This window comes from Coenobita brevimanus, chromosome 18 (assembly GCF_032717465.1).
Source record: "Coenobita brevimanus isolate Jiangsu-jjx chromosome 18, ASM3271746v2, whole genome shotgun sequence".
Lineage (NCBI taxonomy): Eukaryota > Metazoa > Arthropoda > Malacostraca > Decapoda > Coenobitidae > Coenobita > Coenobita brevimanus.
This window is the reverse complement of record NC_136971.1, coordinates 39,588,767-39,660,855: the sequence shown is the minus strand read 5'-3', so window position 1 is coordinate 39,660,855 and position 72,089 is coordinate 39,588,767. Positions and strand designations below refer to the sequence as shown.

The 72,089-nt window shown below is 43.7% G+C and overlaps 1 protein-coding gene across 1 annotated transcript; it reads left to right on the top strand.

Moving 5' to 3' along the window:
- Positions 1-59,047: 59,047 nt before the first annotated feature.
- LOC145391479 (protein FAM200C-like) lies at positions 59,048-65,008 on the top strand. The gene is made up of 2 exons (XM_080266090.1): positions 59,048-59,322; positions 63,199-65,008. Exons 1-2 carry the CDS (start codon positions 59,048-59,050, stop codon positions 65,006-65,008), a joined length of 2,085 nt encoding a protein of 694 aa, XP_080122216.1.
- The last annotated feature ends 7,081 nt before the right edge of the window (positions 65,009-72,089 follow it).

The window sequence follows — 72,089 nt, the reverse complement described above, 5'->3', positions numbered from 1 at the left end:
TTGATGCAGCCGGATGAGGGCCAGGTTGAACATCCCATATCATACTTCTCAAAGAAGTTTAATAGAGCCCAGAAGAACTACTCTGTCATAGAGCAGGAGTTATTAGCAATTATCCTGGCCCTGCAACACTTTGCTGTCTACCTGCCCCCTTTTGGCCCTGTGATCAAGATTTATTCAGACCATCATCCCCTGCAGTTTTTGAACAAGTTTAAATTCAAGAACCAGCGTTTGACCCGCTGGAGTTTGCTTTTGCAAGAGTACAATTTAGAAGTTAGGCATATTAAGGGGACTGATAACGTAATTGCTGATTGTTTATCCAGGGAGGGGTCAGGGTCTTGATTCGAAAATTTTGATCCAGGGCTCAAAATTTTCCCTTGGGGAAGGGCGTGTTACGCTGTCCGCCTGTCCTTTCCCACGGGTGCAGCCGTTACAGCTGGGCGAGGGATTATGCAGTATATATCCGTGTCATTCGCGGAGTTTAAATTAGCGAGTGTTACAAGTTCTTTTGTTTCTGTCGTTCCTGCCACTGAGGGCAATTTTATTTCATACCATGCTGAGTATGCATTTGATTATTTTGATTGTCTTATGTGAGCTACCAGTATATTTAATAATGTTTTGCTTGCATTAGAAGTACCAATTTATTGTAGAGAGAGAGGGGCACGAATATAAGTTCTTATTAATTAATTTGATTCATGCGTTCGCGCTTGGCTGCACACGAGCCAGCCTTTGTGCAGTCTCTTCCCAGCTAGCTTCCGTATCGTGCGTGTGTGCACACTCTCTCTCTCCCCAGTCATTTTTATGCCGAGCTGGCGTTTTCATTTAAGTTTATTTTTATTCTTTTGTTGCTGACTGAGGGAAGTAGTTATTTTTATTTGTTTTTGTGACCTTGTTGTCTTTGGAGGGCCAGTCTGGCTCACCGTAGTCTCTCGCTGCTTTAATTAACGTTCCCCAACACACGTACATACACACACACCCCTAACCCCTACACAGTTAATCCCATCTACTTGCACAAGGCTAGTGAGAACTATCGTGAGCCGTTAACTGCGTTCCCCCTTGGACACGGGTTAAGTAGAAAGTCGTCACCACCGGAAGTAAGTGGGAGGTGTTCCTGTATACTGTCTCGGGCGGTATTACTCCCGGTAGTGACGATAGTAGGCTAGATCTATAGGTAGGCTGTTCCGTTTTATTATCAAAGTACAGAGTGTTGCGTTCTTAAGTAAGTACTTTTCCGTTGCTCAGTTTTTCTCTAGTTTGCGGAGTGTCAGTGCCGGGGTCTGCGTTATTTTTGCAACGCAGTGGAGGCCGATCATCTAAGGCTGACTTGTTGTCTTTTTTGTAATAGCCCTGGGCTGGCGCCACCGTAACAATATATATATATATATATATATATATACATATATATATATATATATATATATATATATATATATATATATATACATACATAATATATACACAGGCACACATCACGACGCATACACGTACATATACACGTGTAGACACCTACACGTATTCGTCAAACACACGCACATACTCACCTATACATGAACGTCCCATACACACACGCACACACACACGTCATACTGATAAGACTGTTTACACTTACCTACACATGTACTTCAAATATACACACAAGACGACACACGCACACGTCACACTGATAAAATTGTACACACACACACCCACACACCCACACACACACCCACACCCACACCCACCCACCCACCCACCCACACACCCACCCACCCACCCACCCACACACACACACACACACACACACCCACCCACACCCACCCACACACACACCCACCCACCCACCCACACACACACACACACACACACTACTCTCTAATGGAACTTGCTGGTGGGAAAATGTGTGTATGTAACTGGTGGTGTGAGAGGTTGCCATGGTAACACACAGGCACCTCCCACTAGTCAACCAAAGACTTCCTTAGCGATATATTTTTGGACAAGGCTGATTAACATCCTTTTGTACGTTTTTTATGCAGATTATGGTAAAGTTTGAAGTGTTTATACAACACAGTAGGAGAGCAAGATGTAATAAGCAAAACAAATCGCCAAGGGACAGGTGCTAGGGAGTTGTAGAATGAGTTTATAGCTGTAATTCTTATCAGAGCGTTCCATTAAGCTGTATGTATAGCTTATCAGACTTAACATGGCTGAGATCTTCATTTTGATGCTTATTTCCCAAAGCTGATTACAGGCTGAAGAAGACAGTACCACAGCTCTTCATCCCTCGCACAGCAACTTTTTCGTGACTAGCATCATATTGTATCGTCAGGCTCTTGTTACAGCTCAGCATTCAAGAAGGTGAGATGGCAATTTTAGGCCAAGTTAAAGTGAAGTTCTATATCCATTCCATGACACCTTTTCGTGACTATACCGTTCTTCCACTAACACGGGCCAGATTTCCATCCTTGTGTAGGTCATTTTACTCATTTCACGTAGTCTAGTGCCAGGAAATCTGGCTAACATCATGTTTTGGTGTTAAACTACTGTTACAACTCATCATTCAAGATGAAAACATGGTAATTGTAGGTCCATTTAGGGAAAAGAGATTATTGTTCTATATTCTAGTGTTAATGTATCCTTACAGCTCAGCATTTAAGGTGAGGAGATGTCAATATTAGGCAAAGTGAAAGTGAATAGAGTATGGTAAACATCTACGTATAATTTCTGACTGTTTGCTACGGTCCCTGATGCTTCCTCTACGACGGTTTTCTCTTATGCACTCAGGTTCCTAAGATCCAATCCCAGCTGAATAAAATCGTCTGGAGTCTAATAAATAAAAGTACTAGGGTTGTCATGATCACTGGAGGGTTAATATTTACAGCATTAACGCTCTCATACACTTATAAATAGCTCACAGGTGCATAACTGCGTCTTGTAGTAGCTAGAATAAAATACTAGAGTTACCCTGAAGATGAGAGGGCCTCCGTGCCCTCTAGTGGTTGTAAAAGTAGTTTGGTAAAGTTTCACACGAGTTTCTGGGCTGAACAAGCATGACATTCCATTGGTCAGTCAGTGGTACTCGGACGATAAGAGGGTGAGGCTGCGTCGACTCCGTCTCCTGCTGTAAGTGTTAAATTTTACTGTTTTGGGGTTAAATTTCGCTGTTTTTGCCATTAAGATGATTCAGATAGGACACAGAGGTATCTTGCTACCAACCAGGAAGTGACATAGGTCAGACAGATTCAACAGATGAGGGCAATAGACGTCGTTTTGCTGGTTAGGGGGTAGTGATGGTGTGTAGGCTTCTCCTCTTGCTGCAAGTGTTGGGTTTTGCTGTTTTTGCCATTAAGGTGACTAAATTAGGACACGGGGATATCTTACGGTCAGCCAGGAAGCGTTGTAGGCCAAAGAAATTGTAGAAAATAAGGGAAATGGATGTAATTTTAATAGTCGTGTATCGTCACCTATATCTATAGCCCTAATTGTCTAGTTATCTATAGCCAGACGCCTTAAACCCGTAAAGGGGTGGCCACAAACAAATCGCTTCCATGTCGCCCTGTACCCTGCCATTTCGCTGCCTTCCCCCATCTTACACCCTCTCTCACGTATACCTCTCTACTCCATCCCTCCATCCCATCCACTTAACTATGCTCATTTTACACTTACTTGGCCTAAAATTGCAATACCTTCATCTCGAATGCTTAGTTGTAACAACAGAATATTATGCTAGTCACGAACAAGTGCTGTTTCAAAGACGCAACTGAGACACGTGATATAAGCTGCAAAAGGACGAAAATCTGAGCCAAGCTAAGGTGAAAGGAGTAGAGTACAGAATCATCCTAGATAACATGAAAGTTTCCGGATTGTAAAGAACTAGAAAAAATCATCATCATCAAAATCACCACACCACCACCACCACCACCACAACCAACATAATAGTCATCATCATCATCATCTATCTACTACTACTATCTACTGCCAGACGCCTCAGTCATAATCATCATCATCATTAAATTTTTTCATACCTTCACTCTTAAAAACATGCATACAGTTTGAGTTACACACTGGTATTCGCACACAGTAAATACGCACACAGAGCACGCACACAAGTAAGCACTCAGAGAACGCACACTAACAGAAGCACATTGAATACGCACACACTGAATATGCGCGCACTGAACACGCACACAATAAACACACACACACACACACACACACACACACACACACACACACACACAGAACACGCACACAGAACACGCACACACTGAACACGCACAATTCGACTAAGTACACACTGAACACACACAACTTGACTACGTACACAGCACGCACACACTGATGCACGCACACACCGATGCACACACACGCTGCGGCATGTACGCACTAAACACGCGCACACGTAGCAGGCACACACTAATGCACGAACGTATTCATTCACGCAAACACTGATACCAGCACTGATCAGGGCACGCACGCACACTAATATACGCACACACTGATACACACAGGCGCTGATACACACAGACACTGATACACACAGGCACTGATACACACAGGCACTGATACACACACTGATACACACACACTCAGATACGAGCACATAGATACACGCACACAATAATGCACACGCACACACTCACGCACATACTAATACACACACACACACACACACACACACACACACACACACACACACACAGCCACTAAACAGGTGACGTGTAGGAGTGCGGGGATAGGGACAGACAGATCGGAAATATCTATTTATCTATATCTGTCTACATCTGTCTATCTATATATCTGTCTATCAATATATCTATAATGAGAGAGAGAGGGGGGAGGGAGGGAGGGGAGGGGGGAGGGGCATGAGGTAAGTCAGGCAGGGAGGAGGAGGGTAGACTGTTGTTGTTCGTGTTTCTCCTCCAAATTCCCCTATTCGTCAACGCGATAGGATGGCTGGGGATACTGTAGAGATGGAAGGCAAAAGTGTCTGGAGATAAATTATATAAAATGGTGATCCCTGAACTTCACCTGTATCGAATCGTTCGTATCGTATCTTTTATAAAGGATCTAACATGCTAGCATGCGTCGTCGGCCTTGGTCACCCAGTGGTGGCTCGCCACACTGCACAAACTTTTGCTGCCTCCCTATTCACTCCCTTATCCCTGAGGTCACACACTATGACCTCGTCCCAGGCCTTTTTCGGTCTGCCTCTTGCAACCCTACTGTACCTCCGACGTTCACACCTCTCTCTTCCCACCCAACTGTCATCCTCCATCCTCTCCACATGTCCAGACCATCTCAATCTATCCCTCCTCATCACAACAATACACTTTTGTCTCATCCTTCCTCTTAACTCGTGAATAGTAAAACTAGCCTCCCCCCCACACACACACACACTCCCAGGCCTTGCATTCGAGGAGGCACTTCACATTCATCTAATCATTGTTATTTCTGTGTGAAATGTGTTGACCACGTAAACCTTGGTTAGGTAAAGATTCGTTTATTCCCCCGAACCAGAGTGACATCATTCTTATTTTATTCTTATTGTTATCAAGCGATTTTATTTAGCTTAAGAGCAGCCTCTGGTACTAAATATTTTATTAGTACTGTATCTGACTCCTTCAGTTTGAAAAGTGTACCCTAAGCTGAATAAAATCATCAGGCTGTTGCAAGAATATAATGAACAATATTTCCTGGCTGAATGGGTTAGCACTAACATGATCATTTGCCTCGATATTATCCGATTTATTCACCATCTCGATGACTGACTGAAATTTTGGTAGTCATGGTCGGTGACAGTATGAGGCTTTGACCATAATGGCTTTCAGGTTGGCTCTCATGACTGTACCGTTCACATATTTGCATAAAGATTGTGCTTTTACACCCTTCCTTGATCAGGGCATGCGTTCTGACGTCGTGCGTTGTGTGAACTATGGGGGGGAGGGGGGTGAAGATTGTCTGTACCCCCACCCCCCCAACAAAATACTTAAAAGAAATAATTCGTGTACTCTATTGGATGACGTGGATGTGGACGTATTATAACTACATATTTACACGGTACAGCAATTCCACTATGACACCAGCTGTTGACAATGCTGGTGCTCTTGGGTCTAAAGAAGCTATTTTTTCGGTGACAATCCCTACTAAGAAATGAGTTCATTAATCACACACCCGTCCGACAAGGGAGATACAATAATCCTGGTTAACATCTGTTTATTTCGAAGGTGCCCTGAGGTTTATGAAAAGTCCCAAACACTCCTTGCTAATTAAACAGCCGATGGAAAATATGTTAAATACCATTGTTAAATTTGCCAACATTTACAAACAACCACACTGATATATTTCCAGAGGAAGATTTTTGTGATTTGGCGTCGTAGCAGTGGCTAATTGTACACACCATCTCTAAACTCCCACCTTCTCTATGCCCACTACTCCAGTCCCCCTTCCCTACCCCTTCACCTCTTCCCTACCCCCTCACCTCTTCCCTACCCTCTCACCTCTTAACTACCCCCTCCCCTCTTCCCTCTACCCCCTCCCCTCTTCCCTCTACCCCCTCCCCTCTTCTCTACCCCCTCCCCTCTTCCTTATATCCTCCCCTCTTCCTTACCTCCTCACCTCTTCCCTACCCCCTCACCTCTTCCCTACCCCCTCACCTCTTCCCTCTATCCCCTCACCTCTTCCCTCTATCCCCTCACCTTTTCCCTCTACCCCCCTCACCTCTTCCCTCTACCCCCCTCACCTCCTCCCTACCCCCTCACCTCTTCGCTCTACCCCCTCACCTCTTCGCTCTACCCCCTCACCTCTTCCCTCTACCCCCTCACCTCTTCCCTCTACCCTCTCACCTCTTCCCTCTACCCCCTCACCTCTTCCCTCTACCCCCTCACCTCTTCCCTCTGCCCCCTCACCTCTTCCCTCTACCCCCTCACCTCTTCCTTCTCCCCCCCCTCCCATCTCCCCGCTACCAGTCAAACCTCCCCTACCCTCACACCTCTGCTCTCCACCTCTCAGGTTGAATTTTTCCATTGACACGAAGAAAGAAGAGGATTTACGCACGACCAAGCAGGCAGAGGATATTTACACGGCCAGGCAAGCAAAGGATATTTACACCGACACGACAGACGACAGGAGTGGGAAATAATAGCTTTCTTCACTAGTAAAAGGTATCTGAACTATTTTTAAACTTTTTTGAAATTTGAAATATTTTTTTCTGAGCTTTTCTGACAATGTCCACTTAGTCATGCATTTTGTTTATTGTTAAAAGATGTTTGAGTGATTTTCACACACACACACACACACACAAACACACACACACACACACACACACACACACACACACACACACACACACACACACACACACACACACACACACACACACACACACGAACACACACACACACACCGCTCGCTGGTGCAGTGGTAACGTTCTCGCTTGCCAACTGGTGGACGGGAGTTCGCGCCTCGCTCAGGTTGCGAAAAGTTTCACTGACGAAGTGGGTGGTTACTGTCCCCCTTGAGCAAGGGGACGGGTGTGTGGGTGTGTGAAGGTCACAGCCTTGCCCTTAGATCGGACTATATGAGCTCTCAGCTTCCTTCCGGGAAGGCAAAAAGCTGACGATCACGACCATCAAGTGATCCTGACCGACCCGGTGAATTACCCGGTGAATTACACACACACACACACACGCACACGCACACGCGCACGCACACGCACACGCACGCGCACACACGCACGCGCGCACACGCACGCGCACACACACACACACACACACACACACACACACACACACACACACACACACACACACACACACACACACGCATGCATGCAAGCACGCACAAAACTCTCTCTCTCTCCCACGCAGATAAATTTTGCACGAGCGCACTGATAGCTGTGTGTTGGTTGTGATGGTGGTGGTGTCAGCGGTGTTGGTGGTGGTGGTGTGTGGGTGTGATAGTGGTGGTAGTACGTGGTTGTGGTAGTAGTGATAGTGTTTTGCTGGTGGTTGTATGATGGTGGAGTGTGGTTGTGGTGGTGGTGGTGGTGGTAGTGTGGGTGTGGTGATGATACAGTATGGCTGTGAAGAACTTAAAGGAAGGATGTGTGGAATGGGAAGGAATTGGGTGACAAGGTGGGGTTAGAAGACATTGACGTAAGTTTGCAATATAATGTTGGTGTCATGGAAAATAAATCTCAGGGAAATGCGCTATGAAGCCTGCTATGCCACCCAGAATACGGGACATAGGCTCAGCAGTAGCATATAGTGCGTACTTAGGCCTAATTGCTATTTGCTCCACAGAAAACGATGGAAACGCCGGAGGACGAGATGTCAGCCCTGGCCAGCGAGATGGCAACTGCAGGCGAGGGGGAAGGCGAAGCTGCAGCCCCAGAAGACGAGATGGCAACCTCAGAAGACATGGCAACCTCAGAAGGCAAGGCAACCTCAGAAGAAGGGATGGCAACCTCAGAAGACATGGCAACCTCAGAAGAAGGGATGGCAACTACGGAAGAAATGGCAGCTGTAGACGACGAGATGGCCGCTCGAGAACATGGCAAGCCCTGGAGAGGAACTGGTGCAGCGTGTGTTGTAGCTTGTACTGATAGGTGATATGGTAGGGAGGGTAGCAGCAGCTGTGACGGCACCTGTACAGCGTTACTCTGGTAGGCATTGCATTCCTCAGGCACCTTTGATGTTCCTGTATTTCCCCAGGCGATGCAGAGACGGCTGCAAGGGAGAGACGAGACGGCCGAGAGACCAGGGGAGACCGGAGAGCCTACAGGGAGATCGGAGCGCCGGACAGGACAGGTGACAGGTTGTATTTTTCTTTGTATTTTCCTTTAGGGTGTGATTGTGTGTGCGTTATTTTTATTTTTATTTTTATTTGTGTGTGTGTGTGTGTGTGTGTGTGTGTGTGTGTGTGTGTGTGTGTTTAGTTCCCAGCATACTAGGCTGGGTGTGGCAGGTAGGTGGGTCTGGGGAGGGAGGTGGGGGTGGGGGGAGGCGGGAAAGGGGGGACTTCCTTCCACTTCCATCTTCCTCTCCGTCTGTCCTGTCTGCCTGTCCTCAGCGCAGCCGAACGTGCTGGGATGGTGTGTCTGTCTGTTAGTGTCTGTCTGCTTTAGTGCTTCTTTCTCTTCCCCACCTTCACTTTTTTATGCGCTTTTTCTTTTTCTGTCGTTCTAGAGTGAGCGTGATGGAGAGAGGGTAGAGGGGCGAGTAGGAGCGAAGGAGCGAGTTGGAGATAGACATAGGACCTACTACATAATATTAATTACTAAAGGTATCTTGCCCGTATTTAACTGATATACTTTGATAATACTTGAAACATTTGCTCTAGTCCAATACTTTTGTGATATACCTCGAGATACTTCAATATATAAAATCTTCTGCCAGAGTAACTTGTACTCTTTGTAAATGTATTATAATTGTAAACTCTTGTAAAACACTAAAGATAATAAAAGAATCAGCTGTATATCAACTTTACTTTGCCCTTTATGGTATTACAAATGACTAAAATACAATATCACAGAAAAAGTAAAGTATGCAAAGAAAGCCTACAATGCTATACTCTAGTTGCCAAAGACATGGAACAGAGTACACAGTAGACTCCAGCACAAGTTAACTTGCTGCTATAAACTCTTGGGTATAAAAACCCACAATTCAACTTGGACTTTATACCAGTTCCACCATCTTGAAAAATCCTAAGTCCAAAAAGCACTCCAATTTGGACTTAGGATTTTTTCGAGTGACTGGATCTGGTATAAGTCTTAAGGGCACCAAAACCCTTACTTCGGACTTAGACTTTATACCCACCAGAGAAGTGGGTATAAAGTCTAGGGATATAAAAGCTCTACTTCAACTTAGAAACTGTGATCAAAAGAGGGGGGGGGGTGTTCAACACCTACTTGACCTTAAAAATCTCTACGGATGTAATACCCCTGTTTCAACTAGAAACTCTACGGATGTAAAACCCCTATTTCAACTTAGAATATTTTATGGTTTGGTATAAAATCTACAGATGAGAAACCCTTACTTCAATTTAGAATCTGACGGAGTTGCGAAAAAACTCTACGGATGTAAAACCCATATTTCAACTCGGAATATTTTAGGGCTATTGTGTAAAATCTACGGATGCAAAACCCTTATTTCGGACTTTGTGCAGACCCCTCCCCCAGGTACAGCAAAACCAGTACTTTGGTCAGCTATGGTTTATTGATGGGTAACTACAGTATTTGTACAAGACTGACTAGCTTCATTACTTAGTGCAATTAGCACTGCCTTGACTAGCAGTAATAGCCTTATTTCGGCTGTTTATAATCCTCCAGAGTTATTTCCTCTGGTGCCTGCAGTTTATTCATGTTACTGCCAGACTGTTTTATATATACTCTGGTGCTGAAGCTCCTGTACACTGGCCCTCCAGGTCATCTCGCTGGTTGGTAGTTTTCATAGTACTTCTTACCTTAGTGTTCTCCATTCAGGTTTTTTCCCATGTGTACTTAAGGTATCTTGATAAGGAAACCTGCAATGAGTGTACTGCAGACACACTGCATGTAAGTCTGACCAGCTATTGTATCCAGTGTAGGTAATGGTGTTCTTTACCCATGTCCTATTTCAAAGTAGATCCAGATACTCCTATGTATCCCTTCACTAGTGAAGGGAAAGTTCTAAGTCTATTGTGCAGTCAGGTTTACCCCTTCTTCAAAGTCCAAATGAGGTACTGAAGTGGGTATACTGCACCTTTATCAGAGTTCATCAAGCCAGATCTAAAGACTATCAGTTCTCAAAGCAGCTAAGTTAAAGTATCAAGGCTTCAGTGCCATAGGTAGTGCTAAGTTAATATGAAGGCTTCAATGCCATAGGTAGTGCTAAGTTAATATGAAGGCTTCAATGCCATAGGTAGTGCTAAGTTAATATGAAGGCTTGAATACAATAGGTAATGCTAAGTTAATATGAAGGCTTCAATGCCATAGGTAGTGCTAAGTTAATATGAAGGCTTCAGTGCCATAGGTAGTGCTAAATTAATATGAAGACTTGACTGCCATAGGTAATGATAAGTTAATATGAAGACTTGACTGCCATAGGTAATGATAAGTTAATATGAAGGCTTGATTGCCATAGGTAGTGCTAAGTTAATATGAAGGCTTGAATGCCATAGGTAATGATAAGTTAATATGAAGGCTTGATTGCCATAGGTAGTGCTAAGTTAATATGAAGGCTTGATTGCCATAGGTAATGATAAGTTAATATGAAGGCTTGAATGCCATAGGTAGTGCTAAGTTAATATGAAGGCTTGATTGCCATAGGTAATGATAAGTTAATATGAAGGCTTGATTGCCATAGGTAGTGCTAAGTTAATATGAAGGCTTGATTGCCATAGGTAGTGCTAAGTTAATATGAAGGCTTGAATGCCATAGGTAGTGCTAAGTTAATATGAAGGCTTGATTGCCATAGGTAGTGCTAAGTTAATATGAAGGCTTGAATGGCAGAGGCAGTGCTAAGTTAAAAATATGAAGGCTTGAATACAATAGGTAGTGCTAAGTTGTATATATGAAGGCTTGAATGCCATAGGTAATGAAGGGAGGTGTGACTCACTGGGTACTGATTCACTATCCTTTGGTCCTATTCACCCCTATTTAGTAACCATGTGGTAGGTAAGGTCCAGGGATAATAGGTAAAGTATCTGGATCTCCTCTAATGGCTGGAATAAAATTACTATTATTTACTGCATGTGTATAGATAAGCTGGTTAGTTACAGTATTTGTACATGGTTAAGTGTCCTATTCAGATTAAATTTTCAAAGTAAAACATCAGTGGGAATTAAGCTTTGTCTCTGGATCCTATCTCTGCGGTTCATACCATACTGTTGAAACAGTCAGCCTAAGTAGGTATTTAACAACACCAGTCCAGTCCTTTATTCCGGCAATCTTTACAAGGTGTTTTCCTCTATAGGATAAAAAGCATCAGCAACCGTAGTCCTAACTAGTTGGTTCATTATTCCCAAGTGTCACTTATCCGATGCAAATTCTTGTGTTTCCTCCAAGACCAAGGATCTTTCTGGCCAGGACAGGTTTCTCATCAGGTGAAAGGCGAAGAGAGGCAGTGTGTGGAGGTCCAGTTTTATTGTTCCCATGTCATATATAATATGGCCAAAGTTCTTCAAAGTCTTATAATCCAGGACTTAAATGGACATCTCTCTGGGCAGGGTGGCGAATTCTGATCGGCTGAATGGCGAAGAGGCGAGTAGTGGTGGTGTCATCGATGGAGTGGCTAAGACAGGCGAGGAGTGGAGATGTGGATGGAGTGGCGAGAAGTATGGCCTCTGGAATGTCGGTCTGGCTGCTGTCTTCCCACGCGACCACACCTGCGGAAGAAAGTCTGAGGAGATCATACTGCACAGGTACAAAGTTTGTTTTTAGTTATAATGTTTTCATCAGTGTCTGCTTCCTCCACCTGTACTGAAGCCAACTGGGGTTTAATATTCAAGGAGAAAGTGTTTAAAATGTGGGAAATTTTCAGAGTAAAAGAGAAAGAATCAGTTGTAATAGTCCTAGAGAGGGCCCTGGGGTGTGGTGAGGGGTGGGAGGGATGGGGTGATGGAGGGGTGGGGTAAGGGGGGTGAGAGGGGGTGGGGTAAGGGGGGGTGAGAGGGGGTGGGTTGGGGTGTGAGGGGGGATGAGGTGAGAGCAGGGTGGGGTAAAAGGGGGGTGAGGGGGGTGAGGTGAGGGGTGGGGGAGGGGGGAGGTGGGGTGAGGAGGGAGTGGGTGAGGGGGGAGTGGGTAAGGGGGGAGTGGGTGAGGGGGGAGTGGGTGAGGGGGGAGTGGGTGAGGGGGGAGATGGGGTTGGGGGTGTGGGGTGAGGGGGTGTGTGAGGTGAGGGGGTGTGTGGGGTGAGGGGGTGTGTGGGGTGAGGGGGTGTGTGGGGTGAGGGGGTGTGTGGGGTGAGGGAGGGGTGTGGGGTGAGGGGAGGGGGTGTGGGGTGAGGGGAGAATAGGGAAAAGGGGAGGGAGGTGCAAGGGGTGGGGGAGTAGGAAGAAGCCAGCAGCTAAACGAAAGAGGGAGAAGGAATAGGGAATAGAGCATATCCATTCCAGTACTCAGTAATACACAGTCCAACCCATCCACTGTATCCAATCCAGTCCATCCCATCCCCACGATATTCAACCCAACCCAACCCCACGACATCCAACCCAACCCAATCCAACCCCACGACATCCAACCCAACCCAACCCCACGACATCCAACCCATCCCAACCCAACCCCACGACACCCAACCCAGGCCAATCCAACCCAACCCCACGACATCCAACCCAGGCCAACCCAACCCCACGACATCCAACCCAGGCCAACCCAACCCCACGACATCCAACCCAGGCCAACCCAACCCCACGACATCCAACCCAGGCCAACCCAACCCCACGACATCCAACCCAGGCCAACCCAACCCCACGACATCCAACCCATCCCAACCCAACCCCACGACACCCAATCCAGGCCAATCCAACCCAACCCCACGACATCCATCCCAACCCAACCCAACCTAACCCCACGACATCCAACCTAACCCCACGACATCCAACCTAACCCCACGACATCCAACCCAACCCTCCACAACATCTAATTCTTCCTTCAGTATAAAAGTCCTTTCAACCAACCCCACCTTATATAACCATCCCAACCCCACCTTGTATAACCATCCCAACCCCACCTTATATAACCATCCCAACCCCACCTTATATAACCATCCCAACCCCACATCAAATAGTTTTCAGGTATAAAGACAGAGGTAATTGAGGTATGATAAAAGATTTCCAGATTTTATTAAACAAAAGTAAGTTTTATTTTGAGCTGGCTTCATCAGTAGAGTTGTCAGCGATCAGGAAGGCTCTGGTGGGTAGGTGGGTGGCAGGTGGCAGGTGGTAGGTGGGTGGGTGGCAGGTGGTAGGTGGGTGGGTGGCAGGTGGTAGGTGGGTGGGTGGCAGGTGGTAGGTGGGTGGGTGGCAGGTGGCAGGTGGTAGGTGGGTGGGTGGCAGGTGGGTGGGTGGTAGGTGTTAAGTGGCAGGTGTTAAGTGGCAGGTGGGCGACAAGTGGATGACAGGTGGCAGGTAGGTGGCAGGTAGGTGGCAGGTGGTAGGTGGCAGGTGGCAGGTGGTAGGTGGCAGGTGGCAGGTAGGTGGCAGGTGGCAGGTAGGTGGCAGGTGGCAGGTAGGTGGCAGGTGGCAGGTGGCAGGTGGGTGGCAGGTGGCAGGTAGGTGGCAGGTGGCAGGTAGGTGGCAGGTGGCAGGTAGGTGGCAGGTAGGTGGTAGGTGGCAGGTAGGTGGTAGGTGGCAGGTAGGTGGTAGGTGGCAGGTAGGTGGTAGGTGCCAGGTAGGTGGTAGGTGCCAGGTAGGTGGTAGGTGGCAGGTAGGTTGTAGGTGGCAGGTGGGTGGTAGGTAGCAGGTGGGTGGTAGGTGGCAGGTGGGTGGTAGGTGGCAGGTGGGTGGTAGGTGGCAGGTGAGTGGTAGGTGGTTAAGTTACATGGGGGTAGTTGTGTGGTGGGTGGTGGGTGGCAGGTGAGTGGTGGCAGGTGGCAGGTGAGTGGTGGCAGGTGGGTGGTGGGTGGCAGGTGGGTGACAGGTGGGTGGTGGGTGACAGGTGGGTGGTGGGTGACAGGTGGGTGGTGGGTGACAGGTGGGTGGTGGGTGACAGGTGGGTGGTGGGTGACAGGTGGGTGGTGGCAGGTAGGTAGGTGGGTGGTTGCAGGTAGGTAGGTGGGTGGTGGCAGGTAGGTAGGTGGGTGGTGGGTGGTGGCAGGTAGGTAGGTGGGTGGTGGGTGGTGGCAGGTAGGTAGGTGGGTGGTGGGTGGTGGCAGGTTGGTTGGTGGGTGGTGGGTGGTGGCAGGTAGGTAGGTGGGTGGTGGCAGGTGGCAGGTAGGTAGGTGGGTGGTGGCAGGTAGGTAGGTAGGTAGGTGGGTGGTGGCAGGTAGGTAGGTAGGTAGGTGGGTGGTGGCAGGTAGGTAGGTAGGTAGGTGGGTGGTGGCAGGTAGGTAGGTAGGTAGGTGGGTGGTGGCAGGTAGGTAGGTAGGTAGGTGGGTGGTGGCAGGTAGGTAGGTAGGTAGGTGGGTGGTGGCAGGTAGGTAGGTAGGTAGGTGGGTGGTGGCAGGTAGGTAGGTAGGTAGGTGGGTGGTGGCAGGTAGGTAGGTAGGTGGGTGGGTGGTGGCAGGTAGGTAGGTAGGTGGGTGGGTGGTGGCAGGTAGGTAGGTAGGTGGGTGGGTGGTGGCAGGTAGGTAGGTAGGTGGGTGGGTGGTGGCAGGTAGGTAGGTGGGTGGGTGGGTGGTGGCAGGTAGGTAGGTGGGTGGGTGGGTGGTGGCAGGTAGGGAGGTGGGTGGGTGGGTGGTGGCAGGTAGGTAGGTGGGTGGGTGGGTGGTGGCAGGTAGGTAGGTGGGTGGGTGGGTGGTGGCAGGTAGGTAGGTGGGTGGGTGGGTGGTGGCAGGTAGGTAGGTGGGTGGGTGGGTGGTGGCAGGTAGGTAGGTGGGTGGGTGGGTGGTGGCAGGTAGGTAGGTGGGTGGGTGGTGGCAGGTAGGTAGGTGGGTGGGTGGGTGGTGGCAGGTAGGTGGGTGGGTGGGTTGTGGCAGGTAGGTGGGTGGGTGGGTGGTGGCAGGTAGGTAGGTGGGTGGGTGGTGGCAGGTAGGTAGGTGGGTGGGTGGTGGCAGGTAGGTAGGTGGGTGGGTGGTGGCAGGTAGGTAGGTGGGTGGTGCGTGGCAGGTAGGTAGGTGGGTGGTGCGTGGCAGGCAGGTAGGTAGGTGGGTGGTGCGTGGCAGGTAGGTGGGCGGTGCGTGGCAGGTAGGTGGGTGGTTCGTGGCAGGTAGGTGCGTGGTGCGTGGTAGGTGGTAGGTTGGTGTGTGGTGCGTGGTAGGTGGCAGGTAGGTGTGTGGTGCGTGGTAGGTGGCAGGTAGGTGGGTGGTGCGTGGTAGGTGGCAGGTAGGTGGTGGGTGGTGCGTGGTAGGTGGCAGGTAGGTGGTGGGTGGTAGGTGGCAGGTAGGTGGTGGGTGGTAGGTGGCTGGTAGGTGGCAGGTAGGTGGTGAGTGGTAGGTGGTGAGTGGTAGGTGGGTGGTAGGTGGCAGGTAGGTGGTGAGTGGTAGGTGGGTGGTAGGTGGCAGGTAGGTGGTGGGTGGTAGGTGGCAGGTAGGTGGTGGGTGGTAGGTGGCAGGTAGGTGGTGGGTGGTAGGTGGCAGATGGGTGATGGGTGGCAGGTGGGTAGTGGCAGGTGGCAAGTGGGTAGTGGCAGGTGACAAGTGCGTGGTGGCAGGTGGGTGGTGGCAGGTGGGTAGTTTTTTTTTTTATGCGAGGAAGAAGGAACCAAAGGCCATGAGCCCGCAGTAACAGTTCCCTCCAAGAGAAAAACAAAATACAATAGAGAGCCAAATTCAAGATCCGATCATTTTGAGATGCCTGGACACACTGCGTTTGAAAGACTGGAGATCATAGGCAGCAGGAAATACAGACAGAGGGAGACAGTTCCAGAGCTGACCTGTTGCATAAATGAAAGACTGGGAGTAACGGTTAACTCTTGCATTAGAGAGTTGGACAGAAAAGGGATGAGAGCTTGCTGCCAGACGGGTGCTACGCGCCCGTCGTAGAGGTGGAGGAATGCAAGCAGACAGTTCAGAGGAGCAGTGACCATTAAAGTAGCGATAGAAAAGAGATAAAGATGAAACAGTGCGGCGAAGAGACAGAGGTTGAAGGGAGTCAGTAAGAGGAGGAGAGTTAATGAGACGAAAAGCCTTTGACTCCACCCTATTGAGAAGAGCTGTATGTGGGGAACCTCCCCACACATGAGAGTTGTACTCCACACAGGGTCGGATAAAACCCCTGTATAGAGTCAACAATTGTGCAGGGGTAAAGAAAGAGCGGAGTCAGCTTAGCACATCCAATCTCTTGGAAGCAGATTTTACAAGATATGTAATATGATCTTTCCAAGATAAGTCTCGAGTAAATGAAACCCCAAGCATGTTCAAGGATGATGCAGGATTAAGCTGAATATTATTAAACATTAGTGGGTATACCTGTGGAAGATTTTGTCGGGTTGATAGGTGTAAGAACTGAGTCTTAGATGCATTAAAGACAACCATATTATTTTTACCCCAGTCAGAGATACGAGCCAAGTCAGACATTAGGTGTGCCATAGCCTCATCCCTTGTTTCTTGAAGTAACTGTTGAGATGGGCGTTGCGGGAACCGAATGGAAAGGTGAAGGGTGGAGTCATCAGTGTATGAGTGGATAGGGTTAGATGTACAGCTTAGAAGATCTTTGATGAATAAAAGGAAGAGAGTTGGTGATAGGACAGAGCCCTGAGGAACACCACTGTTGATAGATCTAGGAGAAGAACGATGGCCGTCTACAACAGCGGCTATAGAACGACCAGAAAGGAAGCTAGCGATGAAGGCACAGATAGAAGGATAGAAACCGTAGGAGGGCAGTTTGGAAATTAAAGATTTATGCCAGACTCTATCGAAAGCCTTTGAGATGTCAAGTGCAATGGAAAAGCTTTCGCCAAAGTCCCAAAAGGAGGATGACCAGGAGTCTGAAAGGTAGGTGAGAAGATCGCCAGTGGAGCGTCCCTGACGGAACCCATACTGACGATCGGAAAGAAGGTTGTGATAGGAAAGATGCCTTAAAATATTTCTATTAAGAATTGACTCGAAAACTTTTGAAATACAGGACGTTAAAGCAATTGGACGATAGTTGGAGGGTTGGGAGTGGTCACCCTTCTTTGGGACTGGCTGAATGACAGCAAACTTCCAGCAAGAAGGAAAGGTACAAATTGACAGACAAAGGCGAAAGAGTTTGCCTAGGCAGGGTGTAAGCACAGAAGCAAAGTTCTTGAGAACAACAGGAGGGACCCCATCAGGCCCATATGCCTTGTTAGTATTGAGGCCAGTGATGGCAGAAAATACATCAACTGAAGAAATTTTAATGTCAGTCATGAGGAAGTCAGAGGGGGGAGGTGATGGAGGAACAGCACCGGAATCGTCTAAGGTGGAATTGGAGGAGAAAGTCTGTGTGAAGAGATCTGCTTTATCAGTAGAAGAAATAGCTACAGAACCATCAGAGTAGAAAAGAGGAGGGAAGGATGATGAGGTAAAGTTGTTAGAAAGATTTTTGGCAAGGTGCCAGAAGGAGCGGGAAGAATTCGAGTTGGAGAGTTGAGAGCATTTAGTATGGATGAAATTATTTTTAGTAGAGCGAAGAACAGACTTAGCACGATTCCGGGCAGAAACGTCAAGATGATGTGATTCAGGGGTGGGTTGGCTCCGGTACCTTTTGTAGGCCCTCTCCTTGTTGCGGACAGCATTAGAACAAGCGTGATTAAACCAAGGCTTTCTTGCGTTAGTCAAAGGATCTGAGAAAGGAATGTATGCTTCCATGCCCGAGAGAATAACCTCCGTAATGCGCGAGGCACACTCAGATGGCTCCCGGCCATGGAAGCAATAATCATTCCAGGGAAAATCAAAGAAGTACTGCCTGAGGGCCTCCCAGTTCGCGGCTCCAAAATGCCACAGACGACGTTTCCCTGGAGGGTCCACAGGCCGTACCGGAGTGATAGGACAGGTTAAGGTAATAGGGTTGTGATCGGAGGAGCCCAACGGAGAGAAAAGATTAACAGAGTAAGCAGAAGGATTAGTTGTGAGGAAGAGGTCAAGTATGTTGGAGCTCTCTCCAAGGCGATCAGGGATTCGGGTAGGGTGGTGTGGGAGGAGGATTTTTTGTGGTGTGGTGTGGTGTGGTGTAGTGTGGTGTAGTGTGGTGTAGTGTGGTGTAGTGTGGTGTAGTGTGGTGTAGTGTGGTGTGGTGTGGGAGGATGATTTTTTGTGGTGTGCTAAGGTGTGGGAGGGTGATTTTGTGTGGTGTGAGAGTGCGATTTCGTGTCGTGTAGTGTGAGAGACTGGTATGGTGTGGTGTGATACGGTGTGGGAGGGTGGTATGGTATGGTGTGGTGTGAGAGGGTGATGGTGTGTGACTTAATGTGTGGGGCTGGTTGAACGTAACTTGGCTTCACTGTAATCTCTAAAGCCTATATGGGTACAACACCTCTCATCCGAAAATGGTTAGTGAGAAGCAGAAGGTCAGGGCCGGTCCTAGAGCTACTGTGATAAAATGTAGAAAATCATGTGTTGTATCCTTAAAATTAAAAGTGCATAATTCTGTGAGGTTAATTCTTCCATTTAAATAAAGGCCAAATATATGTATTATTTCAGACACTCATATTCATCCACTTCCTAACGATACATAAAAAGACGGTGATCAGTGACTTATGAAACCCTGTTGTGTGATCTATGGGATGTAATAAGCTTTTCAGAATACTGCCTAAGTGTCTCGTAACTCTATGGGTGAACGGTCCTATATTCTTGACCTAAAATTTAACCTTGAAATTAAAGAGTGAATGTGTGAAAATAATTATGCCATGTAACCAACTCTGGATTCATCAACCAAGATTTACTTGTACAGACGTCGGAATAAGTTCGTTTCCTTTTCTGTGGACTAAGGTGTTTGTAACACTGCTCGATGGAGAGGTATCCCCTCCTCCTCCCTTCCTCATAGTCCCACACTCCCACCAAACCCCCCCACTTTTCTCTCCGACCCCATAACCCCACCCGGTACCCTCCATACTCTCGCTCACAGCCAGCTAGGGGTTTCTGTAGTTCAAGCACCTCTAATTACGTGTAGTTCGAACAACTAATAAAGAAATAGCACAGTATACTGTATACATAACCAAGTTAGGAAAAATTTACTGCACTGAGAGAGAGAGAGAGAGAGAGAGAGAGAGAGAGAGAGAGAGTTAAAAGACAGGGGGCGACAGGCGGAGAGGGAGTGTGAGTGGAATAATGAGAAATGAGAGTGCAGTTACGGAGAAAATAAAAAGGGGAGAGGCAAGGAGAGAACAACGAGAGGTAAGAAACAGAGAGTGAGAAGAAGAGACAGTGAGAGGTGAAATGAGATACAAGCAGTGTGAAAGGGAAAGAGAAAAGGGTGATGTGAATCGGAAGGCTGGGAGGCAGGAAGTAGAGACAAAAGGGGAGACAGCTGAGAGAAAACTGGAATGGAACAAACATAGAAATAGGGATAACAAAAGGAGAAAGTGGGAAAGACAGCAACGGAGCGGAACACTGGTTAATTATTAGGGCAAGAAAGGGGAGGGGGATGTTAAGAAGGGAAGACAAGGGGATGGAGGAAGGGAGGGAAAGACAGTGGGAAGAGCGGAATGAAAGAAGAGATTTCGGGTGATAGGGAGAGACGGAGAGAGGAGAAAGAAAAAAAGAGCATGCACTTATTATAATGGGGAAACAAAGCAGTGAAGGAAATGGGTTTAGTACAAGTAAAGAAATACGGAGAGAGCAATGGAGAAAAAAGGTAACATGAAAAATGAAAAAAGACAAAGTTGTGACACAGGGAGGGAGAAAGAAGAGTAAGGTAAGGAGGGAGTGACAAAGGGGGAGACAGACGAAGGAAAGGCGAGAGGGAGGAAGGTAGGGACTGAGCAGAGAGCTATAAAGAAAGAGGAAGGAGGGAAAAGGAAACGGGGTGAGACAGAGGATCCAGAGAGAGAGAGATGAGGGGGGGAGGGGGAGGGGCAGTACGCAGCCAGGCGCAGACAGATAGGTCGACAAATATTCAGAAAGTGTGCGTTTGTGAGTATGTGTGTGTGTGTGTGTGTGTGTGTGTGTGTGTGTGTGTGTGTGTGCTTCCGTCCCTGTGTCACTTCTATAACATTGTTCCATTTTTTCACCTGCGTGTTTTCCTCTTCTCTGCTTCAGTTTCTTTTCTCACTTTTCTTATCAGTATTTCTCCTGATTGTTCTTACCATTCCAAGTCTCTCTCTCTCTCTCTCTCTCTCTCTCTCTGGGAATAAAGAGATTGTTCTCACAGTTTATATCTTCTTAATACGGCCACTTCCTGAGTTGCTGTGGAATTTTGGTCGCTTGAAAAAGACATACGTCGATTTAAGAAGAGTTCAGGAGACTAAGGTATCAGGTTCGCCTAAGGGTTGTGGGACTTTTTTAGTAAAATCTCGTAGACTATGAGGTCAGCTCATTGAAGTGTTTAAAATCTGAATGGGTTTCACAATCATTACATACAAAGTTGCTTACTCTTAACACGGACCCAGCAACCATGCTTGGAAACCGTAAATGACAAAATTCACCAGCAGAATTACGTGAAAACTTTTTCACGGGCAAGATCTGCTCCAAATGGAACTGACTCAACATGGACGTTGTATACAATAGAGAAGTTTAAGGGATTCATCGGCAGGATCTTACACTAGAATAAATGTGAACTGGATATGCATTCCCAGCCAAACATGAAGTATCTCCACGGTATGGGCTGCGTAGTCATTAAGATCCTAACTTTTCCTTGCAACTCCTCTCTATCACTCTGTGTGTGTGTGTGTGTGTGTGTGTGTGTGTGTGTGTGTGTGCGTGTGTGTGTGTGTAAAAGAGGTGTCTACTACCGCAACATTTAATCACAACAGATTTATTCTGTGTGTGTGTGTGTGTGTGTGTGTGTGTGTGTGTGTGTGTGTGTGTGTGTGTGTTAAAGAGGTGTCTACTACTACAACATTTAATAACAGCAAATTTACTCTCTCTCTCTCTCTCACACACACACACACACACACACACACACACACACACACACACAGTGTGGTAAACCTTTTCCTAACTTGGTTTATGATATATACTGTACTATTTCTTTATTAGTTGTTTGGACTACACGTAATGGGGTGCTTCTGAAAAGCCTAGTATTCCGGTAGATGTCACTACCACTGGGACAAACACATTCCCCGCGTTGTTTAAAAAGCATGTATTTTTTTGTTAAATATCTACATGTGTGTGAAACCGTGAATCATAGTAATGTCATATACCGTAATATAAATAATACAAATAGAACACGTATATATAACGTAGCGTGAATTGTTTATATTTGTCATAAACGGAAATTAAAATATTATCGATGGAATATGATGGTCCTACATTATTTAATATCTGCTACATTTAGTGCAAGTTAGGTTCTTAATACATAGTTTGCTCAGCTTATAAATTATTACTAGTAGGTTTCTTGACTCATTCAGTCTATATGTGGGCAGAAATTTAATGTTGAGTAAATACTGGGACACAACATTTTCCTCACTCCCTTCACGCATGTGCACAAGACAGTCCAGTGTTTAAGTTTCTTCACGAGCGATTTGTTTTCAAAACAAACGCACTAGGGCTAATGCTTAAAATAATACAATTTAGACTAGGCTACTTGTGGTCTGGTTAGGTTAGATAAAGTAAGGTACTGTAATTGCTTTGGAGGGTCTGAGGGGGCAACACCATGGCCTTCTCAAACCGTGGCACACGGGTCTTGTGGTGTGCATGGGTGAAGGGAGTGAGCAAAATGTTGAGTCCCAGTATTTACTCAACATTAAATTTCTGCCCACATAGAGACTGAATGAGTCAAGACACCCACTAGGCGTAATTTACAGTCTGAACAAACTATGTATTAAGAACCTAACTTGCACTAAATGTAGCAGAAATCAAATAATATAGGACCACCGAAATGGCGGGATGCCATCATATTCCATCAATAATATTTTAATTTCCATTTATGATAAATATAAACAATTCACACTACGTTATATATACGTGTTCTATTTGTATTATTTATATTACAGTATATGACATTACTATGATTCACTGTTTCACATACCAGTGTAGATATTTAACAAAGAAAAATATACCTATTAAACAGCGGGGGGAATGTGTTTGTCTCAATGGTGGTGACATCTACCAGAATACTAGCTTTGAAAGCACCCAATTAGAGAGGTGCTTGAAGTACAGAAACCCCTAGCCGGCTGTGAGCGAGAGTATGGGGGGTACCTGGTGGGGTTATGGGGTCGGAGAGAAAAGTTGGGGGGTTGGGTGGAAGTGTGGGACTATGAGGAAGGGAGGAGGAGGGGGTAGCTCTCCATCGAGCAGTTTTACAAACACGGAAAAGGAAACTAACTTATTCCGACGTCTGTACATACACAAACAAGCATGCACGCAAGCAAACGCACACACACACACACACACACACACACACACACACACACACACACACACACACACACACACACAGTGGTAACGTTCCCGCTTGCCAACTGGTGGACGGGAGTTCGCGCCTCGCTCAGGTTGCGAAAAGTTTTACTGACGAAGTGGGTGGTTACTGTCCCCCTTGAGCAAGGGGACGGGTGTGTGCGTGTGTGAAGGTCACAGCCTTGCCCTTAGATCGGACTACATGAGCTCTCAGCTCCCTTCCGGGAGGGTAAAAGCTGACCATCACGACCATCAAGTGATCCTGACCGACACGGTGAATTACACACACACACACACACACACACACACACACACACACACGCCCAGTCACCAAAACATTTGAGGTTAAACGAAAAGGAAAGGAGGATGTGACTCAGCCAGTGACTTGAAGATCATCGTCGTCGTCGTCATCATCGTCGTTGTCGTCTTCATCTTCGTTGTCGTAATCATCATCATCATCATCTTCCTCGTCGTCCTAATCATCATCATCATCGTCAGCAGCATGTTATTGTCATCCCAACGCTGTAAAAGATGTAGAACAGATGTTATATCAGAGTCATCACCTTTATCATCATATTCATCACTGCCTTCTAATAAAATTGTAGAATTTGTACGGGAGTCACATCATCATCATCGTCATCATCATCACTGTCATCATCATAATTGTCATCATCCCAGCTGTTTCATCAAGCATATAGTTTCATCATCATCATCATCATCATCATTATCACATTCATCTCATTTCTGTTAGTTCGTACAGAGGTTAAATCCTCACCGTTGTCGCCAGTAGTAGCTGTATTATAATCATCAGCATCATTATCATCACCATTATCATCATCAGCCTGTGACACACCACTGCAGGATAAGGACCCCTCTTACCTGTCTCCACTCCGATCCTTTGGTTGTTAGCTTGTTCCGTACCAGCTCGGTGTATCTGCGAGTATCATCTCTATCTTGTTCTCTGTGTGCCTCATCCACTCACTCCATCTCTGGTCTGCCATTTAGTTACGCTGGCTGTCCATGTGTTACCTGTTCTGTGGAAGACGTGACCTAAGGACTGCGTGTGGACTGACCTGTAAACAAGAGGACAAATATACGTGTGTTGCAGCATCACTACTATACCCTGTTCTTTCTTAAATTGTGTGTTGTGACAAGGGGTTAACACTAGGATGGTGCTAGTCACGAAGAAGTGCCATGGAAATGATGTAGAGCTGAAAGTTTAATTCTTTCACTGAACTACGGGAAATAAACTGGAAAAAAACGACTATCTCGGCCTTGGTAAAATGAAGGACAACAACACAATATACGTGTACGTGTATGTGTGTGTGTGTTCTTACCTAATTGTTCTTACCTAATTGTATCTTTACAGGAATGAGTCCAGCTCGTACTGTCCCGTGTCTTAAACCATATTTATCGTACATATCCTTAAATTTGTGAATTGTTTTGGCACACACTATTTCATTCGGTAGCGCATTCCATTGATCTATTGCTCTGTTTGGGAAACTGAATTTCCTTACGTCTTTATCACCTCTCTTCTTATGCAGTTTTTTGCAGTGTCCTCTTGCTGATGCTTCTCCATACGTTAAGTAATCATTTATGTATATTTTCTCCTTCCCTGATATACACTTATATAGCATTATCATGTCACCTCTTTTCCTTCTCTCCTGTAGTGTTGGTAGATTCAGTTTATTTAGTCTTTCTTCGTAGCTTCGGTCCCTTAAGCTTGATATCCATCTTGTAGCGGCCCTTTGAACTTTTTCAATCTTGTCTATGTGTTTTTTGAGATGAGGACTCCAGACTACTGATGCATATTCCAGGATTGGTCTAATGAATGATGTTATTATCCTTCTTAGCATGTCTTCATTTATGTATGTGAATGCTATTCTCATATTTGCAAGCAGTGTATACATGTTCCGTACCTTCTCGCTGATGTGGTCAGCCGGAGATATTCTTATTGATAATCACACCTAGGTCTTTCTCTCTTTCTGATGTGTATAGGGTTTTATTTCCTAGTGTGTGTGTGTGTGTGTGTGTGTGTGTGTGTGTGTGTGTGTGTGTGCATGCGCTTCAAGACAAAATAACTTAGTTTTTTTTTTTTTTTCCATCAAATTGTCCCTCTGAAATCTGAATCGCACTTATCAGTTTACATTCAGGTGCCAAACTGTACTGCTGGGTGGACAGGGACAAGTGGGCAGGCAAACCTACTCTACCAGTCTGATCGGCACGAGAATCTACAGGACGACACTCACACTGCTATTTCACTGGTGCAAAGACACCAAGACTGAGGCGGTACAAGGCAGAGTTGCCGTGAATTGCACAATGGTTGTGACGTCATTATTGCACACGGTCTCGTTTAGTAACCAGGATGACAGAGGATGTATTGTTGGTATAACTACCATAAAATTTGGTATACTGTGAATACTGGAAGAGAGAGTATAATTAATGATGTCAGACCTATTATGATTCAACTGTAAGGACGTTAAATGATTAAGAGTTAATAAGTCAGCAAATGTTGATTAATAACCAGCCGAGAGACAAGGAAGTTTATCCACATCCAAGTTTTCTAGTATATGAACTGTACACGATTTACAACATTGTTTCGGTATTTCTTTAATATTACAAAGTAAGTGTGCACTGCTAATGGTTGGCACGTGTCTTGTAAATAATAATAATAATAATAATAATAATATATATATATATATATATATATATATATATATATATATATATATATATATATATATATATATATTTTTTCTTAATGATATCGCCGGGTGGGTAGAGGTAGACTGTTCCACGACGTATTCTTCCTTGTTTTAAATGACAGTATTATAGACAAACGCTACATATTCGTTGGTTTAACTGTGAAGGGTCTGAATAACAATACATGTTAGTTCCTCCCAATCATGACAAAATCCCCCTTATTCCTACAAAATAACGTGAACAATTAGTGTGGAATGACGTCCGCCTGCCCACATCCATGCTCGTCGTTCATTTGTTTTTCCACATTAGCAGACGATTTTCCACAAAACGGCAGCACTGGACTACAAGGCCTCCTCATCTCCCTCACACTAACAGCCCCCTTATCTCGTAAGAATTACGTCTAGTAGCCTCATAGGTATTATTTCTTTGGGCCATGATACTTCCTGGCTGTCAGTGCGATATCCTTGTGTCCTAATGTAGTCACCTTAATGGCTAAAAACAGCAAATAGCCAACATTTACCTCAGCGGAATGATGCAACAGCAGCACACACACACCCTCGTCCTTCCATTGTCATACGGCCACTAGCAAAAGCAGCCAAGCAGCGACGCTTGCCAAGACGAGAAACTTGTCCAGCTACTTTTACAACGACTAGATGGTACCAGGGCCCTTCCATGGTAGGGGCAACTCTGGCATTCTATTCCAGGTACTTCTTGGCGACAGCATTCAGCTGAGAGTGAGTCATACTACTCTGAGAGTGTTAATGCTGTCTCTATTAACTCTCATGATCATACAGCTCTCTTTACCAGCCCTATTAAAAAATAAATTGCAAAGGAAGTCTGTGTGTTACCATAGCAACCTCCCGACACCACCACAGTAACATAAACACATTTCCCACCAGCAAGTTCCATTAGAGAGTACTGTGTGTGTGTGTGTGTGTGTGTGTGTGTGTGTGTGTGTGTGTGTGTGTGTGTGTGTGTGTGTGTGTGTGTGTGTGTAAATATGTGCCTGTGAGTGCATCTGTGTCTCACCACAATGCACCGCTAGACACCCACTCCACCCCACCACCAAACACCTTTTTCACTTCCACAGAAAACTTTAACATTCAATGATCGTTTTTACAAATTAGGTCCGAGTATGTTCTACGAAATTGTGATGAAAAAACGGCAATATTGGCATTAAATATGAGTACAAAGATGTTTTATATAAAGTGTGAGACTCAGTGGGCAATACGCATGGTGTTAGCTTGGCTGGTGCAGGGAGTCTGTGTTACCATGGCAACCCCCCCACCCCACCACACCACCGCAGACATACACACATTTCCCTGCCACTAAGCTCCATAACAGAATACGTGTGTGTGTGTGTGTGTGTGTGTGTGTGTGTGTGTGTGTGTGTGTGTGTGTGTGTGTGTGTGTGTGTGTGTGTGTGTGTGTGTGTGGATGTGTTGTGTGTAGGTGGGGTGGGAAGGTGTATGGTTTGATGTGGTTGCAGTGTGTGTGTGTGTGTGTGTGTATTTCTGTCTGTCTGTTAGTTCACTACTCGTCAAAGGACCTTGGCTGTATATGAGAAGACATGCTTTTAAAGTTAGGGCACAAGTATAATGTGCTGTGAAGTCAACTATACTAATAATAACGCCACGCTTCTTCTCCCCTTTCCTGTCTCCTTGCCTTGCGTCTGTCTGTCTTCTGTCTGTGTGTCTTTCTTTCTGCCTGTCCCTTTATTGCAAACCACAAACAGCTCTCAACTGTCCACAACTTCCTAGAATATCACAGTATCCTGCATTATACTACTTGTTTTCAGGGTAACTTGACCCAAATTGTCGTCCTCTTGCCGCTTACTTCACATGGATCATTGGCAGAAAAGGGCAGCGCTACGGCTCCTCAGCACTTTTTTGTTACTCACATATTCTAGTATTAATCTATTGCTACAACTCAGTATTCAAGTTGGACAGATGGAAGTTTTAGGCCAAGTTAGAGAAAATGGGTACAGAATTAATAAAGTCAAACAGAATACCTTTGGTGGGTGCAGCGAGAACAAGGCGAGATCACAGGCAGGAGGACAATGGCGGAAATATCCAGCAAAATCAAACCACCAGCTATGATGTGACGCCAGCAACACTCGTGCCTCACAATCGGTTCAAACGCCCGTCCAGTTCATCACTAAACACCTGTGGTTCTGGTGTATGGTAACAGAAAATAAAATAATCGTGTAGACGTGATGTACTGATGCACTCTCTCCACGGAGTCTGCCTCTGACGTACTGTTTATTGCTTGTTCGTCACAATGCTTCGAAATTGATGAGCCTCTCGCTCGGACATGACGGCTGACTGAACCTTTATCCTTGTCTTGTACCCCTGACCTTTTACTGAATGCTAAAAAAAAAAAACATACACACACTTCATCCTAACCTAACTCAAAGTCTAATGACAGAGATGATCTGCTCGCTTTACTTCCCAGCGCACCTTTTGTGACGCAACAGATTAAGTCGGGTGGGCTTCCTATTCAGAGAAAGCAGTAATATGGATGGGTAACTGCGAGAAATTAGTCAGTCACTGTACGCTGACTCTTCCTGCTTGGATTCCAGCGACAACGTTCCCGGGTTCGTAAGGGTTTGTATAGAATGGTAAATACAGAATCTAAATAAAGAAATAAGATAATCTGCTGACTTTTTCCTATAATCTTGCGAACAGACAGGCAGACAGACAGGCAGGCAGGCAGCAGGCAGGAAGGGAGGCAGACATGCAGGCAGGCAGACAGGCAGGCAGACAGACTGATGGATTTATAAACCCGGCCAAACACATAACTTCATCGCTCTTTATCGGTTGGTTGTAATAACACCTTCTAGCAGAAAAAAAAAAAACGATATATATTTTTTTTCTGTCGCTTTTCTCATTACCCATTTTTTATCAACCTTACTCTTACCAGATCACATTAGTTAACAATGATCTGATTATTTGGAGATTAATAAAGCTTTAGTTTCATTTTCTATATGAAGGAAAAAGACAGCGAAAATATCAACAGTACCCCCCAAAGAGTCTAATGCCACAGCCTTCTCCCGTCGGCCTCTGTCTACGTTTTTTCTTTTAACCATTCTTTTCCCCAAATGGAGCGTTGTGGCAGACTCCTGTATTCCATAAATTAGCATGTTATTATTTCTACGTACACATTGTTATGCGAAAATCATGCACGTCATTGGCCACCAGATTTTAGGTAAAGAGATTTTGAAGTGATGTACGGGCTGGGAACTTTATCTTGACTGCTTTTGGTCTGGGAGTTTACTGTTAGTAGTAGTAGTAGTAGTAGTAGTAGTAGTAGTAGTAGTAGTAGTAGTAGTCTGAGAGATCAGCATTGAAGATTTCGTTGATGAATGGTGTGGAACCTTCAGGCTAGAAATGTCCGGTAGAGTTGCAACATCTGGGCAGTGTCTGACTTGATCGGTTCCTTTTAATTCAATAAACGACATTTTGAGCATTATTTCAGCTCTTGGTATCTCTGCACTTTTAAGCTTTCACAGTTTTCCAACCAGATTTTCATATAGTAGTTTGTCTTAAGGGTACTACTGACCCTCCATGACTAACACAGATAGTGGAGTACCAACATATCCAGTACTCCAATGCTAGGGAGGCCATGTGGGGTGCTTTTGGTCATGCCTGAGTTCGCTGGCTTTTCTTTGGTTTGTTCTTAAATTCTGGTGTACTCAGCACCCATTATGTGCTCAGAGCATTTTCACAGGCTAATATTTCAGCCTGTTAATATTAAAAAAAGGGTAATTACACAAGATACCGGTTATTTATTTGATAACATACTAAGGTTAGGAGAGAAACTCAGACATAATTGTATTTCACGTTTATTTGTATCAACATCTACACTTCTTGGCATTGGAAAGACAATGTTAGGTCGTTTCGAAGACTGGTGAGTAGAGAGGGACTGGCGGGGATGTGTGGTGGTGTGGGGCGGGATATGGTGACACACTGCAGTAAAGAAATGCCACATAGCTCTCTGTTGGCTGCTCCTGTTACTGGCCGCTCGTCACCCCTGCAAAAGGAATAATATCTTAGTTAACCTTCACTGCCACAGATCTTTGTTATGTTAAACAAAATCGTCTTGAGATGGTAAGAATGAAATGAAAATGTGATCAATGATTTGTTGGGATAATAATCAAATCAACCAGTCTTCCATGCTATATTCCACTGCATGTGACTTTGGAGAATTTGTAAGGTGTGGATGTGTGGAAGTGAAGCTATGTTCAGGTGTGTGTGTGGGGGGGGGGATATGGCTGTGTCTCAGGTGGATCTGCATGTGTATAAGTGCAGTACTGTGTGCTGCGGTGTGGCCTTATGTGTTCGTGTTCAGGGATAGCTGTATATACATGAAGATATGGCTATGTATATAGGAACAGAACTTTGTGTGTCGGGTTATGGATATGTATATGTAGATGAATCGACATTTGTCAAGATGTCATAGTGTATGAATGATTGGAGGTGGGGCTACGTGTGTTGAGGTGGAACTACGTATGTGGAGGTGAGGATGGGGTTACGTAGGTGGAGGTAGGACTACGTGTGGAGGTTTGGATATGTAGAGAAGTGGGTGTTTAAGTGGAAGGATGGCGTGTGTCCTTGGAGGCGAGGCTGTGTAGAGCTGTGGCTGTGTCGGGAGGTGTGGTGGGATGGTTGTGTGATTCTGTGTTGGGTTGTGTTTGTTTCCGCGTCTGTGTTTGTGAACGTGTGCGTGTGTGTGTGTGTGTGTGTGTGTGTGTGTGTGTAGATGACAGTGGTAGAGAATGAAGAAGGTAGAAGTGGTGTTGGATGTGATGGTTGTGTAAAGGGAACGTAGTGTGTGTGTGTGTGTGTGTGTGTGTGTGTGTGTGTGTGTGTGTGTGTGTGTGTGTGTGTGTGTGTGTGTGTGTGTGTTTTAGAGAAAATATGGCTAAATATGGTTGATCCTCTTCTTTTAAGGTGTGTAATTCAGCCCTAATTAAAAAAAAAAAATCCAATTCCCCCCCCCCTCTGTCATTGGTCTTCTCCCGACTTCCTCCTCTTTCCACTTCTCTCTTTATTACCTCTCTTCCTCCTCCATCCCTCTCTCGTACCCTGTCCGGTCCTAGGTCATTCCCTTCTCTGCCCTCCACATTAATCAACCTTCCCGCTGGCAAACATCGTCTACCCACCCCCTCGGTAGAGCAGCGACTGTGTGTCAACGCATCGCAGCACCTTACAATGTCACCTCCATCACATTGCCTGCCTGTCATCGCCGCGTGAGGCACTAAACAGACACATACCCTAAAAAAATACAAACGTTGAAGCCTATAGCTTCTATTTGGATCAGAAATAGACAAGATTTTATTCAGGATTATTGTATAGACTAAATTCTTATGGAAGAGGTGTTGCAAAGTCTCTACTACTTAGTATGAGGCTGGTAGTTGTAGTCCCTGGCGCAATTACATTGTAAATCGGTGATCGTTCGTTCGTTCAAAGATTTCTTGTATATATAGTGCAGGCCGGGCCATACACTAGCCCGGTCAGTGGGGTATGGGCTGGTTAAAATATAGTAAGGTGAGGAGGACAGGACCTGGGGATTGCCCAGCACACACGCCCTGTCTCCTGGTTGGCTTTGTGGTGTGTGACATCGGTGAGTGTGTGTGTGTGTGTGTGGATATTCGCCCCGCACTTGTAGGGGCACGGGCAAACAGAGCCCGTCAGGAAAAAGGCAGGATCAAGCTCTCCAATCAGAGCAAAGCGGGAACAGCAGACTGAAGAACGAGGGGAAAGGCGGCAGGGGCAGGGGAAGGTGCGATGGTCGGTGGTGAAACGGCTGCCCGATGATCGACGAGGCACGACGGGGCAGCAGGCGGAAGGAAGCAGAAGAGCTGCTGGGCAAAAAGCCCCTCAAGTCTGCCCATCAGAGTCCGAGATGTCTGTGTACTCGGAGTCGCGATCTACGTCCTCGTACAACTCTAGCTCCCCCGAGTCCCTAAGACGAGGAGGAACGCCTAACTGGGAGTCTTGAAGGACCCGGCCTAGAGCTAGAGTTATGCCACGTTCGAGCCTGGCGGCGAGGAGCTCACGAGTACACGCAGCATCGTCGGACTCAGCAGAGGATGATAGAACAAGGGCAGGTGAGGGGCTTGCAGGCAGCGGGTCAGTGGTGGAAGTTGTGAGATCCACTCCCTCAGCAGCAGGTGGAGAAACGGGGGGGGAATGGCCCTCGACGTCGCGGTGGTCGGACGAAACGGGGACGGCAGCCCTTTCCCCCTCGGCTGCAGACGGCAAGTGGTGGATCTCGGCAACGGTGGTGATGGTGTCAAGCTCCATGGCCGTGATCGGTGCCGGGTCGGTAGGGTGAGAGACAGACAAGCCAGTCGCCCTGTTGAGGGGTCCATCCAGGCACAGCCGTTTGCGCAGTGTATAGCGGGGCCGAGGTGGAGGTGGCCGGGATTTGGGCTGTGCAGGAGGCCGGTGGGGACGACGCTCTGGACGAGGGGCTGAATGTACGTCGCCGACAAAGCTCTGGGGGATGGCAAGTCTTGGTAGCCCGTTCTCCTCGAAGATCTGAGGGAGGAGAACGTGCAACAGAGCTTTGTCACCCCCACAAAAAGCCTGTGCCGAAGCGACGCACATCAAGACCAGGAGATTAGTCTCCCCAGAACACCCAGGACCACGAGACTGGCGTCTCTGGGCCGTGGGGCCCCGCCTTGCATGGGCAGAGCCCTGCACAGCAGCACCTCCCGGCCCAGTGACATCCGTAGCCTCGGGCCCCTTGGGTGACTGACGGAGCCGAAACTCCACAGCCTCACCCTTGCCAAGAGAGCGCCGAAAGTGTCGGGGGTTAGGTGCAACGATCCCGAGTCTGTGCACGAAAACATCAGCACCGGTGTCCCGGCGCTTGATGAAGCCGTACCCAGACTTCACGTTGAATCACACCACCGCACCTGTGATCTTTGTGACTCCCGGCGGCTTGGAACTACTGCTGGATGCCCCCACTCAACAGGTCGTAGGCGGTGGCAGTAGATCGCTGGTCAGGAATAGCTGGTAAGTCTAGGGGTTCTGCTAGCCAAGTTTCACTAGAACACAGTCTTCCTCCCACGGCTGCTAGACCGGAACTGACATCGGTGAAGAACACTACCCTTTTATTAGGAAGGCCACTGAGGTTTCGCGCATTCGCGGGGTTCGTGGCCAGGAGAATCATATGATGAATAGAAAACATGCTAAATACAGCAAATAGAAGAAATTTGCCAAATTATTTCTACATTAACGTAACAAATACACAAACATCCTTCCTAAAATAAATTCTACAACCAGTCAGCGTCCTCACTGTACTAAGATTTTATGCACTGTCGATCCCATTTATATGTATAAAATGTTTTAATAGTAAATTAGTCTAAAGCCATTTTGTCGCTGAGCTGCAACAGTAACATGCAAGAGTTCCACAGAAAAATAAATCTATGCTATTATTTCTTCAACGAGAAAGACAGTTACGTATCTCTTACAGCATATAACACATAGTAAACAATTAATGTCCGCAATAGGCCAAGGGTTTTGTGCAATATCACACTATTAAGTCTGAAAAAATTGCCTAAAAAATCAACTCGGCTTAAACCGCCGATGTTAGCGAGCCCGAGAAGTTACCCGACATTTCTAGTAATATAATTATTTTGGAATTATTTCGGTGCTAATCAAATGTACTGAGAGAGGAGTTCATTCCAGTTTTTCTATACCATAATGCTTAACCACGCTAGTATAACTTTTTTATCTATCTATCTATTGCCAGACGCCTCAATCCCGTTTGGGGTGGCCACAAACAAATCGCCTCCAAGTCGCCCTGTCCCCCTCCATCTCACTGCCCTGCTCCCAGCTCACACCCCTCTCTCTCATATACATCTCCACCCCATCCCTCCATCTCATCCTCGGCCTCCCCCTCCCTCTTCCCCCCTCCACCTTATTCACATACACTCTCTTCGTCAGTCTTTCACCCTCCATCCTCTCCACATGGCCAAACCACCTCAGTGTGTTCCTCATAACGCTTCCTATCACTGTCATAAAGACTTTGTAGTTACTTGTAGAGAAGTATATTTTAGACTTGTGGTCGAGCGGCTTTTATATCTTGTAGTAGCTTCCCCACCAAATGTCATGTAGTGACAGGAGAGGTAAAGAATAGTATGGGACTATTTTTATTTGTCTTGGAAATATTAACAAGTCTCTCACACGGAACGAATATAAGTCCCGGGTAGCTACCTCCCTGTCTCGCTATCTGTCTCTCTCTCTCTCAAATCGCTAAGCCCTTCTTCCGTGACCTGTCTCTAGGGTCGCTTGTCTCCTTCTACTCTCTCTTTCCTAAAATCTGGTGTAGCAGGGGTGTGTCACGTGTGTTCCTCGTGGATGGAAAGCTTAAGGAGCCTGTGTGTGAGTATGTGTGTATATGTGTGTGCATGGTTACCAGATCTTTGTTCACGAGAGGACTGATGACAGCTAACTGCATCATCTCCTTACTGGCCGCTGTCGTCAGCTTTCCTCAGTGTTAACCCGTCACGTCCCGAGGTTTTCCGCACCTCCGACATCCCCCAGTCCCGAGGTATTTTCGATTTTTTTTTTTTGGCTAAAACCTTCGCTTTTGGTGAGAAACATCGAAAATTCATAGAGAAATCGCTCACCTGAGGTTTAAAGTGCCCAATCCAGGTAGGAGTTCCTCCTTACCTGAGTGGGTTTTCTAACATGCTGGCACCAAAGAAAACGAGTTCTATGGGAGGGTAACTATTTCATCCACTCATAAACGGTATTTATTTATTTACTTGGTACGAATGTATATGTAGTATGACAGTATATTGGTTTTCAAGCAGTAATAAAGGCATTATAAGCATTGTTTCACTCACTAACTAATCACCATACCTGACCTATTTTTGCCACACTACCTGATCATTATTTCTGGCTGTTTCTTCTTCTAATGCTATGTAAACATTGTCCTCCACATTGTCATCGATTGGGGAATCACTCTGGCCCTGAATAACTTTACTGGCCAGGTCACTGGTAACAGGTCCTTTGCCAAGACAATGGCGTGAGGGGGGGAGGGGGGAGGTTATGCAGTGTAAGGCATTGTCCCTGCTTGGTATCTTGTACAGGAATAGAGGAAGGTGTCCGGTGTATACATACGAAAAATCACGTGCGAAAATTGAAAATTGTGCAAATTAGGTACATTGCAATTGCACGACGTACTGGTACGTCGCCGGGACTGGCAAATGCAAATCGTGGTGACGTACCCATACGTCGTCGGGACGGGGCGGGTTAAGAGTGTGTAAGCATGTTTAGCACTGCTCGATTCTCGCAGATACAACACCTTCTCATCATCTGACTCCCTGCTTCTATCTATCTCTCTATCTATCTATTTATCTATCTATCTATTATGTAGTCCTACATTTGCTCGGCCGCGCGAAAATGGCGTACCATCGACATTTAATAGTTATAACATATTAATACATACTACATACATATTATAATGAACTTATAAGTTAAGTGAAATACATAATATTGTAAAGTAACATAATTGTATGAATATTGTATACATATATTATTCATAGCAAATAGTGATTATTCAGTAACATTACATTTCAAATAAGTTGTATACATATTTGAATAAATGCATTAAAGTAAATTATTTAACTGTAATACAGTATGTACTTGGGATATTATAGTGAAATGCATACATGCAAGAATAAAAATAGTATAAAATTAAGATTATTGTAAGAGTTATTAATATTTCATTCAAAGATAATGGTACTGGTCTGTCATATATGGGTCATTCTTCTTTGTATTATTATTATTATTTTTTTTTTTTAATATATATAATTAATACTATATACAAAATATATACACTTCATTCAGGGTGGTTAACTGTGATGTTAACTCTCCCCCCACTAAATAATGACTCCAAATTAGCAATTCTTGCATGCATTCTGTGCATTGCGAACAGCAGTACTGCAACTACAATGCAGACGATTATAAGGACAGAAGGTGCTTGGCTATACACATAATATGGGTTGAACATACCCAAACTCAAATCTTCCCAGGGCTTCATTGTTTCATTGATCAGCTGCATAGTTTCAAACTTAGGTGAAGTCAGCTTAATACTTGTGCTCATGTTTAAGTTCATATTAGGCAGTGGGTGGAAATGTTTGTGTGTATGGTTGATAATTGCGTAGTGATTGATGGTGGAAAAAGTAGACATGGATGGTGTAAATACCGCACAGTAGTCTGGTGCTATGTATAATCCTGAGGCTGATGTATGAGATGGTGGTATATCTGGACAGACTATGTAAATTGATGTGTTATGAGGGAAATAAAAAAATTGTGAGTGTCCAATGCGTTGATGGTGTACAAGTTTATCTGGAGCAAAAGTGAAGTTGCAATGATGATGAATATTGTTATTGCTGATGATAGCCATTTCACAAGGGACCGTATCAGTAGGCTGAAACGTGAAAATGTACGCAGGACAAAGATGAACAGCACGTAAGGATGTGCGGCACATTCGCTCAATCGTTGACTCACTTGCGAAAGTGAGATGAGTTCGGTGTCTGTGTTGATGTTAATGATGACCAAAGTGTTGTTGTTTCTATAGGGGAAGGGGTGTATTTGGTATACTGTGAACAGGTCTTCAGTGATGAATGGTACATGAACTATCACTGATGTTGGTGTTAGTGTTGCTTCTAAGTACGGGTAATATTGCATAAATTCCCTACTGCGGAACAATGGCTTCAATTTATGTTTATGTATGCCTTGACTAACTATCTGACGTAGCTCATGAACTGGGAGTAAGTCATTTGTGATCTTGCCATCACCAGCATTCGAAATTCCTTGCATAAGTGCCCTGAAACGATCTCTAGTGTCCTCTAATTGTAGTAGAATCGTGTCAATATGTTCTGTGATGATGGAGAAGTGCTGGAAAAGAGTAACGTTGCCCTCTAATTCATTTATTTTATCTACACTCTCGAGAGCTACGTTTTCTGCTTGTTTCAGATTTTTCACAATTGTCTTCATTGCTGAGTTCTGTCCTGTGATGAATTTATCTTGGTATGTTAGTACCTGAGCTATCTTATTAAATTTGTTGTTTATTTCTTTAAGGTCATCCTCTGTAGCCAATCCAAAGATGTTCCCAAGAACTGCGCCGCCCAGATCGAACAAACCGCGCTTTTGGCGAGTACGTGTGATATTGTTCCTGTCGCTCAGTACCTCCGTTCCATAAGATGGGAGATCTTGGATCATGACGAGCATAGTTGACTTCGCCTGTTCTAGTTTCCATTTCGCTAACTTCACCATTTCATCCACTTCCTTGGTGTTATGTGCTTGTGAAACATAATTCCCTATCTTGAAGTCCAGAGTTCGCATCGGCGTCGCAAGTCTTTCTAGATAAATAGGTGAGTCATACAAGTAATCTAGACTTATTTCAGTACTCATGACGTCCTTGACGATTGTAGTCGTGGCCGTTGGAGCTATGAGGCATCCTTGTCGTACTATATGCTTGGGGTCTAGGTGCGCATATACTCTTACTATGTATAGGAGAATCCATAGCATAAGTCTCTTCATCGTAACCTACCGAAAAAAAATCTATTAATTTCCTATAAAGCTGTGGTTGATGATAGTGATGATGTGCGTTACGGTTGGCTGTTATTTCATTTATAGAAGGAGTTTAAATCGATATTTAAATCTCGTAAATGATGTACTGTAGATTTCATTGGAATAGTTGCACCTATGTTCGATTGTTTGGTATATGACCTTAATTTCTTTTTGTAATCATTGTTGTGTTCTTGCTTGGTTTCTTGAGGTACGTTCACCTGTTCGATTGTATTCGAGGCTGAATAATTATGTGATAATTCCCTTGAAACTCGTTTTAAATGGTCAATATGAACTTGTTTTTCCTCGCCACTTGAAAGTGACTTAATTAAAACTTTGTTTGCTTTTATGTTAATTACTCTGTATGGGCCCTCAAATTTTGGGGATAATTTATTGTCTCTCGTATGAATGACTCCGTAAACAATGTCTCCTAAGCTGATAGGTGAATCTTTTGCCTTCTTGTTAAATGCCTCCGTCATTTCTTCCTTGGACATCGTTAATTGTTTTTTCACTCTTTTGTGAATGTCCTGGAATTCACGTAAACGGAGTTTAGAGTAATCATCGTAATTGTATATAGGCATGCTGTCACCTTCTAGGAGCTCATATGGTAATTTTTTATCTGTGCCATATATAATGAAATGTGGTGTGTCACCAATGGATTTATTTATAGACCCATTAATGGAGGCCTCTACTCTGGGAATCCAATCATCCCAGCTTGCATAATTTTCACTGAGAATGTGTCGTAGCACATCTAATACCTTTTTATTTTGTCTCTCTACTAACCCATTCGATACTGGGTGATAGGCCAAAACGTTAACCTTTTTGATGTTGTATTGGTTACATATTTCTTGTAAGATCTCAGAATTAAATTCTCCTCCATTATCGCTTATTAATACCTTTGGGGTAGTAAAGCGACATATTACATTATCTGTTATTGCCTTTGCTACTGTCTCTGCTGTCTTATCTTTAATTGGAGCTAAAATGACATAACGGGAAAAATGATCCGTTGCTACGAATAAGTATAGGTTATTATTGTATGATAATGGCATCTTGAGTAAATCAACAGCGACAACGTCCCATGGTTGATGTGGTACTGCACCCATCGGTGCAGGTGTGATTGGGTATCCTTTGTGTTTTGCACATGATTCGCATCTGTCTATATGATTGTTTATATCTCTTCGTAATGAAGGCCAGTAATATAATAGCTGGGCTTGGTTGAATGTCTTATCCTTTCCAGGGTGTCCTGCATGTGGGCTGTCGTGTATCATTCGTAATACATGGGGTATCATGTCATTAGGTACTACCAACTGGTTAGTATTTCTTTGGCGTTTTGGTTGTTTAGAGTTAATTTTGTATAATGTATTATAGACCATTGTGAATTGTTCAAGTGGGACATGAAGTTTGGGTAATTGTATGTCATCTCCACTTCCTAACTTGTATATTACTTTTGACCATATTGGGTCAAGTCTTTGTGCCTTTGCGATATCCTCGTGGTTTGGGATATTTCCTTTGAGATCTAACGCCGCGACCTGAATTGTGTTCGGGTTCCTAGATAATGCGTCAACTACTATGTTCATTTTACCTTGTATATAATGAATTTGTACATTGTAGTTTTCAACTGTACATTTCCATCTTGCTCTCCTCCCAGAAAGGAGTTTTTCTTTAAACATACCTACCAGTGGTTTATGGTCGGTGAATAAGTGGATTTCGTAACCATATACCAAATCTCGAAACTTTTGTAATGCAAAAATCACTGCAAGTGCCTCTAAGTCTGTAGTGCAATAATTTTTCTCCGCACCTCTTGTTTGTCTGCTGGCAAATGCAATTGGTTGATTCTTTCCTCTTTTATCTTCCTGCATCAGTACAGCCCCTAATCCTTTAACTGATGCGTCTGTACAAATAAGAAATGATTTCGTGTAATTCGGATATGCTAAACAAGGTGCATTTGTTAGTTTAATTTTTAGATTGTTAAATGCCCTTTTTTGTTCTTCTTCCCATTGGAATACAGCATCTTTTTTGAGTAGTTGGAATAGAGGGAAGGCTATATGAGAGAACTGTGGTACGAATGACCTATAGTACCCAGCCAGACCTAAAAATTGTCTAACTTCGTCAGTCGTAGTGGGTTCAGGAAAATCTCTCACTGCCTGTATTTTGTCATCAGTGGTGTGAATACCATCAGAACTTAATTTGTGGCCTAAGAAATTTATTTCCTTAAAGCAAAATTTGCATTTAGACAGTTTAATTTTTAATCCAGCATCACTAAGCTTTTGTAAGAGTAAGTCTAATTTCCTGAGATGATCCTTAATATTCTTCGTTGCGATAATAATGTCGTCAAGATAAACAAATATTCCTTGTCCTAAAATTCCGGACAATACGTAATTCATAAGACGCTGGAACGTACCTGGGGCTGTCCTCAGTCCCATTGGCATTCTTGTATATTGATAATGGCCTCTGTTTGTTGAAAAGGCAATGTATTTACGTGACTCCTGAGATACCGGAATCTGATAGTATCCGTTTAGGAGATCGATGGTCGAGAATATATTATTCTCAGGACCAATATTCTGTAGAACATCACTTAGCAATGGCATGGGAAATCTGTCTGGTATAGTGTGATTATTTAGTTTACGGTAATCTACTACCGCACGCATTTCTCCATTTCGCTTGGGCACAAAGAAAAGTGGGGCGTTCCACGGAGAAACTGAAGGCTCAATAATTCCAAGCTTTAACATTTCATCGACATACTGATTTGCAAGTGTACGTTGGGAGTGTGGTATGCGATAAGCTGGTACGAAAATTGGTGGTGTTTCTGGGTGCACATTAATCATGTGATTAATCAAGTTAGTACACCCTAATTGTTCTCCGGGCAATGCTACGGTGTCCCTGTGTGTTTCCAGCAGGGATAACAAATCATTTTCTTCGTCAAATTCACCTGAGTGAATTAAATTCTCTTTTATTCTTTCTCTATCCGTAGATTTTATCTCACTTGTTACTCCACCAATATTTATTTCCTTCACAGGGGCGAAACATTTTTCAATATTAACTATGCAAGTTCCCTTCTTCAACTGAACTTCCCCATTCATGTGATTAATAATGAATATCTGAGTTAGCCCTTCGTCGTTCGTACGACATAATGCGTTTTCTACTGACAATCCCTTTACTTTACATAATTCTTCTAAGACAAGAACAGTACTATTCCGTAATTTGCTCTTTATGGTAACCTTCATGTATGAATTAGGTGGTATAACCAAATCATTAGTGAGATGGGCTGGAAAAATTGATAAATCAGTACTGTTATCTGGGTCACTAATTTTGGAGGATGGGGTTGCTGGTGTAAGTGGATCTATACACTCATCTGTTTGTGTATGTTTGTTTAACCCTTTATTATTACCAATTCTTTTTGGCTCTCTTCTACCAATCGGTGAGGGCTCTGAAGTTATTTCCTCTATGAATTCATTATCAAAGTCTATTCCATTCATTTGTGGGAGTATAGTTATGTTCTCAGTTCTCATGGATCTTAAGCCCAGTAACATATGAGCTCTAATTGCTAAGTTTTCAACGATATAGAACAATGCAGAGAATGGTCTTGTAGTTTCTGTGAAACTGAGATTTAATCTTATCATACCTTTTACTGTAATCTCTTGACCATCTACTGTGTATAATTCTAAATCAGCTTCATCCAGAAAAGTTACTTTCTTTTTATTTTTAAGAATTCTGTTTAGTTCTTCATGTGTTATTAAGTTCACTGGAGAGCCTGTATCTAAAAATAAGGAAACGTTTTGATCCTCACATACCGCTGGTATCAAGATACACTCATTTCCCAACATGCCTCCTATGTGAAGTTTAACCTTGTTCTTCTTTACGTTTGTTCGTTTTTTGTCATGACTTGGTCTTCCCCCGATTTGAACATAGACACAATTTTTTCTACTGTTTTGCAATCATTAGTCCAGTGCCCTTGGTATCTATGATGCCTACAGTAAGGACCAAATCCTTGTGTCTATTGATTATCCTCTTTTGCCTTGATAAAGCATTCATACCTTGTGTGTCCTGGTTTTGCACAGTAATGACACAGAATGGACCTATCCCTTGACTGTGACCTACGAGGTGATTTCCCATAAGAAGTGTTGTTTATGGCGCGAGACCTGCTCGGGCTGCGCGAAAACTTATGAAACTGCCTGTAGGAAGGCGTGTGGGAACGATTTCTAGGCGTCTTTGTTTGTTTTGGCTGCCTCATTTCTGGTCGCGATCGATTTTGTTCTCTGTTTGGGGTCGGTGTAGATGTTTTCACAGCTAATACTGTCTCAGGTACCCTGATTCTACCAGAATGTGCATGTGTGTCGACCACACCTGCTTTACTGCACTGCATCTCTACCTCGTTCATTAAGTCTAGTAAGCACATTCCTGGTGTACGCGATCGTTTTGGCGATCTTAAGGGTCCTATCAGGTAATTTACACAAGGCAGCTACATAAACAATGATGTCCACGACGAGGTCTGGGGACATCTTTCCATCATCTGTTATCCAATTCGAATTCTCTAGAGTAGCTAATAGGGTTCTCTTGATTGTGGAGACATCAGCAGTTATTTCACTGAGCACATGGTTTGTAGTGTGCTCCCTTACAAGATCTACAGTTTTATGTAATTCTGGAATTATACCTGGCAAGAAGTTCATACCTCCAGAAAATTTCTTCAGAAATTCAGTTTTAAATTCATCATATGTCCTAGCACGATGTAGCTTATCGGAGCGCAATAAATTGCTTGCTGGACATCTTTCCTGGCTTATGCAAGATGAAAAAAATAGCAATTTTCTCTTGTTCATCTAGTATGTGGCGCTTGATGAACATTTGTTCGCACTGACTGATTAATGAAATGACATCAATGCGATCTTTGTCTGTGCCAGAGAATTTTGGGGCAGTCTTATCCTCGTGATACACAAAAACGTGAGGTGTGGTTTTTAGATCAGCATTATTTGTTTCTTGATTCATTTTTAATGATTGCCCTGTTAATTCAACTTGTACGTGTTTATCATTATGTGAGGGAATGGTGGAATATGTATGACCGGACCGGTGAACCCTGTTAAGTATATTGGCATACGTATGCAAGGCAGCTGCAAAGTCGTCACTCTCTATGTCTGAAGGGGTTTCCCACTCATCATCCGAAACTCCCGTATTTGTTTCTTTATCTTTAGCGTGTGATGAGGGTTGTACAATGGGTGGGCTGTCTCTTAATTGTGAGTCTGATGTTGTGGCAGTTTGTGTGTCATCTGGTATTAACGTGGGTGGTGGCGAAAATATTCCTGTCATTAAGATATGATGTTATGAAATACGCCTCTTGTTTATTTATGTCCTAGCAAACTAGATGAGTAAATAAGTTGAATATAGATAATTTTAGCACTGAGAAGAAATGAGCAAGTATAATTTTACTCACTTGATACAGATCGTAGAGGTGTGTCGATACAAAAGTCGATCTCGGAAGAAAATACAGGTTTCATTGAAGATCTCTTGATAATTCTAGTGGTGTGTTGATGGACGATATTACTCAGGAAACTCCATGGCCTGGTATTTGTAGTGGTTAACGGCTGTCCCAGGCAAACCTCAGCATAGAACGTCGAATTTCCAACTTAACTGTGAAAATAAGTGAGTATGAGTAGGAGCTATGTGAATAATGAGTAATGAGTAGTGGGTGAGAAGTGCCTGGTGTCAGTCACACGTTGCTTGGCATGGTAGACTCGCGTTGTGATGTCATCTCAGCACATGGTGATGTCGGCTTCCCACACTGGTAGCTGTGGTGAGTGAATGAGTAGCAATGAGTAACTTGAGTGAAGACGAGTGAGTAAGATGAGTTGTGAGTCGTGTCTCACTCTTCGTTTGTTTGTTCCGTTTTTCTATGTCGATGTTTTCTCGGTCCTTTTCTCTAGTGATTTACTCGTTGTGGGATGAAGACTGCCGCTACTTGTAGGTGCGTGTAGAAGATTATACAGACAACGTAGAGTTGTTAATTGTAGTTGATTGTAGATGGCTGTAGTTTGCTGATTCGTCGTAGACTTGTAGACTATTTGCACTGTAGGCTGTATTTTGTAGGATTCAATGTAGAACTGAAGCTAATCTTGTAGTCTCGGTTGCTTTTGTAGAAATTTGCTTTTAATTTGGAGACGATGTCCGCAGATTTGCTGGTGTGTCGTTAAGCTACTTGCAAGGCGTCGAGTGATCTCTTGACCTCTGCATCAGCGTAATGATCTGGGAGACGGAGGGGGCTGGATGGAGAGAATACTGTCAGGAGCTGATGTTGTTGGTTGTTTTCAATCTTGATATTTTGTAGGAATTTAATGTTGATTCGTAGACGAGGTTCGTATACGTTCGCCGCTACCAAATGTCATAAAGACTTTGTAGTTACTTGTAGAGAAGTATATTTTAGACTTGTGGTCGAGCGGCTTTTATATCTTGTAGTAGCTTCCCCACCAAATGTCATGTAGTGACAGGAGAGGTAAAGAATAGTATGGGACTATTTTTATTTGTCTTGGAAATATTAACAAGTCTCTCACACGGAACGAATATAAGTCCCGGGTAGCTACCTCCCTGTCTCGCTATCTGTCTCTCTCTCTCTCAAATCGCTAAGCCCTTCTTCCGTGACCTGTCTCTAGGGTCGCTTGTCTCCTTCTACTCTCTCTTTCCTAAAATCTGGTGTAGCAGGGGTGTGTCATGTGTGTTCCTCGTGGATGGAAAGCTTAAGGAGCCTGTGTGTGAGTATGTGTGTATATGTGTGTGCATGGTTACCAGATCTTTGTTCACGAGAGGACTGCTGACAGCTAACTGCATCATCTCCTTACTGGCCGCTGTCGTCAGCTTTCCTCAGTGTTAAGAGTGTGTAAGCATGTTTAGCACTGCTCGATTCTCGCAGATACAACACCTTCTCATCATCTGACTCCCTGCTTCTATCTATCTCTCTATCTATCTATTTATCTATCTATCTATTATGTAGTCCTACATCACATCCACATCCACACCACAACGCTCCTTTATATCCTCATTTGTCAGCCTGTCTCTCCATGTGGCTCCACAGGCTCCTCTTAAATAACTCATTTCCACTGCTTTCACTCTTGACTTGTGTCCTTCCAACAACGTCCAAGCTTCACTTTCGTACGTTAGAGTTGGTATCACAATACTGTCATGTAGTAACTTTTTCACTTCCATGCTCACTTCCCTGTTTCTTATCACTGCTTTCAAAGAACAGCAACCTTTCTTCCCTGCTGTACCCTCTAAAGCACTTCACCCTCCAAACCTCCATCCTTACTCATCACACTACCCAAGTACTTAAACGTACTCACATTTTCCAATTCCTCACCATCCAACCTCGCTGTACATTCACTGACTTCACCTCTCTCAAAGACCATCACTTTACTCTTCCCTACATTCACCTTTAGATTCCGTTTCTTACACACTCTCTCAAACTCGTCCACAAAGCCTTGCAGCTCCCCTTCGTCTTCACTCAACAACACAGTATCATCTGCAAACAACAGTACAGGGAGTTTCCAAACACTATCCTCTCTCACCAGGGCCTCTCCAATATCCACTACCCTACCTTGTACCTCTTTTATTACCCCATCCATGTACAGATTGAACAACCATGGAGACATGACACATCCCTGTTTCAACCCAACCTTCAAAGAGAAAAATTCACTTAGTTCACCATCCACACGCACTGCAGCCTTCGCACCATCGTACATACTCTTCACAGCATTCAACAACTTCCCATCTACTCCATATATTCTTAACACTTTCCACAATCCTTGTCTATCCACCCTGTCATATGCTTTCTCCAAATCCATGAAAGCCGCATACAACTTCTTTCCCTTCTCTAGAAACTTTTCCACTAAAGATCTAAGAATGAATATCTGATCTACACAACCTCTTCCCTTCCTAAAGCCTCCCTGTTCTTCTCCAACTAATTTCTCTGTTCTTTCTCTAACTCTGTCAATAAGTATCCTACCATACACTTTTCCTATTACACTAAGAAGACAAATGCCCCTATGATTACCACACACTTCTTTTTCCCCTTTTCCTTTGTACAAGGGAATAATTATACCTGACTTCCAATCCTCCGGGACTCTACCTTCCTCCCAGGCCAATCTGCACATCTTCCACATCCATTCTACTACTATCTCTCCCCCATGCTTCAGCATTTCACCACACACTCCATCAATTCCTGGGGCTTTCCCCGATTTAACTTTCTTCGTTGCTTCCACAACTTCTATCCTACTGATTTCTTCCTGTCTTCTCACCTCCCTCCTTCTCCCAACCATTCCCCAGCCACTTATACTCGCATTACTTCCATCCTCTATGTTCAACAATTCCTTAAAGTGTTCTCTCCATCTGCTCGCTTTTTCTCTCCTCTCCACTAGTAATCTACCATTTTTATCTTTCACTCCCCTGCTAACTTCACTTCCACCCTGTCTTACGCTTTTCACCTTTTTCCAGAACATTTTCTTACAGTCCCTCCACTTTATACACAAATTCCTTCCAAATTCCTCATCCACTCTCTTCTTACTCTCTCTTACTAATCTTTTCACCTCTCTCTTTCTCTCTACATATAACTCTCTCTTCCGCCTCTCAACTTCTTCCACGCCCCTATTTCTCATCCATTCATTACCGTAAATGCTTTCTTCTTTTGTGCCACAGCCTGTCTCACCTCTTCAGTCCACCACGCTGTTCCTTGCACCCCCTCCGTCTTCTCTTCCTTCCACATACCACATCACATGCTGCACATATTTCTTCTGTAAATATCCTACACACACCTTCCACGTCTCCCATCTGCTCCAATTCATATTTACCCAATCGTTCCTCCACTTCTCTCTTATACTCTGCCTTTTTCTCATCCTCTTGTAACCTTTCCACTCTCCTTGCAACTACTCCTTCCTCTCGTCTTTCCCTTCTTCTATTCCTCCATCTTACTTGCATTCTAATTCTGGCCACCACCAAGTAGTGGTCAGAAAGTCCACTCCCCCAACCTCCATAAACTCTTGCATCCATTACACATCTTCGCATCCTTTCATCCACACACACATAATCAATCATTGCCTTCCTTTCATTCAGTTCACCACCCACCCTTCTCATCACTCGCCATGTATACCTGTGGATCATTTTATGCCTGAAGAGGGTATTGGCTATCACCAACCCCCTACCAGCACAAATGTCCACTAACGCACTCCCATTCTCATCTACCTCAGCAGGCACACCCCACTCACTAACTATTCCATCCACCTTCACATTCCCAACTTTACCATTCATATCATCAATCAAAAACACTCTCTCATTCCTTCCAAACTTTTCCATGCACACTTCTACATTTGTCCAGAACTCTTCTCTCACTCTTCTAGCACGATCTTGCGTTGGCACATACACACACACACAATCGCCCACATTTGTATTCCAACTTTCAACTTTACCCACACAATCCTTGACCCAACTGATCCATACTGTCTTATGCTCCTCTTCCATCTTTTACTCACAACTATACATACTCCTTCCTTTGCCCTCTCATTCTCACCTACTCCTGCACATATACCCCATCCATACTCCCATTCTCTCACACTTTCTCCTCTCCATTTTGTTTCAGTTATTCCACATACATCCACTTTCGCACCCTGAAGCACCTGGACAATCTCTCTCTCTTTCACCTCATCATTCGCTCCCCTTACATTCCACGTTCCAATTACCATGTCCTTTGTCCGGTCCTTAGTCGTCATCGTTTGGTCAGTCCTTGTCCGAGGCTTAATGTTTGTTTTTTTAGTTAGTTGTTTTCCGGGGAGGGGCACTAACCCTCCGCCAACCCTTTTAGTCGCCTTTTACGACAAGCAGGGATACTGGGGGAGTATTCTTGAAAAAAAACCCTACTCCCAAGGGTATACCTTTTATTGCCCATAAATTCCAATACACTAGCTTTTCGTGATTCAAAATGCATGCAAATATAACCATATGGCAATACGAGTTGGCGGCCGGTCCATTCAAAACACGTTCTCAAAGTTCATTAACATGTTTCCGCTTGATTACTGTACGTTAATACTTCTACAGTGTGCAATAATGTGGTAAGACATATAAACGCTTCTGAGGTGAGTTAAATGTGAGTTTGAAATTATTTAGGCTACAATTAAAGAGATTTTGTTGTCACTCATTCACGTTTTCTCTCTTTGTTTACGTTATGTTCATTCATAATTGTTTTTAAATTTACCCGTTAGGGCATTGTTTACGTTACACACCTTTAAATTCATTCATACTAAAGTTTGTACTTCATTCAAGAAAAATGAAATGCGAGAGAAAGAGGAAAGAAATGGAAGAAAAAGAAGATATAAGAATGAAAGAGGAAAGAGAAGAAATGAGATTGAAAGACAGGAGAAAGAAACAAGAAAAGAAAAGAAAAGGAGGAAACAGAAGAAAGACGAAAATAAAAAAAGAAAGATGAAGGAGGAAGAAGAAAAGGAAAATGAAGAGGAAGAGGAGGAGGAGGAGGAACAAAAGGAGTAGAAAGAGGAAGAGAAGGAGGAATGAGAAAGAAGAGGAAGAGGTATAGGAAGAAGGGGAAGAGGAAGGGAAAGAAGGAGAAGAGGCAGAGGAAGAGGAGGAAGTAGAGGAAGAAGATGAAGAATGGGAAGAGGAAGGAGGGAAGAGGAAGAGGAGAAGGAAAAAAGAACAAGAGAAGAGGAAGAGGAAGAAGAGGGAAAAAAGGAAGAGAAAGAAGAGGAAGAAAAGGGGAAGAGGAAGAGGAGGAGGAGGAAGAGGATGAAGATGAAGAAGAGGAGGATGAGGAAGGAGGAAAGGGAAGAGGAACAAGAAGAGGAAGAGGAAGAATAAGATGAAGAGTGAGAAGAGGAAAGGGAGGTACAGAAAGAGGAAGAGGAAAAAAGGGATGAGGAAGAAAAGAGGAAAAGGAAGAGAAAGAAGAGGATATGGAAGAGGAACAGGAAAAGAAAGAACAGGAAGAACAGGAAGAGAAAGGGAAGGAAGAGGAAGAAGAGAATAATGGAAACGAGGAAGAGGAAGAGGAAATGGAAGAGGAAGAAGATGAACGGGAAGAGGAAGAAGAGGAAGAGAAAGAGGAATAAGAGGAACAAGTATGAGGAAGAGGAAGAAGACGAGGAAGAGGCAAAGGAAGAGGGTGAAGAGGAAGGGAAAGAAAAGAAGAGGAGGAAGAGGAAGAACAAGTATAGGAAGAGGAAGATGAGGAATATGAGGAAGGAGAAAGAAAAAGAAGAGGAAGAAGAGGAGGAAAGGTAAGAGGAAAAGGAGGAAGAAGAGGAGAAAAGCGAAAAAGAAGAAGAGGAAGAGGAGGAAGAAGAGGGGAAGGGAGGAGGAGGAGGAGGAGGGAAGGAGGAAGTGGGGGAGGGAGAGGGGAAGAAGACCCCCAGGAATTTCCCCGGCTAAATAATATCGTGTGGAGGTAACGTAGAGAAAAAATAAGTCGCCGAAATAAAGGTGTTAATGGATACTCTCCCCCCCTCCTCCACGATGGTTCTCTCTCTCTCTCTCTCTCTTGCTGAATAAAATCGCCTGCCGCCACCAAGACTACCTTAACCCTTCATCCCCATGACGATTTTGGGAGAGAGAGAGAGAGAGAGAGAGAGAGAGAGAGAGAGAGAGAGAGACATACAAGTTACCGTGCTGATGTTTTTTTTTTTTTTTTGATAACCCAGCCTTACACTTAAACAACTTGCTTTCTAATTAAACAAGCTTAAGAAAGGGAAAGCAATGATGATAAAGACAGGAAAAAGGAGACGACAGGAGAGACAGAAAGACGACAGGGGAAGATGAGGGAAAGACAAGGAGAAAAGGAAAAGGATGGCGAGACAGGACAGCAAGAGAGGAAGAAGAAAGACTAAAAGAAGAAAGAGGGAAAGACAACGAGGGAAAGAAAGAGAGACAGGGAGAGAGAGAGAAAAAAAGAAGAAAAAGAAGGGGAGACAGAGGAAGAGAGGAAAAAGATAGGACAAAAAGAAGAAAGAGTGAAAGACAACGAGGGAAAGAAAGAGAGAGGGAGAGAGAAGGGAAGAAGAGAAAAAAGAAGAAAAAGTGGACAGAGGACAAGAAGAGAGGAAGAGGAAAGGACTAACAGCAGAAAGAAAGAGGGAAAGACAACGAGGGAAGGAAAGGGAGAGAGAGAGAAAAGAAGAGAAAAAAGAAGAAAGAAGAAGGGAAGACAGAGGACAAAAAGAGAGGAAGAAGAAAGGACTAAAAGAAGAAAGAGGGAAAGACGAGGAAAAAAAAGATGGAGAGAGAGAAGAGATGAGAAAGAAAGAAGGAAAAAAGGAGACAGATGACAAGAAGAGAGGAAGAAGAAAAGACTAAAAGAAGAAAGAGGGAAAGACAACGAGGGAAAGATAGGGAGAGGGAGAGAGAAGAGAAGAGAAATATCAAGGAGATAGGACAAAAGAATTGAGGAAGAGAAAGAAGCAAATAGGAAGAGAAAGAAAGAGGAAGGAGAGGGACAAGGGGAAATGGTTAAGTGGATGAAAGGTGAAGGAAGAGAGACAGAGAGACGGACAAGAATAATGAAAGATGAAATAAAAGACAGAAAGAGAAGAAGAGGATAAAAGATGAAGGGATGAGAACAGTGGCGTACCTGAGTTGGGGCGGGGGGGCTTTTTGAAACTGCCCCCCAGACCCCCAATTGAGGAGAGCCCCAAAAAGCCTTAAAAAATTATAAGTTTTTTTATTAATATCTTAAAATATATATTTATCATCCTGACAATCCCGGCTGAGATATTAGATAAGTTTTGAGAATGTGGGGGGCTAGGTTCTTTGCGGGGTCCCCCTCCTGGAGGGGGGCACCGCAAAGAACCTAGCCCCCCGGGCCCCCAAATCTCTAGGTACGCTCCTGGATGAGAATAAAACTGAGTAAGGGGATGAAAGGAAAATGGCAAGAGACACAGTGAAGGAAAGATGATGAAGGATGAAGGATGAGTTGGGAATAAAAGAGGATAAGAGGGTGGAACATGAAAGTAGATTAGACAGGAGTGTGGGAGGGTCGTCGGTGATACATTGGTTAGTATCTCTCTCTGTCCCTCCCCGCATCTAGGTTATTCTCTTCTCACATCTTGCTCTTTAAATCAGTCAATCAAACTACAGCCATCCCCGCCAGCGGCAGAGTTGCCAATTTAGCGGTTTTCCCCTTAAATTTCCTTTGGCAACGCTGTCATCGCCGCGAGAGGGCAGCACTTACAATGTCAACATGTCAAACTCTACAGAAGTCCTTTTATCTCTCCGCCTTTCCTTTCTCCTTCACCTTTTCCCTCACTTCCTTCACCTTGCCAAAGCCTTCATTACCCCTCCACTCCTTCATTTCTTCAGTCATTTCCCAAGAGAGAGAGAGATAAAGGCACATGAAACAACCGTCAGATGCTACGTAGGTTCCTATCGCGACCCTCCTATTTTGCCTCTCTTTCCTTCCCTCTATCTTTCTCAAGCCTCCCTCTCACCTCCACTCCTCCTTCATCCCCGGAACCATATCAGGAGGGAGGGGGAGGAGGATAAATGAAGGAACAGCCAAAACAGGCCTAAGATACGGCCTGGCTAGATGAATGAGGCAGCCCACTTGAATCGCGGTGGAAGAAAGGGATCTCTTTCTCTCTCTCTCTCTCTCTCTCTCTCTCAAACAACGGGGGGCGCGGTAGCACAGTGGTAGCGCGCTGGACTCGTAATCGGGGGATTGCGAGTTCGAGTCTCGCCCGGGCTGCCGTGCAGGGAGTGGTAGCTCGCACCTGTAACCCTAGCGGGGCTATATAGTCCAATACAGGGCTTAGCTCGGGGGAACTCCATTTCTCCCATTTTTTCTCTCAAACAACACTAATATGCATGTTGAATCCATTCAGCCACTTTCTAACACCACATTAAAATTCTCCTCCATGACCTTACACCCAACCCTTCCACCAAGTTTAGAGTCATCATGGCTGCTTAGAAGTTATACGAGCCTCACTCTCAATTCTTATATTTTTCCTTCTTCCCGAGATGAGACAATTTTAAAATATATTTCTGCACCCTTCTTTCCTTTCACTACCCCATTTCTTCTCCCATCTATCTTCCTTTCATTTTCCTTCTCATTAGAATTCCTGTTGTCTTTTTCTGCCTCCTCCCTATCTCGTTTTCCTCTCAACTTCTTGTATTCCTTTTTTGCCCCATCTCCTCTCCTTCCATTTCTCCTCCTCTTCATTAGACTTTTCCTCTCCTGCCCCTTCTCCTCCCATGTTTCCTTTCTTCACTTTCCTCATTTTTTTTCATTAAGGCATTCCTTTTCTGCCCCTTCTCCTTCAATCTTTCCTCTTCCTTTCTTTGACTTCCTTTTTTTTTTTTTTTTTTCACTCAAGCATTCCTTTTCTTGCCCTTCTCTTATCTCTCGACCTCCTCCTCCTTCTCACCAGGCTCCTTCCCTCCTCTTATCTGTACTGGTTTTACAACCTACTTTGGCAGCTTTTGACAGATGTTCACATATATGGGGTTTGCAACACCTTAAAGCTTCTTTGGTTATACTTTTCATGCCCAATTCTCTTGCTGTATGGGGCTGCTCTTGGATCAGTATTACTATAGTCTTTAGGCAAATTACCTCACTTGAATTACCTCCATATTGACTTACCTCGATCCTTTGCTGGTTCCACGTTTATACAATTTTGTTGTTTTTCCAACCTTCCATCACCCATTAAAGAAATACAGTACCAGTACTATATTACCACTTGGCCCACGTTAGGCAGCTCCTACACAAATGTGACTAAGTAAAAGAGTAAGTCATATTCCCATTGGTTGGGGAGACACCCAAGCACCTTTCCTTACCAGTTTATTTCTGCATATATCAACGTTCTCCTGTTAATGGTCACAAACTGCCACTGTTCATACATCAGTAAGAGAAAGACGAGTTGAGTGAGGTCAGCAAAACACATCACTGGGACTCAGGTGCTGGACTGCCTCCTGTGCTAAACACCACTGCCCACTGCTAACGAAGGCTCTCTCATTTACCTGATCTATTATCCTTTCCCTGCCTTCTTGTCTACAGGAGCATATTTTAAGTGCTCGGCAGCAGATCACCATCCTCCTTTCAGGGGATGCTGACCACCAGTCCCCTGAGTTCATATCTAGCTGAGTGAAGTGAAAATAATATGAGGCTAAATACTGAAGGAGTTAAATACTCAAATCAATGATGCCATCCTTTTTCTGAAGGAATCCCCAAACTGAGGTGAGCCATGCTACTGTACACATGGCTTGTACAGTATTCCCATCAATTAAGCAAGCTCCCTAGCCCTTAGCTATTTATTTTTGGATACAGCTGGGTAATAGGATTTTGTACATTTTTTAGGAAGAGTATGGTGACAGTACAGGCATACCCCGGTTTAACGATCTAATTGGTGAGGTAAAACCCCATCATTAGGCGGGGTATCGTATATCGGGGTACTTTTAACACGTATTTCAATGTGGACAGTTACCAGCCTTGGGTTTCCCCCCGAATCAAGCCCAAAACCCACCCAAATGAGCCAAAAAACAAATTTAAAGCCAATCTAAATGGCCTAACAGCTGTCAAGGAAGCAAACTTAAGCCTAACACCTGTAAATAACTCACTAAAACCAACAAATAAAATCTGAAAATCATCAAATATAAGTCTGGAAAAAATCAAGCTCAGTAAACTGTACCCCAAAATGACAATGTTCACCCCACCTATGGCTAAAACACATTAATCCAAGTCTAAAAACAATGTAATTCAACCAAAACACACAATTTTAGTCAATCATCAAAATCGTAAAAAAAACAAAAAAATCTATCTATCTATTGTCAGACGCCTCAATCCCGTTCGGGGTGGCCACAAACAAATCGCCTCCACGTCGCCCTGTCCCCTGTCATTTCACTGCCCTGCTCCCAACTCACACCCCCCTCTCTCATATACCTCTCCACCCCATCCCTCCATCTCATCCTTGACCTCCCCCTCCCTCTTCCCCTCTCCACCTCACTCACATACACTCTCTTCATCAGTCTTTCACCCTCCATCCTCTCCACATGGCCAAACCACCTCAGTGTGTTCCTCATAACGCTTCCTATCACATCCACATCAACACCACAATGCTCCTTTATATCCTCATTTGTCAGCCTGTCTCTCCATGTGACTCCACAGGCTCCTCTTAAATAACTCATTTCCACTGCTCTCACTCTTGACTTGTGTCCTTCCAACAACGTCCAAGCTTCACTTCCATACGTTAAAGTTGGTATCACAATACTGTCATGTAGTAACTTTTTTCACTTCCATGCTCACTTACCTGTTTCTTATCACTGCATTAAAGGAACCAGCAACCTTTCTTCCCTGCTGTACCCTTTTAAAGCACTTCACCCTCCAAATCTCCATCATTAATCATCACACTATCCAAGTACTTAAACATACATTTTCCAATTTCTCACCATCAAAAAAAAACATAATTAAATCAGGGTTTGGCCATCGTTAGGCGGGGTATGGTGGTATTTCTACCCCCATCACATCTAGCGGTATCGTATATCGAGGTACAGGTATTACTGTACTTGGGAAGAGGTGTTAGGGAGCTGCCTTAACTGACTAGAGTACAGACCATGATTTAAAAAACTGGCTAAGCACTGAGTCAAGAGAAGAACATAACTGAGGATAACTGAAGAAGGTTAGCAGACAAAAGCACATAAACTAGCAGAACAAAGCACATAAAGAACATAACAGAAGAAGGAGGCAGAAAATGCACATAAACACAAAATACGACACTGACAAAACACAGCACATAAAGAACATGGAAGTGTAGCTACAAAACCTGGAAGAACAAAGAACGTAACTAAGAACATGCAAATTTAACTGCAAAAAGGCTGGCTGAACAAAATATAAAAAAAAAAACATGAAAGGATAACTGCAAGAAATTGGAAAAACAATAAGCATATGAGGGGAAAACTTAAGGTAGGTTAGTCCATGCTAGGCTGCTCCTGTAAGTGACTAATCTGAAAGTACAAGATGTAAATAGCAAAGAAAACTATCACACGAGTGGATGGCCCAACCTACAGTACAAGAGGCCACGTTATAGGTTGTATGGAAGGCACTGTAGCTCCTTTTTGTTAGTGATTTATCTTCCTTTTTGCAACTCAGTATTCTCCTGCATCATTTTCGTCATTATTAGTTGCATACAAAAGGATACTGAGGTGCAATGAGAATGACTCACAGAGATGTGTTAAGTCTGCAAAAGCCACTTGTGATATGACTCTGGGAACAAAAATTTATATTTCACATGATGGACTGTTTATTTTTCACTGTGGGATGAAAAATGACAAAAGATACAGATTATTAAACATTTCCTATCATTCTGACACACCTGTAGTCATCTAACATTCTCACACAATTGCTCAGACATCTAACAATCTCACACACTTGCAGTCATCTACCCCTTCAAGGGGAATTAAAAACAGTTCAGTGGGGGTTAAAAAATAAACATTCTGACGTTTATTTATGCCTTGACGGCATACCTGTGGGGTGGGAAATTCGCGTCTTGATATCATAGGTGTGAGGCGCTTCATCTGCCGCTGTCATGGTGCATCAGATGGCATGGGTCTTCTTGGGCTGTAGATCCAGGGGCCTGAACTTCTTTTGTAGGTGGAAAATTCTGAGTTAATACTACATAGTTTTCAGCCAATGGAACAGGGTTATTCCTACAACATGGATAGTCATTGTACTCTGGTTGCTTCCTCCTTACACACACACATACACACACACACACACACACACACACACACACACACACACACACACACACACACACAAAGGTGCAATACATGGCACTTGGAAATTAATGTGGACAAGTGTCATGTAATTAAGTTTGGTAAAAGTGAGAAAAGACCAGATTGGGATTATAAGTTGGGAAATCAACCCTACACATATCAGGAAGGGAGAAGGACCTAGGTGTGATTATCAATAACAGACTATCTCCGGCTGACCACATCAGTGAGAAGGAACGGAACATGTATACACTGCTTGCAAATATGAGAACAGCATTAACATATATAAATGAAGACATGCTGAGAAAGATAATAACATCATTCATCAGACCAACCCTGGAGTATGCATCAGTAGTCTGGAATCCTCATCTCAAAAAACACATAGACAAGATTGAAAAAGTACAAAGGGCCGCTACAAGATGGGTACCAAGCTTAAGGGATCTAAGCTATGAAGAAAGACTAAATAAACTGAGTCTACCAATACTACAGGAGAGAAGGAAAAGAGGTGACATGATTATGCTGTATAAATGCATATCAGGGAAGGAGAAAATAGACATAAATGATTACATAACCTATGGGGAAGCATCAGCAAGAGGACACTGCAAAAAACTGCATAAAAAGAAAGACAATAAAGACGTTAGGAAATTCAGTTTCCCAAATAGGGCAATTGATCAGTGGAATGCACTACCGAATGAAATAGTGTGTGTCAAAACAATTCATATATTTAAGGATATGTATGATGAAAATGGTCTAATACACTGGACAGTATGAGCTTGACTCATTCCTGTAAAGATATAATTAGGTAAGAACACACACACATACACACACTTTAAAGAAAAACATACAGGCTGAAGGTACTGGCATCCAGGGCGGCCACAATGCTTGTGTTATGCAACAGACTGTGAAGCTTCTCATTACTGTTCAATTATCATCACCATCATCATCATCATCATCAGGACCTCCTTTCCCACCCTAGGGCAGGATGAAGAGTAGCAATGTCCAGACAGCCCAAGTTTGCCCAATCCAATGGGCCACACTTCCATTCACTCATCATTCAAGCCCCCAGAATTCTGATACGCCAAAAACATTCACCACATTCTGTAGCTTCAAATAAGCGTATCCAGTAAAGTCAATCTGTTCTACAGGAATAAAAACTCATTTACAATACAGCACACATTACTGAAACCAAACAGCTAATTTCCAGAATTTTTTTTTTTTTTATGCTACAATAAAACTATCTTTAAATCTGCACTAATTGTGTAGTGGTAGGTGGTGGTGACCATCATCATTCTTTTTCTATGCCTGCCCTCCTCTCTTCCTATTTCTCACCATCATCCATTCACTTGATGTAGTGCTGCCTACTTCTTCCTTAGCCTTTATCATTCTTTTTCTGTGCCTGTCCTCCTCTCTTCCTATTTCTCCCATCTTTCCTGTCACTTCTTATTGTTTTTCTTTCCTTTACAGGTGGCTTTACATTGAGTGACAAGCCAAATGGTTTCCTGTAAGCCAAGAAACCATTTACAACGCTGGGTGGTAACCATATAACCAAACCATACGTGCACCCTACGTGTCGACAAATGAGTTGGTGGAGGGTTAGTGCCCCTCCCCGTAAAACAACTAACTCAAAGTTAAATGGCCACCCCTTACGGGATTATGTCGTCTGGCAATAGACAGATAGATAGATAGATAGATAGATAAAGTAACTGTGTGAGGATGTGATATCAACCCCTCTCTGTTTGTATCGTTTATAAAGGCATGTAGTTGTGATGGTTGTAGTAGTAGTCAAACATCAATGCCTCTCTGTTTGACTACTACTACAACCATCACAACTACCACTGCTACTATTACTACTACTACAACCATCACAACTACTACTACTACAACCATCACGACTACTACTACTACAACCATCACAACTACTACTACTACTACAACCATCACAACTACTACTACTACTACAACCATCACAACTACTACTACTACTACAACCATCACAACTACTACTACTACTACAACCATCACAACTACTACTACTACTACAACCATCACAACTACTACTACTACTACAACCATCACAACTACTACTACTACTACAACCATCACAACTACTACTACTACTACTACAACCATCACTATTACTACTGATGCTACAACAACAACAACTACTGTAACTACTACTCCCACTACAACCACAACTACCACTGAAACCCTTACTACTACTAATATAGTCCATGCTACAACCATCACAACTACTACTATACTACTACTACAAGTACTACTATTACTACTACTAGAACCATCACTATTACTACTGCTGCTACAACAACAACTACTACTACTGTAACTACTACTGCCACTACAACCACTACTACTACTAAAACCCTTACTACCACTACTATACTCCACTTCTTACACTAAGCCATGCTCTTACCTTCCTATCAGTCACCCCATCAAAGTCCAACTGAAGGCAGCACTGATGGAGTTCAGTATGGGCCAGGTTGTGTGCTTTACTATCTATCTATCTATCTATCTGTCTATTATCAGATGCCTCAATCTTGTAAGGGGTGGCCACAAACAAATCACCTCCATGTCACCCTGTCCCCACCATTTCATTGCCCTGCTCCCAGATCTAGAGAAAAAAAGAAAATCAATTAAATCTACTCACTGTACATCAAAACAAAGCATTATATATCTTGCTATCTGTCTGTCTGCCTATTTACGAGTATATCTGTCTATTTGTCTATTTACCTGTCCATCACTCATTTATCAAGGCTCCTACATGCTTGTATGTGTTAGCCTTGGTCACCGGAAGGCTGCTCTCCATGCTGCTCAATCTCTAGCACCCTCTCTACTGATCCCTTATCCCTGAGGTCACACTCTATGACCTCATCTGGGTATTTTCTTTTTTTATACTGTCTGATACACTGCCATACTGAACAACTTCTACCTACCAGATTTCATTTAGTCCCCGAACTGCTTCTCTTTGGAACTCACTTTCCCAGAATACTTTCCCCAAAACCTCAACCTACAGTAGTTCAAGTCCAAGTGTTATAGATTTTTTATGAATGGAGGACACTTGTTATCTGGTATATGGATTCTTTTTTTTTTTTTCCTACCTCTGTTTATCTTCCGTATAAAAATAAATAAATAAATACACTGCTTAGGAAAAGGTATTTGGGAGCTTCCTCAACTGACGAGAATGACTCAAATGACTAGAAAAAAAAAATCCTAGAAAAAAAACTAGAAAAAAAAACTTCCTCAAATAACTAGAAAACAAAGTGATACTGGCCACCAAACCGTTAATCCATTAACCATTAATTAATGGTTAACTTTTTTGTTAATGTGTGGCTTTTAAGTTAACTGTGAAAATCAATATAGTATTGGACTAATTAACTTCCATTATACAGTATTGAACTCAAGTCCATTAAGCCCAAAATATAAGATAACCAGTTACACGTCTGTTTTATTTATTTTAGCCTAGCCATGGCTGCAGACACAGCCCAATTTTGTGCGTCATATGAGACTGAGTTTTGTGTGTGTGTGTGTGTGTGTGTGTGTGTGTGTGTGTGTGTGTGTGTGTGTGTGTGTGTGTGTGTGTGTGTGTGTGTGTGTGCGCGTGCGTGCGTGCGTGCATGTGTGCGTGTGTGTGGGGGTGGGTGCGGGTGTGGGTGTGTGTATTGTGGCTTTGTTGCATCAGATAACAAAGGCTCTTTCCCTCTTTGGTCTTTGCTAACTGCCAATAACATCCACGGCTTCACAATTCATCTACAACCCAACATACATTCTACCGCATTTCCATCTTCTGTGTGTGTTTGGTATATTATATTCTCTTACGTATATCTATACAGGTAACATTCAACATTTGATAAACTTTATCAAGCTTCTATTATTTTCAGATTTTCAAAAGACACTTGTGTGATTTTGATTTTTGTAAGTCATCATGGCATAATGGCATCCCAAGAACTTGAATCTGTTGACACTGACGACATTGTTGTGGTTGAAACTGTCAGCGCCACTGGACCTCAGCAGGAGCAGGCTCAGAACGCCTGGCCCCACCTGGACCACTACTTCTTGTTCAAGTCAAGGGAAGGAGACAAGGTGATGTTCAAGTGCAAGCTGTGCCTGTACAAGGCTGTGCCAGTCAAGGGACACATGACAAGCCTCAACAACCTCAAGCAGCTTGAGGAGGTCAAGGCAGGTTCATCTCGTGGCAAAGCACTCCGGTATTACCCAGTTTGTTGTCACCTCTGCTGCCAAGAAAGCATGCCAGCCTTTCCTAACTCTAAAGCAACAAAACTATAGTTTGGTTTCCAAAGCCCTGGGAAAAGACCCAGAAAGGATTACTTTATACTTCTGGCACTTTTTAGGTGGTTTTAAGGCAAAAAAAAACAAGATTTTTTTTTTTTTATAATACATATTAACATTTAACTGTTTATCAATAACTTCCGTGACATTTTTAACTAATTAACTGATTAACGGTTATGGAAGTTAACTTTTCGGTTAACAGATTAATGGTTAACGAAATGAACCATTTGATTAACGATGGCCACCTCTGACTAGGACACAGCGAGTCACCTGTACCTGCTTGGCCAGGGTGAGTGATGACAGGAGAGACCAACACTGATACACCTTCCTTGATCATAGCAACACGGTCCTGAAAAAAGAAAGAAATCATCACCACCACCATCACTTTCACCATCATCACTGTTGTGCGTTCTCCGATTGAATACTGTTCACCACTGTGGAGTGGATGTGGAGAGGTTGCATTGAGGCAGTTGGACAAAATTCAAAATAAAGCCATTAGATTAATCAATAATCCTGCCATAACGCAGGACCTTCCTCCGTTATCAGTAGGTAGAGATGTTGGTTCTTTAGCATTATTTTATCGATATTTTTACCGTAAGTGCTGTAACGAACTGGCTTCAATTGTGCCTCCCCTTCACATTTTCTCCCGAAATACTTGGGCAGCTGGGAACGCCCATGAACTCACACTCTCTCCCCCACAATGCAGAGCCTCTGCTTATCAAAATTCATTTATCCCCAGAACTACTACTCTCTGGAATTCACTTCCTGGGAGTTGCTTCCCACATACATTTAATCCCCTTAGTTTTAAATCCAACTGTTATAAGTATTATATGAATGGAGGATGCCTTCAGGCACATGGACTTATTTTGTTTTTTCCTTTGTTTTTCCTTCCTCCAATCATTATACAATTAAGAAAAAAAAATCTTCACCACAATCACTGTCACCATCATTATCCATGTCTGTATCATCGCCACCATCACTTTCACCATCACTGCTGTCATCATCATCATCTTCACCACAATCACTGTCACCATCATCATCATCATCACTGTTTTCATCATCATCATCAATCATCACTATGACCATCATCATTCTCATTATCATCATCACCATCATCATCATCCAGACCTACTTTCCAACCCTAGGATGGTGTGAGTTAGGGTACTGAGCCAGAAATAACTCTACAGAATGAGAAACTAAAGCCTAACCAGTTGAATGGGCCACACACTCACTCCCTCACCATTCCAGACCCTGGAATCCTGACTCCACCTCACAAACATCCACACTTAAATGCTTCATATTGTATCATTAATATCCTGTACATCTAAGTAGTCAAGATGGAAAGATGGTTATTTTATGCTGTGAGCAGCCAGACTGACAAATGAGGAAGTAAAGGAGAATTGTGGTGTTGATGTGGTTGAAAGTGTTAAGAGAAATACTCTGAGATGGTTTGGCTATGTGGAGAGGATGGACAATGAGAGACTGACTAGAAGAGTGCATGTGAATGAGGCAGAAGGGGAGACCAAGAATGAGATGGAAGGATGGAGTGGAATGGATGGGGAATGAGAGACTGACTAGAAGAGTGAATGTGAGTGAAGTGGAGGGGAAGAGAGGAAGGGGGAGACCAAGAATGAGGAGAGGGATGGAGTGGCGAGGATGGACAATGAGAGACTAACTAGAAGAGTGCATGTGAGTGAGGTGGAAGGGGAGACCAAGAATGACATGGAATGATGGAGTGGAAAGGATGGGGAATGAGAGACTGACTAGAAGATGAATGTGAGTGAGATGGGAGGGGAGATCAAGGATGAGATGGAAAGATGGAGTGGAGAGGATGGAGAATAAGAGACTGACAGGAAGAGTACATGTGAATGAGGTGGAGGGGGAGACCAAGAATGAGATGGAGGGATGGAATGGAGAGAGATATGAGAGAGGAGGGATGTGGGTTGGAGGGAGGGCAGGGGACAGGGCAACATGGAGGCAATTTGTTAGTGGCCACCCCTTACAGGAATAAGGTGCCTTGCAACAGATAGATAGATAGAGACAGAGAGATAGAAGAATAGATAAAGTGATCAGATAGAGACATACCTGACACAATATATAGCAGACTGAGTGTGGAGATACCAGGCCATTCTCCAAAAGTGTTTATAGGAGCTGCAAGCCAGGACTGCTGCAGTGCTTGTTGCCCACCACACTGTAAAATAGAAAGGCACGATAATGGTGATGATGATGATGATGATGATGATAATAATAATAATAATAATAATAACAATAATAATAATAATAATTCATCCATCTATGTGGAGCATAGGAGCCCGGGGTTAGACAAGTTGGTCCTGACATTTAAGATGAGAGTGACCAGCCTCAATAATAATAATAATAATAACAATAATAATAATAATAATAATACAGGATATACATCAAGGTACATCATGAGAGTCCAACAACTATTGGACCTCAAAGCTGTGATCACTGGCCACACTGGTTTTCTATTTAATGAACCCTATGCACATCCACCCACACCAAGAATGAGTGAAGAGTGAGTTATGTATTATTCTAACTTTGGGACGGTCCCCACAAAGTGTGCAAACAAATGTCAAGTGGCAGTATTTGGTCATCATCATCATATGGACCTCCTTTCCAACCCTAGGGCAGGGTGAGGAGTAGCAATGTCCAGACAGCCAAAATTTGTCCAGTCCAATGGGCCATGCTTCCATTCACTCATCATTCAAGCCCCCGGAATCATGGCTCTATCGCAAGGGTTTTCAACCTGGGGTACGCGTACCCCAGGGGGTACGCAAAGGGTCTGTCAGGGGGTACGCGCTCTCCACGCGTCGGTTGGGTAGGGGCCCGGCTGCCTGACTTGTACTGTACGCGTACCGGACAGAGAGAGTTGCGCGAGGTGTTGCTGGGAACGCACCAGTCACCACCCAACAGCCGTGGAATTGAGATTGACTGGTGTTGCTGTTTTTTGGCAGGTTGGTCTCTTTGTGGCTACTTTCTTTGCTGATATTAATATCGGAATGCTGTGTCTTTTTCAATAACATTATTATCGCAAACTGCATATTGTTGGCAAGTATAATATTGTTAAGTAACCCTGACTTATTCTTAATGGAAATGGTTGATGAAATAGAAAACATTACACAGCATTTCGTATGACCTAAGTGGTGGTGTGCAAACGATTTACTATAGCGGCGATGTGTAGTCACGATGTAAGATCACCTTAACTTAAGTGTGATGCGTGGTGTGACTGTGTGACATGACTGGGTGTGATGTGGAGTATCAGAGTACGGTTTGGCCAGAGCTTGGTAGTTGTGTGATGTGTCAAGTGTGTGGATGTGAGTGATGTGGGGCATTGTGTACTTATGTGATAATATAATCGTGTGCTAATATAATATTTTTTTGCTTGCGTTAGCATGAAAAATCACGTAGTTATTTCCTTTCCAGTTGTCTGTTTCTATGCAATTAATTGAATATACGTGATAAGTTATGCCACTTGAGGAGTAATTTTCGTAATTTCTTACACCGTGTAGTGTAGTTTAACTTTCACGTTTGCCGTGGTCTGATTATGAGTCGTATAGTTTATTTGTCGTTATTAGCATTTTACAGCAAACTTTTGTATATTCGGGTCCCATATTTTTTATTTAATGTTGATTCTTTTTTTTGCGATAGTAAATTGGGTAACGAACTTTTTTTTCACTGCACAATTTATGTTGTTAAAGATGTTTCTTGATAATACATTGCAATGCGGTAATATATATAACAAAACCCCATAAAATGCTTATATTTTTTTTCAGTGTAGACTGCAATAGCATAGCTGACATGGAGGCTCAGAAGAAAAAACGACGCTACAGTGAGGAGTATATAAGGTTTGGATTCACAGTCATCATTAAAGATGGAACTGAAATGCCTCAGTGTGTCATCTGTGCCAAAGTACTGTCTCCAGCAGCCATGAAACCAAGCTTGCTCCAACGACATTTGCACGGTTGTCACCAAGACCTGAAAGGAAAAGATGTGGACTATTTTAAGCGCAGAGAAACCATGCTAAACCGCTCAAAACTGGATCACTCAGGCAGTTTTCATCAGTCAAATAAAGCTGCTCTTCATGCTTCGTATGTAGTTGCACTGAAAATTGCTCAGCAGAAGAAACCTCACTCCACTGGGGAGACGCTGGTCATGCCATGTACCAAAGAAATAGTTAGGATTATGCTGGGGGAACAACATGCTAAAAAGCTTGACACTGTGCCGTTGTCAGATAACACTGTTCAGCGACGTATATCTGACATGTCCACAGATATCAAAGACCAGGTGGTTTCTGAGATAAAAACAGCACCCCTAGGGATATTTGCTCTCCACTTGGATGAAACGACTGACGTAAATAATTGTGCTCAGTTGCTGGTATTCACGAGATACATCAAAGATGATGATTTTAAGGAAGACTTTCTTTTTTGTCACCCTCTCGAATCTTCAACTACTAATGCAGATATTTTTGAGCTAGTTAATTCTTTCTTTGAAGGTGAGGGACTACACTGGGAAAACTTATGTGGTTGCACAACAGATGGAGCTCCTGCAATGTTAGGCAGTCAATCAGGATTTAAAACAAGGGTTAAAGCTATTAACAGCAAGGTCAAACATATACACTGCATGATACACAGGCAGGCTTTAGCAGCCAAGACACTGCCCACTGAGCTCAAGGAGGTGCTTGATGACACGGTAAAGATGGTCAACTTCGTAAAGTCAAGTGCTCTCAATTCTAGACTATTTAGGCTTCTATGCTCAGATTTAGATTCTGTTCATGAAACACTCCTATATCACACGGAGGTTCGATGGTTATCTCGTGGAAATGTTGTCAAAAGAGTGTTTGAGTTAAAGGACGAGCTGGGATTGTTCTTTAGCTGTAATGACAAGAAGGTAACTCAGGTTTATCTTGCGAAACTGAATGATCCAAAGTGGATCACTGGTCTTGCCTATATTGTTGACATATTTTCACGCCTAAATATTATGAACAAATCTTTGCAAGGAGCTGATGCTGTTGTCACTGACGCTGTTGACAAATTGAAGAGTTTTCAGATGAAGCTGAAAGTGTGGGAGGCAAAAGTAAAGAAAGGAAATTTTGAGATGTTTGAGGCACTTGCTGAGAGGCAAGACATATCAGACCAGATGGTAAACTTAATAGTGGATCACCTTGCCTCACTGCAAAGTGAAATGAAGAGATACTTTCCTGATGTGTCTGAAGGAATCTTGAAGCTAATTAGAGACCCTTTCCATACAGATGTTGCTTCTGTCAATGATGAGATTCAGGAAGAGTTTATTGACTTTGTGAATGACTCCAGTGCTAGTGATCTATTTGAGAAAGAGTCTTCTTTAGTCAGGTTCTGGTGTAAAATATCCAAGTCATATCCACATGTCGCAGAGGAGCCTCTTCGTTCTCTGTTACTTTTCCCATCAACATATTTGTGTGAAACTGGGTTTTCCAGCTTACTTGTCATAAAATCAAAACTAAGGTCTCGACTGAATGTGGAAGCTGACCTTAGATGTGCTTTAGCAAAAACTGCTCCTCGGCTGACTAAGCTAGTTGATGAAAAACAGTTTCAGCCATCTCATTAACTTCCTTTGCAACTCATGCAATAATAATGTATTTTGTTTTTACATCTCAGGCAAATAAACACAATGGAATGTTTATCTGAGTTATTGTTGTCCACTTTATACAAAGTGAAGGGGGTACATTACTGACATTAAAAATACCAGAAGGGGTACGTGGGGATAAAAAGGTTGAAAACCCCTGCTCTATCGGATATGCCAAAAGCATTCACCAAGTTCTGTAGCTTTACATAAACGTATCTAATAGAGTTAATGGGCCACGCTTCCATTCACTCATCATTCAAGCCCCCAGAATCCTGGCTCTATCAGATACACCAAAAGTATTCACCACGTTCCGTAGCTTCACATAAACGTATCCAATAGAGCGGTATTTGGCAAATATTAAATTCCAGACAACTACGGCAATGGCAGCCTTAAAAAAAAAAAAAAAAAAAAACACTACTCTTTCTCAGAAATAAGATACTAATGTAGATATGGACGCCAACTCCAATGAACTCATTAGTGAATTGATTGTGTGTAAGGGACTGCTGGACACAAAAAAAATTTATGCAAATGCAAACAGCCTGTCAAAAATATTCTTTCATGTGTGTGATGTTTTTTGTTAATGAGCATTTCAGTGATGAGTGGTCTCTGCTCTTGGCAAATCTCATAAGTTTACCAAGACATGTAGAATAGCCACGATGGTTACGTTACAATTTTGACCCATGACTGAGTTAGGCTGGCCAGCTAGGTAGCAGAAGACACTCTGGAAGTCCCTCATTAGCACAACAGCAAGAAAATGGCTAACCAAATTAGGCTTTTACTTGTGTATTAGTTATACAAATACATGCTATTGCCATTATATACATATAAATAAAGAAAGAAGTGCATGTTAGAAAATAATAAACATCGATCACTGTAATGGGTAATTCACCATACCTCCCATTCTGTTAAACAGAACATGCTGTCTGACTTAAGGTTTTACAGTAGAAAATTTTCATGAAATACATAAAACATTACGAGAGTGGAACCAGTTAATGAATATGTGAGACTGTCTCGCTGGAAGTGGCTGGGGCACATATACAGAAAAGAAGGTAGTTTAATACAGGATGTGCCAGAGTGGATTGCTAGAGGAAGAAGAGGTAGAGGTAGGCCGAGGGAAACCTGGTTGAGGACAATGAAAAAGGAAGCAGGAGAGGAGTGTTGGTGGGACCTGAAGGAGATGGCAAGAGACAAATATTAGTGGAGAGAGTTCATTGAGGCCCTATGCATCCCGTGGGGTGTCACAGGAAATGATTGATTGATTGATTGATTGACATAAAACATCTCTCTTCAGCTGCTGCCTCTGGCCTTTAAGTAAACAGTATATTTAAGTGAAGTAAATATGGAGGCTAAGGGACTGACAAGAGAGCGAGCTGGCTGGATGAATTTTGTGCAGAGAAGCACATGACCAGGGATATAACACCCTTTGTTAAAGTGACAGCGTTCAGACTGGCTCTATTGGATAAGTATATGTGAAGCTACAGAATGTGGTGAATTTTTTTTTGGCTTATCAGATGGAGCCAGGATTCTGTGGGCTTGAATGATGAGTGAATGGAAGTGTGCCTCATTGAACTGGGCAAACTTTGGCTGTCTGGATGCTGCTACTCCTCACCCCACCCTACGGTGCGAAAGGAAGTCCGGATGATGATGATGATGATGATGATGAAATATGGAAGAATAAAGAAGGTAATAACTTATTCCATTATTTAGCAAGTGAAAATATTAAAATACTAAATAAAAAATATATATAATAAAACAGGTATTGATGCTGAAGAATTAAAATGTGATGAACAGAAATAAATGCTGCCCCACAATGGGCATGACCTCAGTTGTAGATGTTATACAACTCATGAAACAAGTCTTCACATGTCACAGTACTGAATGGTGGATAAATAAATGTGAAGGCCAATAACACATGCACCTCACTGATTTGTATTCCTACTGGACCATTTCCTGACTTAATTTCACGATGTTACTCACATGCCTGTGATGGAGAATAGGGATGGCATCATGATTTATGTTTTGTTTTGTTTTGTTTTTTAATGTGAATAAGAACGAACCAAAGGCTAGGAGCCCGCAAACAATTCCTTCCAAGAAAAAAAGAAAAAACAATACAAAAGTGAGCCAAATTCAAGATCTGTTCATTTCGAGATGCCTGGACACACTGTTTGAAAGACTGGAGATCATTGGAAGTAGGAAATACAGACAGAGGGAGACAGTTCCAGAGTTGACCCATTGCATAAATAAAGGACTGGGAGTAATGGTTAACTCTTGCATTAGAGAGTGAATTTCCCTGCACACAAAACTGGATGTGATAGGAAGCATTAAGACAAACACATTGAGGTGGTTTGACCATGTGGAGAGGATAGAGAGTGAGAGACTGACGAGGAGAATGTATATGAGTGAGGTGGACGGGGGTAGAGGGAGGGGGAGGCCAAGGATGATATGGAGGGCTGGAGTGGAGGGGTATATGAGAGAGGGAGGTGTGAGCTGGAAGCAGGGCAATGAAATGGTGGGGGACACGGCGACATGGAGGCAATTTGTTTGTGGCCACCCCTTAGAGGATTAAGGCATCTGGCAATAGATAGATCAACAGACAAAACTTCCTTTGGAGGATTTGTGGAATGTACAAAGCAGTTTGCCACATTTGCATAAACAAATATGCTGCAAATACACCAGTAATCATAACACTAAGAGACAAAAACTACAGGATGCATCTGTTAAACTACAGCCATAAGACTGTGCAAACAAGACAATGAAAAACTACATCTTAAAACTCTTACCTTCTCCAGTCATGTTTTCTGATGAGTCTCGTCGATGGCCATTAGGTGTGTCTGGTGGATAATTCTGCTATGTATTCTCAGGCGCTGTTACCTGTGAGGTGGAGAAAGTTAAGGCATAATGAGATTCATCTATCTATCTATCTATTGCCAGACGCCTCAATCCCATTAGGGGTGGCCACAAACAAATCGCCTCCAAGTCGCCCTGTCCCCCGCCATTTCACTCCCCTGCTCCCAACTCACACCCCCTTCTCTCATATACCTCTCCACCCCATCCCTCCATCTCATCCTCGGCCTCCCCCTCCCTCTTTCCCCCTCCACCTCACTCACATACACTCTCTTCGTCAGTCTTTCACCCTCCATCCTCTCCACATGGCCAAACCACCTCAGTGTGTTCCTCATAACGCTTCCTATCACATCCATATCAACACCACAACGCTCCTTTATATCCTCATTCGTCAGCCTGTCTCTCCATGTGACTCCACAGGCTCCTCTTAAATAACTCATTTCTACTGCTCTCACTCTTGACTTGTGTCCTTCCAACAACGTCCAAGCTTCACTTCCGTATGTTAGAGTTGGTATCACAATACTGTCATGTAGTAACTTTTTCACTTCCATGCTCACTTCCCAGGTTCTTATCACTGCTTTCAAGGAACCAGTAACCTTTCTTCCCTGCTGTACCCTTTCAAGCACTTCACCCTCCAAACCTCCATCCTTACTCATCATACTACCCAAGTACTTAAACGTACTCACATTTTCCAATTCCTCACCATTCAACCTCGCTGTACATTCACTGACTTCACCTCTCTCAAAGACCATCACTTTACTCTTCCCTACATTCACCTTTAGATTCCGTTTCTTACACACTCTCTCAAACTCATCCACCAAGCCTTGCAGCTCCCCTTCGTCTTCACTCAACAACACAGTATCATCTGCAAGCAACAGTACAGGGAGTTTCCAAACACTATCCTCTCTCACCAGGGCCACTCCAACATCCACTACCCTACCTTGTACCTCTTTTATTACTCCATCCATGTACAGATTGAACAACCATGGAGATATGACACATCCCTGTTTCAACCCAACTTTCAAAAATTCACTTAGTTCACCATCCACACGCACTGCAGCCTTCGCACCATCGTACATACTCTTCACAGCATTCAACAGCTTTCCATCTACTCCATATATTCTTAACACTTTCCACAATCCTAGTCTATCCACCCTGTCATATGCTTTCTCCAAATCCATGAAAGCCGCATACAACTTCTTTCCCTTCTCTAGAAACTTTTCCACTAAAGATCTGAGAATGAATATCTGATCTACACAACCTCTTCCTTTCCTAAAGCCTCCCTGTTCTTCTCCAACTAATTTCTCTGTTCTTTCTCTAACTCTGTCAATAAGTATCCTACCATACACTCTTCCTATTATACTAAGAAGACAAATGCCCCTATGATTACCACACACTTCTTTTTCCCCTTTTCCTTTGTACAAGGGAATAATTATACCTGACTTCCAATCCTCCGGGACTCTACCTTCCTCCCAGGCCAATCTGCACATCTTCCACATCCATTCTACTACTATCTCTCCCCCATGCTTCAACATTTCACCACACACTCCATCAATTCCTGGGGCTTTCCCTGATTTAACTTTCTTCATTGCTTCCACAACTTCTATCCTACTGATTTCTTCCTGTCTTCTCACCTCCCTCCTTCTCCCTGCCATTCCCCAGCCACTTATACCCGCATTACTTCCATCCTCTACGTTCAACAATTCCTTAAAGTGTTCTCTCCATCTGCTCACTTTTTCTCCCTTCTCCATTAGTAATCTACCATTTTTATCTTTCACTCCCCTGCTAACTTCACTTCCACCCTGTCTTACTCTTTTCACCTCTCTCCAGAACATTTTCTTACAGTCCCTCCACTTTACACTCAAATTTCTTCCAAATTCCTCATCCACTCTCTTCTTACTCTCTCTTACTAATCTTTTCACCTCTCTCTTTCTCTCTACATATAACTCTCTCTTCCGCCTCTCAACTTCTTCCACGCCCCTATTTCTCATCCATTCATTGTATGCTTTCTTCTTTTGTGCCACAGCCTGTTTCACCTCTTCAGTCCACCATGCTGTTCCTTGCACCCCCCTCCGTTTTCTCTTCCTTCCACACACCACATCACATGCTGCACATATTTCTTCTGTAAATATTCTACACACACCTTCCACGTCTCCCATCTGCTCCAATTCATATTTGCCCAATCGTTCCTCCACTTCTCTCTTATACTCTGCCTTTTTCTCATCCTCTTGTAACCTTTCCACTCTCCTTGCAACTACTCCTTCCTCTCGTCTTTCCCTTCTTCTATTCCTCCAAATTACTTGAACTTTAATTCTGGCCATCACCAAGTAGTGGTCATAGAGTCCACTCCCCCAACCTCTATAAACTCTTGCATCCATTACACATCTTCGCATCCTTTCATCCACACACACATAATCAATCATTGCCTTCCTTTCATTCAGTTCACCACCCACCCTTCTCATCACTCGCCATGTATACCTGTGGATCATTTTATGCCTGAAGAGGGTATTGGCTATCACCAACCCCCTCTCAGCACAAATGTCCACTAACGCACTCCCATTCTCATCTATCTCAGCAGGCACACCCCACTCACCAACTATTCCATCCACCTTCACATTCCCAACTTTACCATTCATATCACCAATCAAAAACACTCTCTCATTCCTTCCAAACTTTTCCATGCACACTTCTACATTTGTCCAGAACTCTTCTCTCACTCTTCTAGCACGATCTTGCGTTGGCGCATACACACACACACAATCGCCCACATTTGTATTCCAACTTTCAACTTTACCCACACATAATGTATCATATTGTTTATAAAGGTTCCAACATGCTTGCATGAATCAGCCTTGGTCACCTAATGGCAATACTCCATGCTGCTTGATCTCTGGCAGCCGTTCTGTTCAGTCCCCTATCCCTGAGGTCACACTATGACTCATCCCAGGTCTTTTTCAGTCTGCCTCTCGCAACCCTACCTCAACATTCACATTTCTTACTTTTCGCACCAAATTGTCATTCTCTATCCCCTCCTCATATCCTTACAATCTCAGTCTATCCCTGCTCATCACAACACCAATACACTCTCGTCCCATCCTTCCTCTCAGTTCTTTAGTTGTAAGTCTAGTCCCCCCATGCCTTGCATTCAAGGATGCACTACACATCCATCTAATCATTGTCAGTTCTATATGTTTGTGCCAACAAATACAGCATCCTTTTCCTTTACTGTCCAGGCCTCACTGCCATACACCATTACATTCCTAACACATGCCACATAAAAAGATTCCTTAGCAAGGAGGGAGAGCCCTCTCAATGTCAGGAGAGGCAACAGGTCCCTGAACTTCTTCCAACCACTCTTCACTCTAGCCAGAGAACTAGCTCCTGCCCCACCTGCAGCACATAACATGTCTCCCAAATAATAGTAATACTGTACATTCATCTATCCATCATCCAATCCTATACTTCCCCATGAGGAGCGTAGGAGCCCGGGGCTAAGTCAGTTGGTCCTGACATTTAAGATGAGAGTGGCTAGCCTCACTCATCCCTGAGTGGCATTACATGAGCAATAAACCCCAACCACCCCATGGATATAAACCCTCACTGCCTCAATCCGATTGGAGCATCGCAATTACCCACTAAACCAACGGGCGCCATAATTTGGTTATATGGTTACCACCCAGCGTAGTACATGGTTTCCTGGTGTACAGGAAACCATTTGGCTTGTCACTCAGTGTAGAGTCACCCACAGGCAGAAGGAAGAGGAAAGAATGAAGGAAAGAAAGACAGAAGAAGGAATGTACAGTATTACAAAATAATTATTTACATTTAGAGTAGACATTCAGGAGAAATGCACCGGATTACACTACTACTACCACTACTACTACTACTACTACCACTACTACTACTACTAATACTAATACTACTGCCACTACTACTACTACTACTACTACCATATATTTTAATTTGCCCAACACTGTCTTCAATAAGCCATTTCATACATAGTTCAGTGGCAGAGCAAGACTATGCTACGGCTAGTTATCCTTTCCACAGCACTTCTTTGTGATAAGCATCATATTCTAGTGGTCATCCATTGTTCAAGGATGCACTACACATCCATCTAATCATTGTCAGTTCTATATGTTTGTGCCAACAAATACAGCATCCTTTTCCTTTACTGTCCAGGCCTCACTGCCATACACCATTACATTCCTAACACATG

Coding starts and splice junctions, on each gene's coding strand:
- LOC145391479 (XM_080266090.1), top strand. CDS start 59,048: ATGGCATCCCAAGAACTTGAATCTGTTGACACTGACGACATTGTTGTG. Junction 59,323..63,198: donor TCTCGTGGCAAAGCACTCCG/GTATTACCCAGT, acceptor ATTTTTTTTCAG/TGTAGACTGCAATAGCATAG.